At 44.6% G+C, this 72,089-nt stretch overlaps 3 protein-coding genes across 3 annotated transcripts; all 3 read right to left on the bottom strand.

Annotated features, from left to right (window-relative positions):
- Positions 1-15,005: 15,005 nt before the first annotated feature.
- Positions 15,006-18,585, bottom strand: slc35d3 (solute carrier family 35 member D3). The gene is made up of 2 exons (XM_071413617.1): positions 17,867-18,585; positions 15,006-16,345 (listed from the first exon to the last, which is right to left on the bottom strand). The coding sequence occupies exons 1-2, from the start codon at positions 18,300-18,302 to the stop codon at positions 15,486-15,488; spliced, it is 1,296 nt and encodes a 431-aa protein (XP_071269718.1). The 5' UTR covers positions 18,303-18,585; the 3' UTR covers positions 15,006-15,485.
- A 940-nt stretch (positions 18,586-19,525) lies between these two features.
- Positions 19,526-62,980, bottom strand: pex7 (peroxisomal biogenesis factor 7). The gene is made up of 10 exons (XM_071413618.1): positions 62,633-62,980; positions 62,300-62,357; positions 62,015-62,168; positions 61,710-61,787; positions 61,437-61,548; positions 54,785-54,891; positions 54,267-54,380; positions 46,785-46,840; positions 29,069-29,171; positions 19,526-20,606 (listed from the first exon to the last, which is right to left on the bottom strand). Exons 1-10 carry the CDS (start codon positions 62,736-62,738, stop codon positions 20,526-20,528), a joined length of 969 nt encoding a protein of 322 aa, XP_071269719.1. The 5' UTR covers positions 62,739-62,980; the 3' UTR covers positions 19,526-20,525.
- Positions 62,981-65,299: 2,319 nt separating this feature from the next.
- LOC139583006 (hairy/enhancer-of-split related with YRPW motif protein 2-like) lies at positions 65,300-68,756 on the bottom strand. The gene is made up of 5 exons (XM_071413616.1): positions 68,536-68,756; positions 68,082-68,160; positions 67,800-67,883; positions 67,562-67,643; positions 65,300-67,042 (listed from the first exon to the last, which is right to left on the bottom strand). The coding sequence occupies exons 1-5, from the start codon at positions 68,616-68,618 to the stop codon at positions 66,366-66,368; spliced, it is 1,005 nt and encodes a 334-aa protein (XP_071269717.1). The 5' UTR covers positions 68,619-68,756; the 3' UTR covers positions 65,300-66,365.
- Between the last annotated feature and the right edge of the window lie 3,333 nt (positions 68,757-72,089).

The raw sequence follows: 72,089 nt of genomic DNA, 5'->3' as shown, positions 1-72,089 counted from the left end.
TACCCTTCCTGCAGGCTCATCCTGACATGACCCTCCAGCATGACAATGCCACCAGCCATACTGCTCGTTCTGTGTGTGATTTCTTGCAAGACAGGAATGTCAGTGTTCTGCCATGGCCAGCGAAAAGCCCGGATCTCAATCTCATTGAGCACGTCTGTGACCTGTTGGATCGGAGGGTGAGGGCTAGGGCCATTCCCCCAGAAATGTCAGGGAATTTGCAGGTGCCTTGGTGGAAGAGTGGGATAACATCTCACAGCAAGAACTGGCAAATCTGGTGCAGTCCATGAGGAGGAGATGCACTGCAGTACTTAATGCAGCTGGTGGCCACACCAGATACTGACTGTTACTTTGATTTTGACCCCCCTTTGTTCAGGGACACATTATTCAATTTATGTTAGTCATATGTCTGTGGAACTTGTTCAGTTCATGTCTCAGTTGTTGAATCTTGTTATGTTCATACAAATATTTACACATGTTAAGTTTGCTGAAAATAAACGCAATTAACAGTGAGAGGACGTTTCTTTTTTGCAGAGTTTATGTTGTATTTTGCATGATATGTTACGAATTACAATTCATATTATATGCAGCGAATTTACAAATATGCAAAACTTACAATATGTTACGAATATGAAAAATGTATATGTTACGAATTCTAGCTAGGTGGCTAACATTAGCTAGGCTTGGGGTTAGGGTTAAGGGTCAGGTTAAATTTAGGAGTTAGATTAAAGGGTTGTGGTTAGGGTTAGAGGAAGGGTTAGCTAGAATAGTTAAGGTTAGGGGAAGGGTTAGCTAACATGCTAAGTAGTTCAAAAGTTGCTAATTAGCTAAAATGCTGAAGTTGTCCGTAATGAGATTTGAACTCACAACCTTTGAGTTGCTAAATGCCCGACCAACCACCCTATTTTCATTTTTGCCTTCAGTAACCATCGGTCTTATGTAACCATACCAAACGTTAAACAATAAAATAATTTGGAGTGTCCCGGATTTGATTTACTATGTTACGTCTAGTCTATGAGACCAGGCTGGTAGTCTTTCATCTGTACTGACTGTGAATTGGAAGATATGGATTTGGAAGGTGCACTACTGAGAGACAATTTCATGCTCTTGCAAGTGTCATTTCTGTACAAATGTGATAGCTTGAGGCAAGCTTATCTCATTGTCTCTGTTGACATTCAATGTTTGATTTTCAAATTTTCAAACACAGGTTGTATTTAAGAAGGTTTGTTTCTCTTTGAGCATTCATTTGACTTATGCAGAAAACATCATTCATATGCTTATTAAGAAAAACCTAGGAAGATCCTATTTAGCCGATTTAGAAAAGCTCTGCTGCATCTCATAAGCCTGGCAAAGGTGAATATGCAGAATTACACAGAGCTCAAATATGTAGGCTCTGCTTCCAATTGGTCCACCCACGGCAAACACCATCAAAGTAATCACACACTCCTCTCACAGCCAGCCACACTCTTTTGAGGAAGACTGAGGAGCACTATCCTGTTTCAGTCATAGTGCTTATTTTGCACAAACGAGGGGTGAGTGGGGTGATATTGAACACAGTGCTGAGACAAGACATAAATTCTGCACAATTGCCTCGTGCGCCTGCAGCTGATTTTCACCAGTCCAAGCTTCCAAGTCTGTCATCCTCCCGGCCTGACCCATGGGGTATTCAGTCTGAGCTGAATATATCACACAGCCGCTCCAAAGCCCTTTCATTATAAGGAACTACGTTTTATGGTTGGTGAATGATCATATCAGAGATTCATGACCGCAGTCTGTCATTGTGCTCCTCTTTAAAGGAAATCCATATTTGCAGCAGAACTGGTTAATAGACGGCTATGGACAAAGCACTTAAGGCTTAATGCTGATAGATGATCTATAGGCCAGTCTAGGCAATTAAACAGCTTGTAGGCTTTAGTCCCCGGTAGGATAGTGCGGTATTGGAGTACAGAATGGGGACAATGGCAGCTGACTCATAACCTGACCAGGGCCGTCATACAGTAGCTTTGAATCATGGCTGTTGTTGCTGGGTTGAACACCTTGGAACTTCGTATTATATTCCCAGTAGGAGTCAACAGAATCACATGATGAGAAGTGTTATGATTCACACAACAGAACATCAAAGGATGAGACGTCAACAATTTCTATAGAAATTGTTTAATGTTCTGAGAGCCATTTGTATGAATGGAAATATGATGGTGAACTGATCATTACCTTTAAGTTTGCCTTAATGTTAACTGCCAAATGATATAACAGAGAAAAATGTTATATCGCAAAAGGTGACAGATTTTTTACCGCTTTTTCTCCCCAATTTTGTGGTATCCAATTGGTAGTTACAGTCTTGTCCCAATGCTGCAACTCCCGTACGGAATCGGGAGAGACAAAGGTCGAGAGCCATGTGTCCTCCGAAATACAACCCTGCCAAGCCGCATTGCTTCTTGACACACTGCTCATTAACCTGGAAGCCAGCCGCACCAATGTGTCGGAGGAAACACCGAAAAATGGTCAGCGTGCATGCGCCCGGCCCTCAACAAGGAGTCACTAGAGGGCGATGGGACAAGGTCATCCCAGCTGGCGAAACCCTCCCTTAACCCGGACGACGCTGGGCCAATTGTGTGCTGTCTCATGGGTCTCCCGGTCGTAGCCAGCTGCGACACAGCCTGGGATCGGGTCTGTAGATGCCTCAAGCACTGCGATGCAGTGCCTTGGACCGCTGCACCACTCGGGAGGCCCTTTAATTGTATATTTCTGCTATAAAATAAACTTACTGTGTGATCCACAGGAGGTTGGTGGCACCTTCATTGGGGAGAATGGGCTCGTGGTAGTGGCTAGACCGAAATAGGTAGAATGGTATCAAATACATAAAACGCTGATGCCATTCCATTTGTGTCGTTCCAGCCATTGTTATGAGCCGTCCTCCCCTCAGCAGCCTCCACTGGTCTGATCATCTGGTAAATGGCATCTTTCAGTGCATAAAGATAGCATTAACTTTTCATGAGCCACGGATTCAAAGGTGAAGCCCTATTGTACAGGTAAATCAAATCAAATTGTATTTGTCACATCCGCCAAATACAACGTGTAGACCTTAAAATGCAGTTTTAAAAAAAGTGTTAAGAAAGTATTTACTAAAATAAACAGAAGAAAATTTTTTATAAAATAAAAACAAATAATTAAGGAGCAACAATAAAATAAGAGTAGCGAGTATATATACAGGGGGTATATGTACATGTAGGTAGAGGTACAGTGACTATGCATGGATAATAAACAGTAGCAGCAGTGTAAAAATGGGAGGGGGGGGGGGGGGGGGTGCAAATAGTCCAGGGAGCCATTTGATTAGCTATTCAGGAGTCTTATGGCTTGGGGGTAGAAGTTATTAAGAAGCCTCTTGGACATAGACTTGGTGCTCCGGTACCGCTTGCCGAGCAGTAGCAGAGAGAACAGTCTATGACTAGGGTGGCTGGAGTCTTTGGCAATGGTATAGAGGTCCTGGATGGCAGGAAGCTTGGCCCCAGTGATGTACTGGGCCATACGCACTACCCTCAGTAGTGCCTTGCGGTTGGAGGCCGAGCAGTTGCCATACTAGGTGATGATGCAACCAGTCAGGATGCCCTCGATGGTGCAGCTGTAGAACCTTTTGAAGATCTGAGGACCCATGACAAATATTTTCAGTCTCCTGAGCGGGAATATGGGTTATCATGCCCTCTTCACAAATGTCTTGGTGTGTTTGGACCATGATAGTTTGTTGGTGATGTGGACACCAAGGAACTTGAAGCTCTCAACCTGCTCCATTACAGCCCCGTCGATGAGAATGGGGACGTGCTCGTCCTCCTTTTCCTGTAGTCAGGTCGGTAGTCATTTAGGTAGGTTACCTTGGTGTTCTTGGGACAGGTACTATGGTGGTCTGCTTTAAACATGTTGGTACTACAGACTCGGTCAGGGACAGGTGAATATGTCAGTGAAGACACTTGCCAGTTGGTCAGTGCATGTTCAGAGTACATGTCCTGGTAATCCGTCTGGTCCTGCGGCCTTGTGAATGTTGACCTGTTTAAAGGTCTTACATCGGCTATGGAGAATGTGATCACACAGTTGTCCGGAGCAGCTGATGCTCTCATGCATGCTTCAGTGTTGTGTGCCTCGAAGCGAGCGTAGAAGTTATTTAGCTCGTCTGGTAGGTTCGTGTCACTGGGCAGCTCGCAGCTGTGCTTCCCTTTGTCGTCCGTAATAGTTTGCAAGCCCTGCCACATCCGACTAGCGTTGGAGCCAGGGTAGCACGATTCAATTTTAGTCTAGTATTGATGCTTGCCTGTTTAATGATTTGTCGGAGGGAATAGCGGGATTTCTTATAAGCGTCCGGGTTAGAGTCCCGCTCCTTGAAAGCGGCAACTCTAGCCTTTAGCTCAGTGCAGATGTTGCCTGTAATCCATGGCTTCTGGTTGGGGTATGTACATACGGTCACTGTGTGGACGACGTCAGATGCACTTATTGATGAATCCAGTGACTGATGTGTATTCCTCAATGCCATTGGAAGAATCCCGGAACATATTCCAGTCTGTGCTAGCAAAATATTCCTGTAGCTTAGCATCTGCACCATCTGACCACTTCCTTATTGAGCGAGTCACTGGTACTTCCTGCTTTAGTTTTTACTTGTAAGCAGGAATCAAGAGAAAAGAGTTATGGTCAGATTTACCAAATGGAGGGAGAGCTTTGTACACATCTCTGTGTGTGGACTAGATTTTTTTCCCCTCTGGTTGCACATTCATGTTGGTAGAATTGAGGTATAAACATATTTAAGTTTCCCTGCATTAAAATCCCTGGCCACTAGGAGTGCCACCTTTGGATGAGCGTTTACTTACGACCTTATAGATCTTGTCGAGTGCCAACATGAGTTGGTGGTGGTAAATAGACAGCTACATTTAATTTTGCATGGAAAGGAACAGCATCAGAACCGGGTAACACAATGACATACGACAATTAATGCAGAAGCCAGGAACAGATGTATGTTACATACGCCTCTAGGAAGAGGGAACGCAACACCCTGCTACAACTCAACTCCCCGTGGAGTGAAAGACGTATGGGACTGTAGGTGCGAGTAAGGATGACAAAGGCAGAGATTGGTACTGTTTACAGGGAATTTATTCCATCACACGGTAATTTGGGGAAAAGGGGCTGGACGGAACCAAAGAAAGTAAATGTCAAAGCCCCCTCTCCTACCTTACCTGCCTACCCACCTATCTTAGCACCACCTGGTGCGCTAGCCAAAATACAGGGGGTGGTCCCCCCAGGTCTTACCTAGTGTGCTGTAACGACTCCCACTGAAGGTGGCTCCCCTTCCTGTTTGGGTGGCGCTCGGCGGTCGTCGTCACCGGCCTACTAGCTGCTACTGACTTTTCCTCCCCCTCCCTTTTTGTTTAGTGGTTACACCTGTTTGTGGTTAGGGTGATTTGTGGGGCTTTATTACCCAGCAGCCCGGCCTGCTGGGTGTGCGGGATTGTTGTGTGTACTGTTATGTACATTCTTGTGTGTCACGGTTCGTGTACGTTGGTTCTTGTGATTTTCGTGTTTCTCACTTTATTGTGGTGGAGCATAACTTTTAGAGCAGCGTCGTGTTTTCACCCGTGTGGGGAATTAAATTGGAACGCTACTCTGAACTCTCTGTCTCCTGCGTTTGACTCCTTCATCCACTACACCCCGGGCATTACATGTGCATAGACAGTAAATACTACGGGTTATGTATGCCCGCAGGCCTCTTGCCTAAACACTCCCTAGGTGTCTTCCCCTTCCCCCTGGGCACAAATGAAACAGAATACAAACTATTTCACAACAAAAACTGAGAAAAAAACTAAGGACATTAAAGAAGCTCTCTCTCTGAGCAACAAACAAACACAGAACATAACAATCAGCTCTCTCAGCAACAACTAACATAGTACATACCAAATCTCTTAGCAACAACCAACATATGATATAACCCTCAGCTCTATTCTCTCAGCAATCATCTCTTTTCTGAGCAACCAAACACTGGCTTATATTGCTTCAGAAGGAGTCTGTAATTGAAGACAGCTCTTTCGGACCAGGGGGCGGGGTCAGCTCCAATCAACAATCCCGACCAATCAGCTGCTGGGGTTATTTCACGAAGCCATCATGAAACACACACATACAAACAAAACCACAACACAGAAACTGGGGAAGGTAACAATGTAGGAGAGGTAATAACACAGGTGATTGAGTCCAGGTGAGGGCAATGAATCGTTGATGCGCGTGATGAGGGAAGCAGGTGTGCGTAATGATGGTGGCAGGAGTGCGTAATACTGGGCAGCCTGATGCACTCGAGTGCCAGGGAGGGAGAGCGGGAGCAGGTGTGACACCACAAACTGTTTGGGCCTACATAAAGCTGTCCCAAAAGCAGAGTCCCAACAGCAGTCCCAACACCTTACCACTGCTACAGTTCATTCAGCCTCATTTACTGTGTTAAAAAAAACATAGCTGATATGGCTGACTTGCTTAAACAAGTGTGGTTTCTACTGACAATTGAGATGTATAAACTATGGCATACGGGGACGACAAGCGGATAAGAGGCAATCCGTAATTTCGATTAAGACATTAACGAGCGAGAGACGACAGACGTAGTCAATATAATTATTTGTTCAGCACTTTTGAAATGTACAGCGACAGAATTCAGAACATGGGCCGTTCTTACATATAAACAGACAATGAAAGTTCTTACAATATTCAGTGATTACATTTCTTTAAAACAGGTTATAGGCAAACAAGCACACACTGGCCACGAACGATGTGTTTACAATACCACGTTGGTGAAAATAGACCCAAATTATTGGGGTGAGGCACATGGGCTACTAACAGCTTACTACACAACATACACTTAGTATAACTTTAGCTACAGTATACATATCTCGCTGGAATCCTATATAATTTGTGACAACTGCTAGCTTGCTAGATTTTGAAACTATGATGTTGACATGATCAGTCCAATCAAAGCTACCGTAGATATAACGTGATTTGATATCATTCTATCTGTGGCCAATGACATTGAGCCTTCTTGGATGGGCACTTCTAATATAACTCTTTGACAGAACCCAAGGGGCTAACATTTTTGAGCTCTAACCTTAGAATTGGGGATGACGTACTGTCCCATGAGTAACAGAAAACTGAGCCAATCATGACAAAAAACAGCCAATCAGGCGCAACGCTCTGTATTTTCTGCTGGCTAGCCCCACCACCACAGAAAGTACTGAGGTAGGCTGAAACACCTGCATTTTGGAGCTGCCTTAATCAAGAAAGCAAAAAAGAGACCATGTTGGTATGTGGCTTTATTAACTCAGTTACATGTTGTTGTTTTTTACATTGTTTGCAAACTGATATGTGACACGTATTAATGCCAAATAACAAACAACACAGGCAAGCCCCACCTAAAAGTGTGGGGCTCAAAACCCTGAATGACGGGTCGCCACTGCTATGAGGGCATAGCCATGGTAGCCAAAATAATAGCCCAAAATAATGGCCTACCCAGGATTTTTTACATGACCCTAAGCAGTGGTGTAAAAAGTACCCACTTGTCATACTTGAGTAAAAGTAAAGATGAAAAATGACTCAAGTAAAAGTCATATTAAGCAAACCAGACTGCACTTTTTTTTGTTGCCCCTTATGACTGGTGGGCACAGTCCAACACTCAGACATAATTTACAAACCCATAATGTGTTTAGTGAGTCCACCAGATCAAAAGCAGTAGAGATAAAAATGTGTTATATTGATAGGTGCGTGAATTGGACCACATTGTTGTCCTGCCTGAGCATTCAAAATGTAACGAGTACGTATTTTCTTTAGGAACGTAGCGGAGTAAAAGTATAAGTTGTCAAAAATATAAATAGTCTAATAAAAAGCATGAGCTGGAGAAAATGATTTAGTGTAGATGTGCTGACTAATGGTGAATAAACTGTAAGCTATAAAACAAAGAGAAGGCACAGTGATGCCGAAACGTTGGTGGTTTACCCAGTAAATTACTGTAAATAAAACTCTTTGTTTTCAAAAACATAAATAAGTAAAGATACCCCCAAAAACTACTTAAGGAGTACTTTAAAGAATTTCCCTTAAGTACTTTACACTTTCCAGCCTTCCAGCTGCTACTCACTCCATGACTCTGCTACCGCTTGTTCAAACAAACTTAGTACTTTTTCAGTTGTAACAGTAATCAAAGAAAACATAAGCACGAGAACAGGTAGTCTAGCGATTTCATGTACCTTTTTCAGGAGGGGAGTTTGACTACATGCAGCTATTTAGGCAGGCTATATACAGTGGTGGAAAAAGTACCCAATTGTCAAACTTGAGTGAAAGTAAAAATACCTTAATAGAAAATGAGTCAAGTAAAAGTGAAAGTCGCCCAGTAAAATACTACTTGAGTAAAAGTCTAAAAGTATTTGGTTTTACATTTTCGTAAGTATCAAAAGTATAAATAATTTCAAATTCCTTATATTAAGCAAACCAGACGGCACCGTTTTATTTTTTTTACGTATAGCCAGGGGCACACTCCAACACTCAGACATCTTTACAAACGAAAGATTTGTGTTTAGTGAGTCCACCAGATCAGAGGCAATAGGGATAACCAGGAACGATCTCTTGATAAGGGTGTGAATTTGACAATTTCCCTGTCCTGCTAAGCATTCAAAATGTAACGAGTACTTTTGGGTCTCAAAAAGAAAATGTATGAGAGTACAGAGAATCTTTTCGCCAAAAGATTCAGAGTGACAGGAATGTACTGACGGTCTTCCAGGTATTCATAGAACCATAGTTACATTCGTAACTTCCGTTCTACTTCATACCTTTCAGACCGCCAGTACGGTTAAAAGTATGGATGACTCATACCATCAAGGTTGCGAGGAATAGCACTACTAACCTCTGATTAATGCGCCAGTGCCACTCGAAGAATGGCAGAGCCCATGGTGTGGCAGGATGTGACGTTAACCTTGTAAAGTTTTGAAAACATGCAGGGGGCGACGATCAGGTAGCAGCTGCGCATATCTCATTTAGGCGGACGCCTCTCAGCGCAGCCCAGGATGTGGCGACATATCACACGTTCTGGGACAGGGAGCTCTACACCCTTGTAGGCCTGAGCGATGATATCCACAACCCAGTGTGAAAGCCTCTGCTTGGACAATGGAAGGCCTTTTGACTTCCCACCGAACCACAGAAACAGCTGGTCTGACTTCCTGTAGTGCTCCGAGGCTTGCATATAGTGTTTGAGGGAAGGGACTCAACACAGGACATTTGCTCGCTCCTCCTCCGCATTCTGGAAAGGAGGGGGGCAGTAGGCCGCCAGTTCGATGGCTTGATTGATGTGAAGGGATGATAAAACCGTAGGTAAAAAGGCTGTATTGGGCCATAAGGTCACGCCTAGGTCGTCTGCCTTCCATCGTAGGCAGACAGGACTCACAGAGAGCGTGTGGAACTCACTCACACGTTTCGCTGATGAAATAGCTAAGAGGAAAGCCATTTTCAGAGATAACAATTGTATGTCCATCTCCTCCGTATGCTCAAAGGGAGGTTGTGTCAAATCCTCCAATACTAGTGGCAGATCCCAGGATGCTCCGCGGACGGCCCTGGAAGGATGCAGCCGGTGGACACCTTGTAAGAATTGGCAGATGATGTAGTGGGCCCCTGCCAATTTTCAATCGATGCATAAATGGTTAGCCGATATGGCTGAGGCATACATCTTCAAGGTAGAGGCAGAGCGACCTGAGACCAATAGTTTCTGAAGGAAGCTCAGTATAACAGGTACAGAGCAGGACACCGGTTCCTCCGCCCTATTAGAGCACCATTCGGTAAAGAGCTTCCAGCGACCAGCATACATCATCCTGGTTGATTGGACTCTGGCGTTCTGTAACGTCTCGATAATAGCAGGATTGCAGCCAATCTGTAGAGGGTTGGGCTCTTCAGAAGCCACACCCATAGCTGTAGTTGGTCTGGGATGCCATATCCTGACATCCAACTGTGAGAGCAGGTCCTGTCTGTGAGGGAGCTGCCAAGGTTCTTCCTCGGGAAGACTGAAAGTTGGAAACCAGGGTCTCGCTGGAAATCTGGGGGCTACAAGCAGCAGCCTGTGCTGAGCTTGAGAGACCCTGTGCAGCATTGCTAAGATCAGGGGGGTCAGATGAGGACTATTGGTAAAATATAATTTAGTTTATTAACTATAGCTAACCCATTACTGATCTCTTAATACATTTTATAATTTCACATGGGCAAGAGAGGAATAGTAGCTAGTTCGGTATATACAGTTTATTTTATATATTTCTGCAAAATGGCGATTCGCTTGCTAATCTTAGCTAGCTACTGTAGATCAATAAATCAGATTCTGCACATGCCAGAAAAATAGCAAACAGTAGCCAGCTAATCATTCAGGACAGTAATGCCCAGCCCGCCGATGTGGGTCAGGAGCATGTCTATGTCTGACAGGACCTGGGCCCTGGCCGGGGAACAAATCAGTCAATCGTCCACGTAATTTAGGATCAACAATCCTCGGGGCGTGAGAAGTGCCAGGACAACATCCATTAAAGTGAAAGTGCGGGGTGCCTAGGAGAGGCCGAAGGGAAGAACCATGAACTGTCGTTTGGGTGCAGGTGGGTGGCGACGGTCCGTATGCCTTGGACCCGGGGCCTGAGGAGGCGGCTTGAACCGTCTCAGGGTCTCCTGGTCCCTTCGAACATTATCGGTCTGCTCCAGAATGTCATCAACCCCTGGGACAAACGTCAGCCCTGGGGGGATGGGGAGAGTGGCAAATGTTCTCTGGAGAGCAGCTGGCAGACGGGATTGGGTCAGCCAGAGACGTCCATTGGCGCGGGCCACATCCCTCTGGAGCAGGGAAAGCAGGCGTGCCCTCCTGCAGCCGGAGCAATAGAGTCTGCAGGTAGGCCTGCAGCAGCATGGCTGCATTGGTAAGGCGGCCAAGAGAGCAAAGGGACCCAAATGTGGCTTTCAAGTCTGCATCAAAGACTCTGGGAGGGTCCCGGCTTCAGTTCTGTGTTCCGCCCTATAATCTCCCAGTCCGGGAGGACCATGGCAGCGATCATGGTGTCCATGGTCGGGTACTCCCAGAGGCCGAGTGACTCTGCGCCCGCAACATAACTCCATGGTCCATTCTCTGCTGAGTCGGAAGCGCACCCTGGAAGAGGCCCAGCTCTCCTGCAAGGCCGCACGGAACTCAGCAGAGATGGGGATAGATGGAGAGTCATCACTGTCCACCAGTTTGATGTCCAGTGCAGTGGCTACCCGAGTGAGTAGGCTCCTGATGGCCTGTCAGCCCCGCTCACGGTGATGAACAGTGCCAGCATCATCCCCCAGGAACAGCCTATCACTGGCCAACGGGGAACAGCTGTTGTCGCCATTGAAGCTATCAACCTCCTGACACAGGGCATGCGTCCTCCGTTCAAGGTGGTCCCAGCGGTCCGACTCCTGCCCCCGTTCAGGACTGGCAGCAGATGGGCTCTGCCTGCGGTGGCTCCGGCCACGCTTCCTGGTAGGGGTACTGGGCCCAGTAGAGGGAGGCTTGCTGGCACACCACTCCTGAGGGAGGGAGCTTGTCCCCAGCTTGAGCCCGAGCCTGTCCGACCCACTCGCGCATGGCCTCCAATCACGCTGGGCGCAGGCGTTCTGAGAACACCACACAAAGTAGGCATCCAGTAGGGGCGCTCCACCGCCCTCTCCACATGGCTTAAACCCAGGCAGTGCAAACACGAGGTATGCGGATCCCCAGCGTGACCCGCTTGGAGGAATAGGAACACAGTGAGGGATAAATGACCCAGTACCTCTGCAAAAAATGGGACCCGTGTGGGAAAGCAGGCAGACAAAAAAACTGCAACCAGGTAATGGATTTGATTGATTTGTTTTTTGTTTTACGCCAACTGCAATATTATCTAGCCGGTTTAATATCCAAGCAGTGAAAACAGCACCATATGATGGAGTAACTCTGTTAAGGAACTCCAAAGTTAATGTCTCAATGTAGTGGAAAGCCCACCATGCTACTCTTACACTCTGCAGGGTAAAGAACAAGAAAAAAAACCTGCAGGGTAATTAGCAGAGAACAGCATGTTAAAGCAATTCACAACACACACATAGAACAAGCCAGTCGGCAAGTTGTGTAAGATAAATTATAGTTTGTGGCAGCAAGAACCACCATACTAATGGATGCACACAGAGTCGTAGTGTAACGCTAACGAAACCACGGGCGCAAAATACAGATCAACCGGCGCAGAGAGTGGCCAGCTTCTCCAGGCTGCAAACAGCCAGTGAGTATACTTCCACGCAATATATTACACTTACCAGTGACTTACCAAGCGAACTTCAGAAAGTTTGTACCTCAAACCATACGGACGTCCACCGAGAAAATGAAAGAGAACGTGTGTCGTCGCCATGGGGTCTATATATAGGGGAGGTGTACACGGAAGTAAATCTGTAAATCCTCACCTCGGATGTATCCCTCCGCCGCAGAGTGATACCAATATATTGGAGTGGTCCAATATAGTGAAACAACCAATGGTGCGGGCAAGGTACCAATGGAGGGTACTAGGGATGGCAGGATAATTTTCCCTGCAGGAATGGAAGGACTGTTGTGGTACAGCTGTATTCCAAGTTGTTTCATCTCCACAGAGAACCTCCGCCCTGTCTTATTACTCTGCACACTGCAATGTAGTTTGAAGTAGTCCTTTAGATGTGGAGGTAGTGACTCCATGCCCTCCAACATTGGATCTTATTTTGTTCTACAAATTTTAAAGAGTATAGATGCATGATGAAATCACCATATAATTGTATAATCAATCCTACTGTTGTCTATTAGAAGTCAAAATGTGTGTTATTCCAATCTTTAAGATGATGACGTACTTTGTTTTGATGGCTCTTAGTCTTGTGACATGCCTGCTTTGCATTTGGCGGTTGTTTTTTTGTGATTTTAACATATTATTTTCCAGGAACTGTATTCTCTTAAAAAAGTAACATCTGTAGGAGTTTAACTTTGTGATATTTTGTTTCAATGTGTGCAATTAATCACTGTGGATGTTTTATTATTATTATTATTATTATACTATAGACCTCCTTCAATTGGATGATGGCCCCCTCCTGCATGACACCTGTGGTACATGCTGCTTCCTTTGACACCTGAGCTTCCTGTATGCTCGTGAGGATGCCTTCTGCCACCTCTGTCACCTGACAGACCACCTCCTGCAGACCGCCTGAACTAAATTCAGCATCTGCTGCTTCTTCTGCTGGAGCTGGGTCTACGCTCTCTTTCTCACCTAAAACTCATACATCTGCTTCCGTCCTCTCCTTCAAAAATAGACAATTCAAGACTTTATACCTGTTGTATTGATATTAAACAATAACGATGCATCTTTAATTTCTACGAACTTTGTAGTTGGCTTACTTCTTTTTCGACTACGCCGTGCATCTGTTGCAGATTGAGGGGGTGGATTCCAGCTATTTATTCTGGTAGGTACTGCCTCTGAGGACAGTGTCTTCTGTGAACCCTGTTAAAAGAGACATTTTTACCAGAAAAGTTCAGTATCATTTTACTGAAATGTATTTTATTGACAAAGATAGATGTACCTTAATCAGAATAAAACACTCTTCAAAGTGCTCGTCACACACAGCATAATGCCCTTTCTTCAGGTCCTCAAAGGACTTCTGCAGACTGATGTCCCTACGCCTGATGTTTCTCAGCCATATCTTCCTCCTGAATAATTGCAATAGTGTGTAATGTTCAAGCTCACATTTATTGAATTCACAAAAAATTGTGTCATTACAGGCTTTGTTTTCCATTTTATGGAAATATGACTCTCTCTCTACCATGGCATTTCTTAGTAAAATACTTAGAGTAAACTTTTTGCTAGCAATAATGGGAAATGGGAATGAACGTCTCCAAAACAGATGGCCTTTTTATTAAAGTACCTTTTGCCTATCACATAAATGAGGATTAGATAGAGGCTGTGGTGCTGGGCAGGCCAAAATTAGAAAGTGTAGCTGTATGGTATGGATTATATGGATTGTATGGAGAATCCATGCAGAATTGGTTAATGAGGTGTTTAAATATCACTCTGGGAGTGATTCCACAATCGGTGGTCTACATAGAGAAATACCTAGATAACATAATTGAAAGTAGACAATATTGGAGTGCAGCAGACGATCCAATGTTGAATATTGTTTAATTTAAAAACCACTCAGATGTGTGCATGTTGTTTCCTTTCCTGTACATTTGTCTGAATTCATCTCTATTTCCCCCCAAAAGGAGAGGATGTGAAAAAACTCCCCTTTCTCAATCAGAATCGCCTATTTCTTTTTTATTTTCCAAGTCCAGTTATTTTTTTCCTGGTCTATCTGTACTTCCAGAGTCCTACTGAAAGATTTCAAAGGCACTTTGGGATGGATTTTCCTGCAGCTAAAGTGCTGACTGCAGGCCTCTTTCTGGTTGGTAAGGGGACAGATTGCTCACGCTTCTCCCTCTCCTCTCCACTGCAGGTACTCTGGAAGGACACAAACATCCTCTCACTGCATGCATTTAGATAAGGAAGTATTCTAAAACATGCTGGAAAATGCATTAGCTTTCAGATATGTATACAGTATTACTTTGAATCACGACACAGGAATCCTCCTTGGGGGTGATGTGAAATAGCTGTGTTTTCTTCAACAGCTCAGACCTTCTCTACGGGAATTGTTGTGGTTTACTTTGACTAATGAGCCATGTGTTCTGTAGAGACAGAAGTAATTCTCTTTCCAATCTAATGTTGACATTAAAGATCGATGTGGTCTACTCATAATGATGTCCTCACAATCTGCCCCTGGGAGACGCTTTCAGTACGCCTTATTGTGTTGATAATAAGTGAACCTTATCACAACAGCTATCAATTGTTGGTAATTCAAAAAGATTCCTCAACGGAAAGGCAATATGGCTCAAACAATTACCATGCATTTCACTCTAATGGTTTTATCATAAAGAAGAAGCCAACATCACAGTGGAACAGTTTCATAAAAATGGTTTAAATTGACTTTGCATTGTTCATGCAAATGGCAGTTGCTATTGCTCTTCACTTGCCAAACATCAAAATTCATGGACCATACAGAATCAGGATAGGCAGTAACATTACGTGCAAGTAAATTATTCCTATTTTTATAACATGTCATAACATATCAATTTCAACCTTACCCGATGTACTATCAATTATTCACCTGTTATTAATATGACTGATAAAATCAATATAAAACATTTAAACAAATGTTTTTTTTAAGAATAGTCAGTATTTTTATCCAGTTCATATAAACATTCCATCTTCTCAAAAATATTTTTTTGCTTCCATAAGAGCATGTGTGCCAGAAAAAAAAACGGATCTCAAAACATTCATCGATGCGTAATGTCAAAGCAGTCTTACAAACAAACAGAAAAAAGATACAAACATAAAGGACTGACAAAACATGCATCCTTTGAAAATAGAGATTCCCCATCAAGGGCTCTGCACCTCCATATTCTCTATTAAGGTGTCTTTCTTCAAGAACTTCAGGTTACGGATGGACCTCCACACCCCCACATAACTGTCACTCACAGACTGGCTGGCCCGGTTCTCGCTATGGAAGGCCTCTCTCTGGAGTTCTACAAACTCCATACTGTTGCTGGTGTCTTGAGGTGGGTTGTCACTGAGGCGCTGATCGTTGAGTAGGTGCTCCTGTGTGGGGAAAGATCCTTCGATCGATCCTCCGTCAGACCCTCTGCGACCATTGGGCAGGGGCTCCAGGTCTCCGTTGGGTGGCTTCTTCTCGATGTAAGGCTGTCCAGGCAGAGTTTCGTCCTTGCTTTGCTCCTCCAGGTCCTGGTAGAGGGTCTTCCTCCTGGTCTCAAAGTACTTGACGATACAGTAGGTGATGGAACCCACCGTGTTGACCACCACGCCGGCTACAAACAGCCTGGTGGGCTCCACGTCGCTGAAGGCCACCATGCCGACTGTGATGGTGGCGATGCTCTTTACCACGCCCACGAAGCTGGTGGTGACGGCCGAGTTGATATAGGTGCATTGCAGCGTGGTGAAGTTCATGGCACAGCCGATGAGGATGCAGATGGAGAAGATGCCAGAGATGAAGGGGTTACTCCAGCCCGTGTAGCTCCACATGTTGATGGAGTCCATGCTGACGATGGAGCAGATTAAGAGAACTGGGGAGGCCATGATGGCGATGGAGTACTGGGCTGTGAGGGGGCCATATTCACTGTCTATGCTGGTCTTCTGGATCAGGACCAGGTAGGAGGCGTGGATGATCACAGCCAGGACGCCCGTCACGTAGCCAAACGGATCACCCATCACGTCACCAGACCCTGAGTAAACACAGACACCGTGTCACAATAAGAACCGCAGTGGTGAGAATAGCAAAATAAATATGTGATTATTTTTTTCTCAAAACTTCCTTATTGTAAAATTATCCAGTGTTTAATCAGCTGTCTGAGTGTTAAATATAACACTTTTTCAGTCTATATGGGTCCACACTTTACTAACACTTTGCTTAGAGCTAATGCTATTACACTTTCTCAGTGTTAGAGAATTAACCCCTGTAGTGTTGCAGTAACTCGTTTTTGGGTGTTGCTTTAACACTGTAGGGTGTAAAGCCTTATTTGCATATTTCCCAGTGTGCCTTTCCATAAATTGTGGAGTTACCAGTACCATCCATGACTGTGTTTGATAGTGACAGAAACATGGTTATTGCATTCCATAGCATTCAGTCCTGTAGCCTTCATCAAGTCAGTGCCCGTGTGAATATGTTATCATTGAAATTAAACTCTTTATGGCAACACATTACACATATCATAAGACCTTACTTTGACGGCCTAGTTTGACCCTAACGCAGTGGTCTGAAACTCCTTGTTTGGAGGCCAAATCAGGCAAGTTTATGCTGGCTTGCAAAGTGATATGTAATTCCTATTGGAATCTATCCAGAGTGGCTGAGGATATCCAACAATTTGAACTTCTAATCACCTGCAATCTGCATTCAGAATGACTGCCAAGGTAAGGAAGATAGCTCAATGAGACTACCTAAACCATTTAAACTGGAATAACCATCTCAGTAACGGGTGTGATAAGTCCAACTCCACAGATTTAATTTAACTCTTGAATCAAGTCTAGAAATTTTACACTGAAAAATCAACACTAGGTAACACTGGCCAATTTGCTGTGCGGATGTAATGGCTCTTCTGAAAGTTATTCTAAAGTAGTGTGGAGACATCTTTAACACATCCTATCCATTTGATGGTGCAATGGGGACAGAGCAAGGTGGTGAATTTTCCTCACAGTATCAGCAACATTCAGAACTTCTGCATCTGTATACTTTACAATGGCACCTTTTTAGAAAACACTTATCCTTTTTTAACTTTTTTGTTGTTGTTGTAATCCCCAGTAGGCAAAAACTGGTTGAATCAACAGTTTCCACGTCATAAAAAAAAAAACGATATACATATGTGATGACATTGAATCAACGTAGAAAACGGATTGGATTTGCAAAAAGTAATCAACTGAAAAGGGAATTTAGATTTTTTAAATATATATCTAAATCCAATGACATAGTGACTTGTGTTTTACTTGAACTCAAGTTAGTTGAGAACTCAACCAGACTTAAATCACAACAAAACCTTGAAATGACGTCTGTGCCCAGTGGGCCGGTTGGTGTATTTGTAATATTGGCTCTAGGATGAATTATCGCTTGTATGCAGTAGTTTGAAGCCCATACACTCACCACTTTCAACTGCGTAATATGCACCATATGGATAGGCAATTCAGAATAAATCATGTTTCGTTCCTACTTAACTTGATGTATAAGTATGATATAATAATACGTGTAATTTTACCAGCTAAAGCTGCTCCTCCAGTAGTGATGAGCACCGCCGTTATGACCCCCACTGATGGGGTTCCGTTCTTCAGAATGCACACGCCGATACCCAGGGTGGCCAACGGTAGACAACGTTTGAAAATCACATACATGGGTAGACTCAGTCCTCTGAGAGACCATAGTGTTAGAGTGGACTGTAATGTGGACAGAATACAAACACCTCCGAAGACTTTGGCTAGTTGAAGGCTGAACGGAGGTATGTCTACTTTGCCCAGTCTCCTCAGTATCTCCAGTGTAACCGCCGCCAGCGTGCTGGTGAGGCACTGGATGAGAGTGAGGTAGTTGAAGTTATAAGTCGTGATGAGAAATTTTAGCAAAATGTTCAACGATCCCGAGAAAAATCCATGAGCAACAGCGACGGAGATACCAAGTAAACGACCTTTACAAACTTCCATGGTTGCCTTGAATTTCCCTTTACGCAAGAGCAAGACAGGGGAAATAACGGCGAGTCCGTATTGTGCGCTCAGTCCCTTTGAATAAAGTGTATACTGTACAGCCTTTCCCCTTGAGAGCACAGCTGTAAATGTCCAAGTTATGAATGTCAAGAAAAAAATCGATTGCAAGCAGGACCTTTCAATATAATGGGGTCCGTAAAACAAATAGAGGCTGGTCCCAAAACGTTGAAGATAACAAAAAAAAGAGCTTGGGAATGTTGACGCAAATGTTTGAATATGCGTTTTTCATCAATTAAACCACATTTTCTGTTCGCGAGGTTCTAGCTTACTTACTTTTGTGTCACCTGCTGTTGGATACAGCACAGAGACTGCGAGGTGAGCTGTTGTGAAAGAACTAAACTACAGTGCATATGGGTAAACCCGACAGTATATTACCTCTAGAACAGAGCTGCATGGGCGCAACACTTGAGCGCTTAAGTTGCCACGTTGAATAACACATTTGCCGCAACTGTGGTTGGTTGCCTTTTACCCACAATAACGGACATAGGAACCAGCCTACTTACTTTGAAGCACTTTACCAGGCTGTTTTATTTACATATTGCAGTCCTCGGACCAATTACAACGCTTTGCAAACGCATGAAATCGGCGTAAATTAGACCGCTAAATTGTAGTGCTACGATGAACGGGGTCCAGGGCACATGGACCCAGTTAATTTTCTTCAAGGGACATAAAGTTTTGAGGGGAACCCCTCTCTATAGTGTTATCTCAACCATGCATTACTGTCTCTGATGTATTTTTAAAAACTATCTCTGTAGATTGATTTTGACCACGACAATTCAGCTTCCAGTGTGAAAAATCCAAATTATGGAGGATCATCAAAATAAAATATGCATAAAGTTAGTATGTTTCATGATTAAATCACATTTTAAGCAAAGAAAGGCACATTCAGTTTATATATTTCCCCTGTTAGTTTTCCCATATCGACCAGTAGGAATTAAATGTGATAAGAATGCATCCAGTGTGATTGCCATTTAGTCCATAGCGCTAAGCAAATCTTGATAAGACAAACATAAAGAAACCAAAACAAACAAACACTAAAATAAACGTAGCCCTATAGGCAAAATAATAAACTGGTGAAAGACAATGAATTCAGTCTATATGCAGAAAAAGAAGCAATAGCAAAGAAGATTGTAAAATACTAATTCCAAGAGAGTTGGAGCCGATTTCAGATTGGTGCAATGCCAGACAGCTCACCTGTGTGCAGTCACTTTTATTATGAAATGTACTCACACAGAAAAAAAACAAAAAACGGTCTCCAGAGAACATTTGGTTCAGGCCTCAACAGCTTTTATTTTGTATTTTATTGAACCTTTATTGAACTAGGTAAGTCAGTTAAGAACAAATTATTATTTACAATGTCGGCCAAACTCTAACGACGCTGTGCGCCGCCCAATTGGTCTCCCAATCACGGCCAGTTATGATACAGCCTGGAATCGAACCAGGTTCTGTAGTGACGCCTCTAGCACTGAGATGCAGTGCCTTAGAACGCTGCACCAATCGGCAGCCCAACTCATATGCATAAAGCAGCATAAAGCTGGGATTGCTGAGGGCTAAATTAGGGCTCTCTCCCCTCACCTCTCCCACCAGGGCAGAGAGAACATTCTGTCAGATTCATGACATTTACTTTCATATTTGTAGAATGAACATTTTAATGCAATGGAAAGTCTTACAGGATCATGGATAGAGTTCAAGCCTGTGTGTTGAGCTATATGGCCAGGTTTGTTCCTCTTTGGTAGAGGACCCAGAAAAATTAAGTAAATAATCAAATGCATTTCAACCCCTCACTAAATCAGTACACTGTCACTAAATACACCAATATGACCATACATTCTACCAACAATAAGGACAAGCATTCTACCAACAATAAGGACAAACAGCAGATCATCAGGCATTTTGTTGGCACGTGTTTAAGTTGAGCAACCTTCAGAACCCCATCTCTCTCTCTCTCTCTCTCTCTCTCTGATGGACAGACGGGGAGGAATCCCTGCTTTCCCATCTGTATTCAGACTCTGTTGTGTGTGCGGGCTAGGATGACGCGTTCCCACAGCCCCCCTTTTAGAATCATTATGAAAGCCGCAGTGAAGCTTTGGCAAACGCCACGGCCATGATTGAAAACTAAAAGTCCTCTCTCCTGTTCCTTGCGGCAGGGCAATTATGAGCTCTCTACCGTGCGCTAGGCGGAGGGTCAGCCAGGCATAGAGGTGTGTAGATTTTTACCGTCTCATCCCAGGAGCAGTCCACCACCTGTGGACACAAAGACAGATTGCACTAATCAAAATTAGATTCCACGTGATCCGAGTGATGGAGATGACGTCCTCATGTGATTTCACATGATAAGAAAATGTGTCTTTGTTGGGTTTCAAACTGGAGTCAGACAGAGGACTATGATATATTAGGATGCATGTGACTTGTTTTATGGTCAGTCACATTCACACAATGGGCGGGATTTCAGAGTCGGATAGAGAGTGTTGAGGGTAGTTTTGGTACACAATTGTCTGCTGTTCCTATAACAGCAGTGAACATTTTATAGTGTCTTGGTGTGAGGACACATTTTTTTGTTGTTTAGACAGAATTGCACATACTGTTTAGACATTTTCAATATCACTCTGTATACTGCGGGTACAGTGTCTGAGTGGAGATTGGCTTTTCAAGCAGAGTCATTGCTTTGACGCCTCAAAAGACGTCAAATTGCCTTTTCAACAATGTGGAAACATGTTTTTGAGCCTTAGTGGGGTTCGTTATTAGTTTGAACTCTATCAGAAGTACAGAATGTCATGGTTATCAACTAAATTACACACTGTCCACTTTCATTTAGTCTTTATAAAGACAATGAAAATGCTATTCAATAGCATGGCAAATTGATCAGGGCTTTTTAGCCCCAAAGACAAAAAGCTCCGTGGCACGGCAGTCAAAAGTCTTCACACACGATAAATGATATACTGGCCTATCTGTCCACATATATTTAAATAAAAGGCTAAGTTTATTTATCTTTTATGAACAATAAAGTATGGAGGGTCATAAAATAACAAACATGGTGCTATAGAATTCTGCCAGTATGATATAGCTCTGAAGAAATATGTCTCCAACAGAGCGCCATACTTCATTTAGCTCTTTCCTCTCCTCTCCGTACCTTGGTGGGAGGGGGGAATTAATTATTCTTGAGTACTACAGAGAGGAGAATCTGCCTCACTGCCAAGCAGACCAGCCCGTGACTCAGCCATTGAAGGGGAAAAAAATGGCCTCCATTAATTACTTTACTGCAAAACAAAGTGAAAGCCACAGAGAGGCCAGCGCTGCAGCAGTCTGGAGGGTAAAGCAGGAAGAGGAGGAGGAATGACCCCTGAGGGGTGTCCCTGTCTCCAGTCCCTGCTGGGTGGCAGAGAGCGGAGAGGTCCAATCCTATACTTCAACTTTCTCCAAAACCGGATTTCTCCAAACTATTCTAGGGGAGGAAAACTTTGAGTCTCTCCCTGAATTTCCTCTGGATGTTAGAATATCTGTCATATTCTCCCCTCTGTGATGTATTACTCCTGCCTGGCATCCAAGCAGCTTAACTCCTGCTCCTCTGTAAGGAGCTGTTAACATGTAATTGCTGCAGTTTGGAGGGTCTATGCAGGGGAGGCTGCTGTGCTGTGTGGTGTGGTGCGCTTCACAGCACAACGACAATACAGCTGGTCAGAGGCGAGCACAACCTGGAGAGAGGGGATCAATCAGACACGTGTGACTGCATGCAGCATTACCCTGTGGGAGGGTGGGGGACCACTGCACATTAGCTGGGATGAGGGTAAGGGGGTGTGTGCAGTGATGTGCTGTGTGTTGGTAGAGGGAGACGGTTGGGGTCTGTACTGTAGGAGACTTCCAGTCATGTGGAGACTGGAGAGGGTAGTGGGCTGTGTAAAGGCTGTATCTTCTTGGCATGTTGAGATAGAGGTTATGTGCGTTAGCCTACGGTTTATTCTCTCCACTGATGGGGGGGCGGGAGAGAAACACTGCTGTAGGAGTTTTCCCCCGCTCCGATACTGTATGCTCCCTCTTCCTGGCACAGGTAACCGTACCCTCCTGCACCCCCGCAGGTTGGCAACAGACAAACCTGTGCCTGAAAGAATAAATTAGGAAAAATGTATGCTTGAAAAAATACACTTATCCCAACAAATTGGTTGGAGTGCCAAGCAAGCTTTTGTGTAGCTATGCTGGGTAGGCACGACTTCCATTGGTAGCAGTAGATGTGCAACTGGCAAACATCTGCCAGAAAGAGATTTTCAGCCCCCAGACGAGTTTGGCTCAGGGGACGTCATCATTCATAATAATTAGAAGCGGGGTATCTCAGTAATTTTGATTACTGTTCCAAGTGCAGGCGTATCCTTAAAAAGTGTTTACATTTACACAACTTTACGGGGGTAACTGAAATTATGTAAAGTACAGGACCTAAATGGATGACTGAGATGCCATTCCCACTGCTTAAAAACTGAATGTTAAACGCCATTTACTTTTTTTCCCGAAATGTACTTCTGCCAGAAGAAGGGGATAAAATACCTCAAGATCATCCTCAAGGTAATCCAAAAAGGATATGCTGACACAAACTTTTAACAAATAGATGTCTTAGTCTAATTCCTTTACTAAAATATGCACAGTTGAGGTATCCTGTATTAGTGTGTGATGTAGGTGGAGAAATGAACTGTGCAGTATTTGAATGCTGATATCTGAGTCACAGCCTGGCTGTGATGTCTCACTGACAGTTCTGACCTGCTGTCTTTCATCCATCACTATGTGCTGACGTCAGGCCTGACTGTGGAAACTACCGTCCAGACCCGGCAAGACTGCACCACAGGCAGCCCCGTGTGTGTGTAGGGTTGCAAAGCTAATGGTAATTAACAGAAAATGTATGACAATCTATCGTAACTATGGTCAAAATATTATGGTTATTTCATGCTGAAACCCTCATGAACAACAATGGTATTCACTAAGTTGATTGTTTAAAAAAAAAAATATTACAATAATATACTGAACAAAAATATAAACTCAAGATGTAACAATTTCAAAGACTTTACTGAGTTATAGTTCATATAAGGAAATCAGTCAATTGAAACAACGACCCTAAGCACACAGCCAAGACAACGCAGGAGTGGCTTCGGGACAAGTCCCTGAATGTTCTTGAGTGGGCCCAGCCAGAGCCTGGACTTGAACCCAATCAAACATCTCTGGACAGACCTGAAAATAACTGTGCAGCGATGCTCCCAATCCAACCTGACAGAGCTTGAGAGGATCTGCAGAGAAGAATGGGAGAAACTCCCCACATACAGGTGTGCAACGCTTGTAGCGTCATACCCAAGAAGACTCAATGCTGTAATCGCTGCCAAAGGCACTTCAACAAAGTACTGAGTAAAGGGTCTGAATACTTATGTAAATGTAATATTTAAGTTTTTTTTGCAAACATTTCTAAAACACCTGTACTTGCTTTGTCATTATGGGGTATTGTGTGTAGATTGATGAGGAAAAATAACAATGTAAAACATTTTAGAATAAGGCTGTAACGTAACAAAATGTGGAAAAAGTCAAGGGGTCTGAATACTTTCCGAAGGCACTGTACACACACTTGGAGTCTGAAGTTTACATACACCTTAGCCAAATACATTTCAACTCAGTTTTTCACAATTCCTGACATTTAATCCTAGTAAAAATGCCCTGTCTTAGGTCAGTTAGGATCACCACTTTATTTTAAGAATGTGAAATGTCAGAATAATAGCAGAGAGAATGATTTATTTCAGCTTTTATTTCTTTCATCACATTCCCAGTGGGTCAGAAGTTTACATACACTCAATTAGTATTTGGTAGCATTGCCTTAAAAATTATTTAACTTGGGTCAACTGTTTTGGGTAGCCTTCCACAAGCTTCCCACAATAAGTTGGGTGAATTTTGGTCCATTCCTCCTGACAGAGCTGGTGTAACTGAGTCAGGTTTGTAGGCCTCCTTGCTTGAATGTGCTTTTTCAGTTCTGCCCACAACTTTTCTATAGGATTGATGTCAGGGCTTTGTGATGGCCACTCCAATAACTTGACTATGTTGTCCTTATGCCATTTTGCCACAACTTTGGAAGTATGCTTGGGGTCAATGTTCATTTGGAAGACCCATTTGCGACCAAGCTTTAACTTCCTGACTGATGTCTTGAGATGTTGCTTCAATATATCCACATAATTTTCCTACCTCATGATGCCATCTATTTTGTGAAGTGCACCAGTCCCTCCTGCAGCAAAACACCCCCACAACATGATGCTGCCACCCCCGTGCTTCACGGTTGGGATGGTGTTCTTCGGCTTGCAAGCCTCCCCCTTTTTCCTACATAACGATGGTCATTATGGCCAAACAGTTCTATTTTTGTTTCATCAGACCAGAGGACATTCTCCAAAAAGTACGATCTTTGTCCCCATGTGCAGTTGCAAACCGTAGTCTGGCTTTTTTATGGCGGTTTTGGAGCAGTGGCTTCTTCCTTGCTGATCGGCCTTTCAGGTTATGCCGATATAGGACTCGTTTTACTGTGGATATAGATACTTTTGTACCTGTTTCCTCTAGCATCTTCACAAGGTCCTTTGCTGTTGTTCTGGGATTGATTTGCACTTTTCGCACCAAAGCATGTTCATTTACATTTACATTTAAGTCATTTAGCAGACGCTCTAGGAGACAGAACGCATCTCCTTTCTGAGCAGTATGACGCTGCGTGGTCCCATGATGTTTATACTTGAGTACTATTGTTTGTACAGATGAACGTGGTACCTTCAGGCATTTTTGAAAATGCTCCCAAGGATGAACCAGACTTGTGGAGGTCTACAATTGTTTTCTGATGTCTTGGCTGATTTCTTTTGATTTTCCTACGATGTCAAGCAAAGAGGCACTGAGTTTGAAGGTAGGCCTTGAAATACATCCACAGGTACACCTCCAATTGACTCAAATGATGTCAATTAGCCTATCAGAAGCTTCTAAAGCCATGACATCATTTTCTGGAATTTTCCAAGCTGTCTAAAGGCACAGTCAACTTGGTGTTTCTTGGCAATTTCTTGCATGGAATAGCCTTAATTTCTCAGAACAAGAATAGACTGACAAGTTTCAGAAGAAAGTGCTTTGTTTCTGGCCATTTTTAGCCTGTAATCGAAATGCTCCAGATACTCAACTAGTCTAAAGAAGGCCAGTTTTATTGCTTCTTTAAATCAGGACAACAGTTTTCAGCTGTGCTAACATAATTGCAAATGGGTTTTCTAATGATCAATTAGCCTTTTAAAATGATAAACCGGGATAAGCTAATACAACGTGCCATTGGAACACAGGAGTGATGGTTGCTGATAATGGGCCTCTGTACGCCTATGTAGATATTCCATTAAAAAAATCTCCCGTTTCCAGCTACAATAGTCATTTATAACATTAACAATGTCTACACTGTATTTCTGATCAATTTTATGTTTTTATTTTATTTATTTAATTTTTACCCCCTTTTCGTGGTATCCAATTGTTAGTAATTACTATCTTGTCCCATCGCTACAACTCCCGTACGGGCTTGGGAGAGACGAAGGTCGAAAGGTCATGCGTCCTCCGAAACACAACCCAACCAAGCCGCACTGCTTCTTAACACAGCGCGCCTCCAACCCGGAAGCCAGCCGCACCAATGTGTCGGAGGAAACACCGTGCACCTAGCTACCTTGGTTAGCGCGCACTGCGCCCGGCCCGCCACAGGAGTCGCTGGTGCACGATGAGACAAGGATATCCCTACCGGCCAAACCCTCCCTAACCCGGACGACGCTAGGCCAATTGTGCGTCGCCCCACGGACCTCCCGGTCGCGGCCGGCTGCGACAGAGCCTGGGCGCGAAACCAGAGTCTCTGGTGGCACAGCTAGCGCTGCGATGCAGTACCCTAGACCACTGCGCCACCCGGGAGGCTAATTTTATGTTATTTTAATGGACAAAAAAAATTGCTCTTCTTTCAAAAACAATGAAATTTATTAATGACCCCAAAGTTTTGAACGGTAGTGTGTGTGTATATACAGTGGGGAGAACAAGTATTTGATACACTGCCGATTTTGCAGGTTTTCCTACTTACAAAGCATGTAGAGGTCTGTCATTTTTATTATAGGTACACTTGAACTGTGAGAGACGGAATCTAAAACAAAAATCCAGAAAATCACATTGTATGATTTTTAAGTAATTCATTTGCATTTTATTGCATGACATAAGTATTTGATACATCAGAAAAGCAGAACTTAATATATCGTGCTTCTACACCTGCATTACTAGCTGTTTGGGGTTTTAGGCTGGGTGTCTGTACAGCACTTCGAGATATTAGCTGATGTACGAAGGGCTATATAAAATAAAATTGAAAAATTGAATTGGTACAGAAACCTTTGTTTGCAATTACAGAGATCATACGTTTCCTGTAGTTCTTGACCAGGTTTGCACACACTGCAGCAGGGATTTTGGCCCACTCCTCCATACAGACCTTCTCCAGATCCTTCAGGTTTCGGGGCTGTCGCTGGGCAATACGGACTTTCAGCTCCCTCCAAAGATTTTCTATTGGGTTCAAGTCTGGAGACTGGCTAGGCCACTCCAGGACCTTGAGATGCTTCTTACGGAGCCACTCCTTAGTTGCCCTGGCTGTGTGTTTCGGGTCGTTGTCATGCTGGAAGACCCAGCCACGACCCATCTTCAATGCTCTTACTGAGGGAAGGAGGTTCTTGGCCAAGATCTCGCGATACATGGCCCCATCCATCCTCCCCTCAATACGGTGCAGTTGTCCTGTCCCCTTTGCAGAAAAGCATCCCCAAAGAATGATGTTTCCACCTCCATGCTTCACGGTTAGGATGGTGTTCTTGGGGTTGTACTCATCCTTCTTCTTCCTCCAAACACGGCGAGTGGAGTTTAGACCAAAAAGCTCTATTTTTGTCTCATCAGACCACATGACCTTCTCCCATTCCTCCTCTGGATCATCCAGATGGTCATTGGCAAACTTCAGACGGGCCTGGACATGCGCTGGCTTGAGCAGGGGGACCTTGCGTGCGCTGCAGGATTTTAATCCATGACGGCGTAGTGTGTTACTAATGGTTTTCTTTGAGACTGTGGTCCCAGCTCTCTTCAGGTCATTGACCAGGTCCTGCCGTGTAGTTCTGGGCTGATCCCTCACCTTCCTCATGATCATTGATGCCCCACGAGATGAGGTCTTGCATGGAGCCCCAGACCGAGGGTGATTGACCGTCATCTTGAACTTCTTCCATTTTCTAATAATTGCGCCAACAGTTGTTGCCTTCTCACCAAGCTGCTTGCCTATTGTCCTGTAGCCCATCCCAGCCTTGTGCAGGTCTACAATTTTATCCCTGATGTCCTTACACAGCTCTCTGGTCTTGGCCATTGTGGAGAGGTTGGAGTCTGTTTGATTGAGTGTGTGGACAGGTGTCTTTTATACAGGTAACGAGTTCAAACAGGTGCAGTTAATACAGGTAATGAGTGGAGAACAGGAGGGCTTCTTAAAGAAAAACTAACAGGTCTGTGAGAGCCGGAATTCTTACTGGTTGGTAGGTGATCAAATACTTATGTCATGCAATAAAGTGCAAATTAATTACTTAAAAATCATACAATGTGATTTTCTGGATTTTTGTCTCTCACAGTTGAAGTGTACCTATGATAAAAATTACAGATCTCTACATGCTTTGTAAGTAGGAAAACCTGCAAAATCGGCAGTGTATCAAATACTTGTTCTCCCCACTGTATATATACATATTATATATGTATAATGTTATATATATAATGTTATATATATAATGTTTTACAGCTTTGTCATTCTTTATTGAAATGTTTTCTTATTTAATTATTTCATAGGTGATAAAGCCACACGGAGGACCAGATATTATTAGACACCTGTGATCATCTGAAGTAATAGATGTCCTGTGATAGATTACATCAAATCCTTGAAAGATACCAACACTCTGGTAGTTTACTGGTCAACTTTGAACGTTTCCAGGAATGTGGGTGTGTTTGTTCGATGTGTGTATGTGTGTGTAGATCCCCAGGCTCCATGGACACTGTATACCCACAGTCGTGTTTATGCCAAATTGTGCGTGACAGTTCTTTCCCAGAGAATAATACAGGAAGGCTATCAGCGCCATATGAAAAATGACATCCCCAGTAATGACTAGCCTTTACAATAGAGCTTATTACATCCTATCAGTCAATTTTCCAGTCCTCTCAGGCTGAACAATGTAAACAGCCATGAGAGACCCAACAGTAGAGGCTAGGTACGGGGTAGGAATAAGAAGAAGTGAGAGTGACGTTTTCAATTATATGGCTCCTCAGCTAGATTGATAGCTCGACTGATATCAAACACTTTGTGAGGGAGAATGTGACTGGAGAATTGAATTCATGGATGCTGGCTACTGTAATGCAGACTAATAGATAGATAGAACAGCATTGCAGTGGACTTTATAAGGATACATTTACTCTATGCAACGGTTTTCTTCAGTACAACAAATACCTCAGGAAAAGGCAGAAGTAGTGTTTTCTCTAAGTGAACGTGCTGGGCCTGCAGTGGTAAGTGTCCACTGTGGTGTTATGTCGCTGTGTCGGAACCCCTAGTAGCGATTTTTTCCGCAGAGGTTGTGTCCAATGGCTGAGCCCTGTGGCTGAGATAAATACATGGCCCAGTGAGATGATAATTAGACAATACTGAGACAGACCTGGTTGGGGATTTGCAGATTGAAGTCCAGGCCACAGACGAACTCTGAGTGGTGCTCCAGCGTCTCCAGCAGTGGCTGCTCGGTCCTGGAGTAGTCCCAGAGCCTGTGGATACAGACACAGCCCAACACAACATGAGGCAATCCCACTAATTGAAACGCCGTTTCTCCCCCCTTTCCCCTTCTGACGGCCGGGGAGATGGCTCAAAGCCCTGACGCAGCGCGAGCCAGACTGATCCACTTAGCAAACGTAATTAAATGATTTCTTTTGAAAATATTCCGGGCCTATTTATGTGCGCCAGGGGAGTCAGTCATTTAGAGTTATTATAGAAAGAGAGCTGTTAGTGTCAATCAGCAATAGGCCTCTCCCATACTGCAACTGCATTGTGGGTCTGGAGCCCATTGGATGTTAACAGGTAGGATTGCATTCAAGAAAAAATCCACTTAGAGCATTAGAGTCAAAAGGAAATAAGAGGTTTGCGAAAGCAATGCGGATGATGAAAACAAACTCGGAAATTAGCCTCGGAAAATAAAATATGTGTTGAGTGTTCTCTAGTCTAAATGATATATCGGTGTTCAACAGAAGAATAAAACAAATCCACAAAGAGAACAAGGCTTCCCCCTATTAGTGTCTACAGTATGTACCATATATTTTCAAAAGTACGTGGACATGCCTTCAAATTAGTGGATTCGGCTATTTCAGCCACACCCGTTGCTGACAGGTGTATAAAATTGAGCACACAGCCATGCAATCTCCATAAAAAACATTACTAAAGAGCTCAGTGACTTTCAACATGGCACCGTCATAGGATGCCACTATTCCAACAAGTTGGTTTGTAAAATTTCTGCCCTGCTAGAGCTGCACTGGTCAACTGTAAGTGCTATTATTGTAAAGTAGAAACGTCTAGGAGCAACAACAGCTCAGACGCGAAGTGGTAGGCCACACAAGCTCATAGAACGGGACCGCTGAGTGCTGAAGAGCGTAGCACGTAAAACGCGTCTGTCCTCAGTTGCAACACTTACTACCGAATTCCAAACTGCCGCTGGAAGCAACGTCAGCACAAGAACTGTTCATGAAATGGGTTTCCATGGCCAAGCAGCCGCACACAAGTCTAAGATCACTATGCACAATACCAAGCGTCGGTTGGAGTGGTATAAAGCTCGCCGCCATTGGACTCTGGAGTGATGAATCATGCTTCACCATCTGGCAGTCAGACGGACGAATCTGCGTTTGGCGGATGCCAGGAGAATGTTACCTGCCCGAATGCATAGTGCCGACTGTAAAGTTTGGTGGAGAAGGAATAATGGTCTGGGGCTGTTTTTCATGGTTTTGGCTAGGCCCCTTAATTCCAATGAAGGGAAATCTTAACGCCACAGTATACAAGACATTATAGACGATTCTGGGCTTCCGACTTTGTGGCAACAGTTTGCGGAAGGCCCTTTCCTGTTTTAGCATGACAATGCCCCTGTGCACAAAGCGAGGTCCATACAGAAATGGTTTGTCGAGATCCGTGTGAAAGAACTTGATTGGCCTGCACAGAACCCTGACTTTAACCCTATCGAAAACTTTTGGGATGAATTGGAATGCTGACTGACTGCGAGCCAGGCCCAATCGCCCAACATCAGTGCCCGACTTCACTAATGCTCTTGTGACTGAAGTGAAGCAAGTCCCTGCAGCAATGTTCCAACATCTAATGGAAAGCCTTCCCAGAAGAGTGGAGGCTGTTATAGCAGCAGGTATGGGGCCAACTCCATATTAATGCCCATGATTTTGGAATTAAATGTTTGATGAGCAGGTGTACCACCCCATTCACTTCAAGAGAGTAGTGTCAGTAGGACTCAAAAGATGACACGATCCATCTCCATAACTCACACTCAGTATGTTTCTGTGGGAACAAACAGTTAGTCAGATCCAGGCGACGCGCTCTAGCTCAGGTACTGTAGATGGCTCTCCTTCTCGTTCCTCCCACAATACCCAGCCAGCATTCAGGCTAATTGAGGTGAGGCAATATCCTGCTCTAATTAGTCCTACAATAACAGGTGGCAGCGGCCAGCGCATCGTTTATCTTCAGTCCCAACACTCCTGAATGAACAGAGCCCACCATGGCAACCAAACCTCACCTAGCGCTGTGAATCAAACAGGACACCTAATCTCATGTAAACACCAGGACCTGGTAGAATTCTAAAGACACCCAAACGTAACTTGGAGTGAGTAAACAGAGGCCTGGGATGAGGTCTATGTTACAACAGGTGCCATCGCCTCTACCCAGTCCCATGCCTGTAATGAATGGACAGTACATAGGAAATCAAACCTTTTGTTCAGCAGTGCCATGACGATCTAAGGAAAATCATTTCCATTAATTACCTTTAAAGCATAGGTGATCGATGCAGTGCAGTGCTAGAAATAATTACCTGGTTTCTTCACGGAATATGACACAACCCCATGGCTAAACACGCTCCACATTAAAAACAGTATTGATCTATGAGTTTACCCTGTCATATGTACATAGACTTAGGCTATTAGCTCTGTAGGCTAACATGGGCTTGAGTTGCACTGACAATTCTGGTTAAATATCCGTTCAGTAACCCATATCATATATAAATCTGAATGATAACTGCTAATTTCTCCCAAACGTGTCCAGCCCAGCCCAGCACAACATATTTTATTTTATTTCACCTTTATTTAACCAGGTAGGCAAGTTGAGAACAAGTTCTCATTTACAATTGCGACCTGGCCAAGATAAAGCAAAGCAGTTCGACACATACAACAACACAGAGTTACACATGGAGTAAAACAAACATACAGTCAATAATACAGTAGAAAAATAAGTATATATACAATGTGAGCAAGTGAGGTGAGATAAGGGAGGTAAAGGCAAAAAAAGGCCATGGTGGCGAAGTAAATACAATATAGCAAGTAAAACACTGGAATGGTAGATTTGCAGTGGAAGAATGTGCAAAGTAGAAATAGAAATTGTCAGGTTTTGGCCAGGACTGTTCAGGTTTTGTTCACTAGATGTCCCCCTTGCACCTTTTTTGTACCTTTTGTTTTTTCTTGCCCTAATTATTGTTTGCACCTGTAAGTCATTCCCTTGTTAGTATTTAACCCTGTGTGTTCCTCAGTTCCTTGCTCAGTGTTTGTATGTTAGCACCCAGCCCCAGCCTTTGTGAACATTTTTCTCTTGTTGTATTTTCCAGAGGTTCTCTGGTTTTGTTCTCGTGTATTTTTGGATTGATCTTTTGAGGTTTGTTTTTCCCTTGCTGTTTTTACCACTTTGTGGATTTTCTTTTGTATTTTGGAAGATATCTATTTTTTTATTAAACCACCATCTCTAGTACTGCTGTGTCTGCCTCATCTTCTGGGTTCTGCCAATTATTAGTGACTGTTTCTCGCACCGGGTCCTGACAGAAACACTGAGCCATTAATATGAACCCAGAGGCAGCCAGTACCCAGGACTTTTTTCCCATGCTGTCCCACCACGAGGGGACTGTCCAACGTCACGAAGCTGCTCTGGTTCAGCAAGAGGGCTTACTGGCTGGACATTCTCAACTTCTGTCGGAGATGATGACTTCCATAAAGCAGATTTCTGATCAACTTTCTCCTGCAACCGCTTCTGCTCCAGTTCATCAGATTCAAGTGCCCGTGGCAGTTAACCCCCTGGCTGAACCTCGTCTGCCGCCTCCCCAACGGTTCTCAGGTGATCCGAGTGTTTGTAAGGGGTTTTTCACCCAATGTTCTCTCTCCTTCGAGCTGCAACCCTCGTCGTTTCCCACCGACCGGTCCAAGATAGCATACATCATCACCCTGCTGTCGGAAAAAGCCCTAGCCTGGGCTACTGCTGTGTGGGATGCCCAAAGTCCCTGCTGTGCCAGCTACTCTACCTTTGCTGAAGAATTCAAGCGAGTGTTTCAAGGTCCTACCAGCGGTCCTGACTCAGCCAAACAGCTCCTGACTCTCCGCCAAGGTCGGCGCAGCGTGACGGACTATGCCATCCAGTTCCACACGGTGGCAGCAGCGAGTGGCTGGAACGACGAGGCGCTCACAGTGTGCTTTTTGAAGGGTCTTTCCGACACCATCCAAGATGAACTGGCCACTCGGGAACCACCAGACAACCTCGAGTCCCTGATCAAGTTGGCTTCACGCATAGACCTGCGTCTGAGAGAGAGAGAGCTCAACCGTAGATCTCTCACCCTAGCTCCTATCGGTCCCAGCTCCGAGTCTCCACCTTTATCCTCGCTGACTCCACCGGAACCCATGCAGGTTGGACGCATCTCCCAGGCTGAGAGAGACCGCCGGATGAGGGAGCGATGCTGTCTATATTGCGGCAAACCGGGCCATTTCCTCTCCACGTGTCCCGGGCTCCAGGGAAAACGCACTCTCCCGTGCAGGCCTGGGAGGACTGTAACGGGAAACATAACCTCCTCCCATCCATCCAACTCCCGCCTGCTCATTCCAGTTACCCTTTCCTGGGACAACCACGAGCTTCCCCTTCAAGCCTTGGTAGACTCTGGAGCCGCAGGTAACTTCATGGATGGTGTCTGGGCGAAGGAAAATGGCGTTCCCTCTGAACCTCTAAGTGATCCCATAAGGGTTACTACGTTGGATGGAAGCCCTTTGGGATCTGGACTTGTCACTCGTGTCACTACCCCCTTGCGACTTTCAGTTTCCCAACACCAGGAAGTGATGAACTTTCATCTGACCTCGTGTTCCGAGTTCCCTCTCGTCCTTGGATACCCCTGGCTTCACAGCCATAACCCTCACATCGACTGGTCTGTGGGCACTATCAAGCAGTGGGGTCCTACGTGCCAAGCCACTTGTATCTTCCCAAGTTCCCAGAGTTCCCCTCCCGAGTCTCTAGAATCCATCGACCTGTCCCGAGTTCCCGAGTGTTACCATGACCTCAAACCGGTATTTAGCAAACAGAGGGCCACCAAACTACCACCCCATAGACCTTACGATTGCCCCATCGACCTGTTTCCGGGCACATGCCCCCCCAGGGGTTGGATCTTTTCCCTATCTCCTCCCGAACGAGCTGCTATGGATACCTACATCAAGGACTCTCTGGCAGCAGGCCTCATGCGTCCATCCACCTCGCCGGCGGGAGCAGGGTTTTTCTTTGTGGCCAAAAAAGACGGGGGATTACGTCCTTGCATCGACTACCGGGGACTTAATGCCATAACCGTCCGTAACCGCTACCCGCTACCCCTTATGGCCACAGCCTTTGAGCTGCTCCAGGAAGCAGTGGTCTTCACTAAGCTTGACCTGCGGAACGCATACCATCTTGTGCGGATCAAACCCGGTGACGAGTGGAAGACCGCTTTCAACACGCCTACTGGTCACTACGAATACTTGGTGATGCCCTTCGGCCTGACCAACGCTCCAGCTGTGTTCCAAGCGCTCATAAACGATGTGCTTAGGGATATGCTTAACATCTTCGTGTTTGTTTACTTGGATGACATCCTCATCTTTTCGAGCTCCCTTCAAGAACACACTAAGCATGTCAGACAAGTACTCAAACGCCTCCTTGACAGCCATTTGTACGTTAAGCCGGAAAAATGTGAATTCCATTCCTCCCGAGTACAATTCCTGGGATTTGTAGTGGAACCCGGTCGAGTCCAGATGGACCCCACGAAGGTAGGGGCGGTAGCGGATTGGCCCACCCCCAAGTCCGTTAAGGAAGTTCAGCGTTTCCTGGGCTTCACTAACTTTTACCGCAAGTTCATCAAGAACTTCAGCTCGGTGGCAGCCCCTCTCTCAGCTGTAACCAAGGGTGGCAACACAAGGTTTCTGTGGGGAAGAGAAGCTGAGACGGCCTTCCAAGGACTCAAGCAGCGCATCCTCTCTGCTCCCATTCTGACACTACCAACGGCGGATGAACCTTTTGTGGTGGAGGTAGACGCATCAGAGGTTGGGGTTGGAGCTGTCCTGTCTCAGAGGGGTGAAGACAAGAAGCTTCATCCTTGCGCCTTCTTCTCTCACCGGCTTACCCCGGCCGAGAGGAATTACGATGTGGGGGATCGTGAACTCCTAGCGGTTAAGATGGCATTGAAGGAATGGAGACACTGGCTCGAGGGGGCTTCTCAACCGTTTCAAGTGCTTACGGACCACAAAAATCTGGAGTATATCCAGCAGGCGAAGCGGTTGAACTCCAGACAAGCTCGATGGTCTCTTTTCTTCAGCCGATTTCAGTTTATCCTCACCTATAGACCCGGGTCGAAGAATCTCAAACCGGACGCCTTGTCACGAATCTACTCTCCTGCCATTCGAGAAGATACTGACATGACTGTCCTTCCGGCCGCTAAGATCGTGGCTCCGATCTCGTGGCAAGTGGAGGATACCGTGAAACAAGCCCAAGCCATCGAACCGGGCCCTGGAGGAGGTCCTGCCAATCGGTTGTTTGTTCCCAAGGCAGCAAGGTCCCAAGTCCTTCTGTGGGGGCACTCCTCTCGCCTCACCTGTCACCCGGGCGTAGGTCGCACCTTGGAGTTCATCCAGCGTAAGTTCTGGTGGCCCACCATAAAAGAAGACGTTGCCACTTTCGTCAAGGCCTGTTCCGTGTGCTGCCAGGGCAAATCTTCTCACCTCCGCCCTCAAGGACTCCTTCACCCTCTATCTATTCCCCACCGACCCTGGTCCCATATCTCATTGGACTTTATTACTGGCCTTCCTCCGTCCCATGGTAATACAACTATCCTAGTCATCATCGACAGGTTTTCTAAGGCGGCCAGGTTCGTTCCCTTGACTAAGTTACCTTCTGCCAAGGAAACGGCTGAGTTGATGATTAACCATGTGTTCCGAGTCTTCGGCATTCCGCAAGATATGGTTTCCGACAGAGGTCCCCAGTTCGCCTCAAGGTTTTGGAAGGCCTTCTGCCAACTCATAGGGGCCACTGCCAGTCTATCTTCAGGGTACCATCCGGAGTCCAATGGCCAAACCGAGAGGATGAATCAAGAGCTGGAAACCACCCTCAGATGTATGGTCTCCAACAACCCGTCCACATGGTCGTCCTTCATGGTTTGGGCCGAGTACGCGCACAACACCTTGTGCTCCTCCTCCACTGGTATGTCCCCGCACGAGTGTCAGTTTGGCTATGCTCCTCCATTGTTCCCGAACCAGGAGGCAGAAGTCAGTGTGCCTTCAGCCTCGAGGTTCATCAGACGCTGTCGGCTTACGTGGAAGAAGGCCCGTCTTAATCTTCTGCGTTCCTCACAGAGGTACCAACAACAAGCCAACAGACGTCGCCGTCCCGGGCCTACCCTGCGCCTCGGCCAGAGAGTATGGCTCTCAACCAAGAATTTACCGCTACGGGTGGAGTCTCGCAAACTGTCCCAGAAATTCATCGGTCCCTTTAAGGTTGCCAGAAAAATGAACCCCGTTACTTTTCGCCTGCACTTACCCAGATCCCTTAAAATTAATCCCACGTTTCACATTTCTTTATTAAAACATGTTTTTTCTCCCCTTATCCCGGCAGGCAGACCTCCCCCTCCGCCCCGTATCATCGGAGGCCAGTCGGCTTATACCGTCCATCGGATACTGGATTCCCGCCGGGTGCAGCGGTCCTGGCAGTATCTGGTGGACTGGGAAGGCTACGGTCCCGAGGAGCGCTCCTGGGTTCCTGCCAAGGACATACTGGACCCTGACCTCATTCGTCAGTTCAGGGTCCTCCACCCTGAGAAGGCTGGTAGGAACGTCAGGAGCCGTTCCTAGGGGGGGGATTCTGTCAGGTTTTGGCCAGGACTGTTCAGGTTTTGTTCACTAGATGTCCCCCTTGCACCTTTTTTGTACCTTTTGTTTTTTCTTGCCCTAATTATTGTTTGCACCTGTAAGTCATTCCCTTGTTAGTATTTAACCCTGTGTGTTCCTCAGTTCCTTGCTCAGTGTTTGTATGTTAGCACCCAGCCCCAGCCTTTGTGAACATTTTTCTCTTGTTGTATTTTCCAGAGGTTCTCTGGTTTTGTTCTCGTGTATTTTTGGATTGATCTTTTGAGGTTTGTTTTTCCCTTGCTGTTTTTACCACTTTGTGGATTTTCTTTTGTATTTTGGAAGATATCTATTTTTTTATTAAACCACCATCTCTAGTACTGCTGTGTCTGCCTCATCTTCTGGGTTCTGCCAATTATTAGTGACTGTTTCTCGCACCGGGTCCTGACAGAAACACTGAGCCATTAATATGAACCCAGAGGCAGCCAGTACCCAGGACTTTTTTCCCATGCTGTCCCACCACGAGGGGACTGTCCAACGTCACGAAGCTGCTCTGGTTCAGCAAGAGGGCTTACTGGCTGGACATTCTCAACTTCTGTCGGAGATGATGACTTCCATAAAGCAGATTTCTGATCAACTTTCTCCTGCAACCGCTTCTGCTCCAGTTCATCAGATTCAAGTGCCCGTGGCAGTTAACCCCCTGGCTGAACCTCGTCTGCCGCCTCCCCAACGGTTCTCAGGTGATCCGAGTGTTTGTAAGGGGTTTTTCACCCAATGTTCTCTCTCCTTCGAGCTGCAACCCTCGTCGTTTCCCACCGACCGGTCCAAGATAGCATACATCATCACCCTGCTGTCGGAAAAAGCCCTAGCCTGGGCTACTGCTGTGTGGGATGCCCAAAGTCCCTGCTGTGCCAGCTACTCTACCTTTGCTGAAGAATTCAAGCGAGTGTTTCAAGGTCCTACCAGCGGTCCTGACTCAGCCAAACAGCTCCTGACTCTCCGCCAAGGTCGGCGCAGCGTGACGGACTATGCCATCCAGTTCCACACGGTGGCAGCAGCGAGTGGCTGGAACGACGAGGCGCTCACAGTGTGCTTTTTGAAGGGTCTTTCCGACACCATCCAAGATGAACTGGCCACTCGGGAACCACCAGACAACCTCGAGTCCCTGATCAAGTTGGCTTCACGCATAGACCTGCGTCTGAGAGAGAGAGAGCTCAACCGTAGATCTCTCACCCTAGCTCCTATCGGTCCCAGCTCCGAGTCTCCACCTTTATCCTCGCTGACTCCACCGGAACCCATGCAGGTTGGACGCATCTCCCAGGCTGAGAGAGACCGCCGGATGAGGGAGCGATGCTGTCTATATTGCGGCAAACCGGGCCATTTCCTCTCCACGTGTCCCGGGCTCCAGGGAAAACGCACTCTCCCGTGCAGGCCTGGGAGGACTGTAACGGGAAACATAACCTCCTCCCATCCATCCAACTCCCGCCTGCTCATTCCAGTTACCCTTTCCTGGGACAACCACGAGCTTCCCCTTCAAGCCTTGGTAGACTCTGGAGCCGCAGGTAACTTCATGGATGGTGTCTGGGCGAAGGAAAATGGCGTTCCCTCTGAACCTCTAAGTGATCCCATAAGGGTTACTACGTTGGATGGAAGCCCTTTGGGATCTGGACTTGTCACTCGTGTCACTACCCCCTTGCGACTTTCAGTTTCCCAACACCAGGAAGTGATGAACTTTCATCTGACCTCGTGTTCCGAGTTCCCTCTCGTCCTTGGATACCCCTGGCTTCACAGCCATAACCCTCACATCGACTGGTCTGTGGGCACTATCAAGCAGTGGGGTCCTACGTGCCAAGCCACTTGTATCTTCCCAAGTTCCCAGAGTTCCCCTCCCGAGTCTCTAGAATCCATCGACCTGTCCCGAGTTCCCGAGTGTTACCATGACCTCAAACCGGTATTTAGCAAACAGAGGGCCACCAAACTACCACCCCATAGACCTTACGATTGCCCCATCGACCTGTTTCCGGGCACATGCCCCCCCAGGGGTTGGATCTTTTCCCTATCTCCTCCCGAACGAGCTGCTATGGATACCTACATCAAGGACTCTCTGGCAGCAGGCCTCATGCGTCCATCCACCTCGCCGGCGGGAGCAGGGTTTTTCTTTGTGGCCAAAAAAGACGGGGGATTACGTCCTTGCATCGACTACCGGGGACTTAATGCCATAACCGTCCGTAACCGCTACCCGCTACCCCTTATGGCCACAGCCTTTGAGCTGCTCCAGGAAGCAGTGGTCTTCACTAAGCTTGACCTGCGGAACGCATACCATCTTGTGCGGATCAAACCCGGTGACGAGTGGAAGACCGCTTTCAACACGCCTACTGGTCACTACGAATACTTGGTTATGCCCTTTCGGCCTGACCAACGCTCCAGCTGTGTTCCAAGCGCTCATAAACGATGTGCTTAGGGATATGCTTAACATCTTCGTGTTTGTTTACTTGGATGACATCCTCATCTTTTCGAGCTCCCTTCAAGAACACACTAAGCATGTCAGACAAGTACTCAAACGCCTCCTTGACAGCCATTTGTACGTTAAGCCGGAAAAATGTGAATTCCATTCCTCCCGAGTACAATTCCTGGGATTTGTAGTGGAACCCGGTCGAGTCCAGATGGACCCCACGAAGGTAGGGGCGGTAGCGGATTGGCCCACCCCCAAGTCCGTTAAGGAAGTTCAGCGTTTCCTGGGCTTCACTAACTTTTACCGCAAGTTCATCAAGAACTTCAGCTCGGTGGCAGCCCCTCTCTCAGCTGTAACCAAGGGTGGCAACACAAGGTTTCTGTGGGGAAGAGAAGCTGAGACGGCCTTCCAAGGACTCAAGCAGCGCATCCTCTCTGCTCCCATTCTGACACTACCAACGGCGGATGAACCTTTTGTGGTGGAGGTAGACGCATCAGAGGTTGGGGTTGGAGCTGTCCTGTCTCAGAGGGGTGAAGACAAGAAGCTTCATCCTTGCGCCTTCTTCTCTCACCGGCTTACCCCGGCCGAGAGGAATTACGATGTGGGGGATCGTGAACTCCTAGCGGTTAAGATGGCATTGAAGGAATGGAGACACTGGCTCGAGGGGGCTTCTCAACCGTTTCAAGTGCTTACGGACCACAAAAATCTGGAGTATATCCAGCAGGCGAAGCGGTTGAACTCCAGACAAGCTCGATGGTCTCTTTTCTTCAGCCGATTTCAGTTTATCCTCACCTATAGACCCGGGTCGAAGAATCTCAAACCGGACGCCTTGTCACGAATCTACTCTCCTGCCATTCGAGAAGATACTGACATGACTGTCCTTCCGGCCGCTAAGATCGTGGCTCCGATCTCGTGGCAAGTGGAGGATACCGTGAAACAAGCCCAAGCCATCGAACCGGGCCCTGGAGGAGGTCCTGCCAATCGGTTGTTTGTTCCCAAGGCAGCAAGGTCCCAAGTCCTTCTGTGGGGGCACTCCTCTCGCCTCACCTGTCACCCGGGCGTAGGTCGCACCTTGGAGTTCATCCAGCGTAAGTTCTGGTGGCCCACCATAAAAGAAGACGTTGCCACTTTCGTCAAGGCCTGTTCCGTGTGCTGCCAGGGCAAATCTTCTCACCTCCGCCCTCAAGGACTCCTTCACCCTCTATCTATTCCCCACCGACCCTGGTCCCATATCTCATTGGACTTTATTACTGGCCTTCCTCCGTCCCATGGTAATACAACTATCCTAGTCATCATCGACAGGTTTTCTAAGGCGGCCAGGTTCGTTCCCTTGACTAAGTTACCTTCTGCCAAGGAAACGGCTGAGTTGGTGATTAACCATGTGTTCCGAGTCTTCGGCATTCCGCAAGATATGGTTTCCGACAGAGGTCCCCAGTTCGCCTCAAGGTTTTGGAAGGCCTTCTGCCAACTCATAGGGGCCACTGCCAGTCTATCTTCAGGGTACCATCCGGAGTCCAATGGCCAAACCGAGAGGATGAATCAAGAGCTGGAAACCACCCTCAGATGTATGGTCTCCAACAACCCGTCCACATGGTCGTCCTTCATGGTTTGGGCCGAGTACGCGCACAACACCTTGTGCTCCTCCTCCACTGGTATGTCCCCGCACGAGTGTCAGTTTGGCTATGCTCCTCCATTGTTCCCGAACCAGGAGGCAGAAGTCAGTGTGCCTTCAGCCTCGAGGTTCATCAGACGCTGTCGGCTTATGTGGAAGAAGGCCCGTCTTAATCTTCTGCGTTCCTCACAGAGGTACCAACAACAAGCCAACAGACGTCGCCGTCCCGGGCCTACCCTGCGCCTCGGCCAGAGAGTATGGCTCTCAACCAAGAATTTACCGCTACGGGTGGAGTCTCGCAAACTGTCCCAGAAATTCATCGGTCCCTTTAAGGTTGCCAGAAAAATGAACCCCGTTACTTTTCGCCTGCACTTACCCAGATCCCTTAAAATTAATCCCACGTTTCACATTTCTTTATTAAAACATGTTGTTTTTTCTCCCCTTATCCCGGCAGGCAGACCTCCCCCTCCGCCCCGTATCATCGGAGGCCAGTCGGCTTATACCGTCCATCGGATACTGGATTCCCGCCGGGTGCAGCGGTCCTGGCAGTATCTGGTGGACTGGGAAGGCTACGGTCCCGAGGAGCGCTCCTGGGTTCCTGCCAAGGACATACTGGACCCTGACCTCATTCGTCAGTTCAGGGTCCTCCACCCTGAGAAGGCTGGTAGGAACGTCAGGAGCCGTTCCTAGGGGGGGGATTCTGTCAGGTTTTGGCCAGGACTGTTCAGGTTTTGTTCACTAGATGTCCCCCTTGCACCTTTTTTGTACCTTTTGTTTTTTCTTGCCCTAATTATTGTTTGCACCTGTAAGTCATTCCCTTGTTAGTATTTAACCCTGTGTGTTCCTCAGTTCCTTGCTCAGTGTTTGTATGTTAGCACCCAGCCCCAGCCTTTGTGAACATTTTTCTCTTGTTGTATTTTCCAGAGGTTCTCTGGTTTTGTTCTCGTGTATTTTTGGATTGATCTTTTGAGGTTTGTTTTTCCCTTGCTGTTTTTACCACTTTGTGGATTTTCTTTTGTATTTTGGAAGATATCTATTTTTTTATTAAACCACCATCTCTAGTACTGCTGTGTCTGCCTCATCTTCTGGGTTCTGCCAATTATTAGTGACTGTTTCTCGCACCGGGTCCTGACAGAAATAATGGGGTGCAAAGGAGCAAAATAAATAAATAAATACAGTAGGGGTAGTTGTTTGGGCTAAATTATAGATGGGCTATGTACAGGTGCAGTAATAGGTGAGCTGCTCTGACAGCTGGTGCTTAAAGCTAGTGAGGGAGATAAGTGTTTCCAGTTTCAGAGATTTTTGTAGTTTGTTCCAGTCATTGGCAGCAGAAAACTGGAAGGAAAGGCGGCCAAATGAGGAATTGGCTTTGGGGGTGACCAGAGAGATATACCTGCTGGAGCGCGTGCTACAGGTGGGTGCTGGTTGTTACATGAAAACAGTGCCTTTTGATATTTTAAGTAGAAATTGTGCACCAATATTGAATTTTAAAAGACTGTTATATTAAATGAAGTGCCTTTTAATATAGACCATATGGAAAATAATATAAATAAATGCTTGGTAAAGTGCCAAAATTCTGCATTTTGACATGTCCCTCACATGTTCCCCAACCATGTGTCACTTCTAGGAATATTTTAAATCCCAAAATGTCTCCAAGTTTCATCATTGTAAAGCCTTAGTTTTTTTGTTGCTTTGACAAAGTAATTTCTGAAGATTATTATTTATTTCATGTGATTAGTGATTCATTTACGTCTGTCCCTCAATGGGGCGGCAGGTAGCCTCGTGGTTAGAGTGTTGGGCCAGTAACCGAAAGGTTGCTGGATGGAATCCCCGAGCTGACAAGGTAAAATGATGTCGTTCTGCCCCTGAACAAGGGAGTTAACCCACTGTTCCTAGGCCGTCATTGTACAGTGAGGGAAAAAAGTATTTGATCCCCTGCTGATTTTGTACGTTTGCCCACTGACAAAGAAATTATCAGTCTATAATTTTAATGGTAGGTTTATTTGAACAGTGAGAGACAGAATAACAGCAAAAATATCCAGAAAAATGCATGTCAAAAATGTTATAAATTGATTTGCATTTTAATGAGGGAAATAAGTATTTGACCCCTTCTCAATCAAAAAGATTTCTGGCTCCCAGGTGTCTTTTATACAGGTAACGAGCAGAGATTAGGAGCACACTCTTAAAGGGAGTGCTCCTAATCTCAGCTTGTTACCTGTATAAAAGACACTTGTCCACAGAAGCAATCAATCAATCAGATTCCAAACTCTCCACCATGGCCAAGACCAAAGAGCTCTCCAAGGATGTCAGGGACAAGATTGTAGACCTACACAAGGCTGGAATGGGCTACAAGACCATTGCCAAGCAGCTTGGTGAGAAGGTGACAACAGTTGGTGCGATTATTCGCAAATGGAAGAAACACAAAAGAACTGTCAAACTCCCTTGGCCTGGGGCTCCATGCAAGATCTCACCTCGTGGAGTTGCAATGATCATGAGAATGGTGAGGAATCAGCCCAGAACTACACAGGAGGATCTTGTCAATGATCTCAAGGCAGCTGGGACCATAGTCACCAAGAAAACAATTGGTAACACACTACGCCGTGAAGGACTGAAATCCTGCAGCGCCCGCAAGGTCCCCCTGCTCAAGAAAGCACATATACATGCCCGTCTGAAGTTTGCCAATGAACATCTGAATGATTCAGAGGACAACTGGGTGAACGTGTTGTGGTCAGATGAGACCAAAATGGAGTTCTTTGGCATCAACTCAACTTGCCGTGTTTGGAGGAGGAGGAATGTTGCCTATGACCCCAAGAAACCATCCCCACCGTCAAACATGGAGGTGGAAACATTATGCTTTGGGGGTGTTTTTCTGCTAAGGGCACAGGACAACTTCACCGCATCAAAGGGACGATGGACGGGGCCATGTACCGTCAAATCTTGGGTGAAAACCTCCTTCCCTCAGCCAGGGTATTGAAAATGGGTCGTGGATGGGTATTCCAGCATGACAATGACCCAAAACACATGGCCAAGGCAACAAAGGAGTTGCTCAAGAAAAAGCACATTAAGGTCCTGGAGTGGCCTAGCCAGTCTCCAGACCTTAATCCCATAGAAAATCTGTGGAGGGAGCTGAAGGTTCGAGTTGCCAAACGTCAGCCTCGAAACCTTAATGACTTGAAGAAGATCTGCAAAGAGGAGTGGGACAAAATCCCTCCTGAGATGTGTGCAAACCTGGTGGCCAACTACAAGAAACATCTGACCTCTGTGATTGCCAACAAGGGTTTTGCCACCAAGTACTAAGTCATGTTTTGCAGAGGGGTCAAATACTTATTTCCCTCATTAAAATGCAAATCAATGTTTAACATTTTTGACATGCGTTTTTCTGGATTTTTTTGTTGATATTCTGTCTCTCACTGTTAAAATAAACCTACCATTAAAATTACAGACTGATCATTTCATTGTCAGTGGGCAAACGAACAAAATCAGCAGGGGATCAAATACTTTTTTCCCTCACTGTAAATAAGAATATGATCTTAACTGACTTGCCTAGTTAAATTAAATTAAAATTTAAGGGAACTTAATTTTTTTTGTTGTGAAGCTTGCATTCAATTGCCACTTCCCTTTGCACACAATAAGCTTCCATTCCCCGTGTCAAAAGGGAATTCATGGCTGATTTCAGAAGAAATCGTCAACTATGTTTCTGTTACTTTATGTGGCACTTAATAGGCACTCTTTTTTAAATTTTTTATAACCTCTTGAGATGGGAGAATGTAAAAATCAAACCTTTTTTTTTACCAAGTTACACTTCTCAAAAGTCTTCAGGCTGAAATTCTGTGAGAGACTCATGATCCTGCTCTGTGTGTCTAGGCCTATAAGAGCACAGAGGCACCAGTGTGGGACAAGGGGTTGTAAAATATATATAGAGCGGCTTTCCCATAGCCACTGACTTTCACGTGACATCGGAAACAAAAAGCCAAGTAAAGGGAAGTGAAGCGTGAACAGGAGCTAGAACAGAGATAGATAGTTCAGGTAGGCCTTCAGCAAACAGTATGACAGTAATCCAGTGATGGCATGCTGAAGAAAACCTCCCAAAAATGACTCATTCCTTGGTGGGAAGCTTTTCTTTTGTAAGCCCAATCAGTGGCAAGTGTGTTACTTATGTTTTACCTAAGGGTACTTGCATAACATGGCATAACTTTCTGTCAGACAGATGCAACCAAGTCGTCAACAAAGAGACCAGGTTTCCCACAGAGTCAGAGAGAGAGAAAAACTGTGTTTATCCAACACCAAGAATAACATTTTTAAAAAGTGTTTATTTTTTCCACATGAAAGCAATTGACTCGATTTCGGACTTCAAACAACAAGATAAGGCTGGCCTTGGAGGGGCATGAAGACTGGTGTCGCATAAAATGTCTCTGTGTAGTCAGCGATAGTTTCTAATGAAGTACACCACCACAGTAATCTGCCTGACTTAACCAAGGCAGTCTTGCCCCAGGCCAGATCAATAAAAGTCAGGTTGGCGCTGGTCCAAACCTCAGCAGCCAACCAGCCCACTGAACACTGCACTGCATTGCACACTGCACTGTAAACAGCGCCAGGTAGCCAAGCAGTTAGAGCGTTGGGCCAGTAACCGAAAGGTTGCTGGTTTGAATACCTGAGCCGGCAAGGTCTGTCGATGTGCCCTTGAGGAAGGCACTTAACCCTACTTTGCTCCAGGGTGTCACACTACGATTGGTGACCCTGTAAAACAACACATTTCACTGCACCTATGCAGTGTATGTGACAATAGAACTTGTAGAGATACAAGACAATAGCGCTGGGAATTGCCAGGGACCTCACGATACTTAGGTGCTGATACGATATGTATTGTGATTCTCACGATTCTATACGTATTGTGATTCGATACTGTGATTTTATTGCGATTCGATGTTCCAAACATATTGCTCACCATATGTCTGCTGCAGAGAGACATGAGAGAGCCATGAGAAAACAAGATTTGATCAGTCATGGAAATAAAAGTGCTGAAAACAAATTGGCTCCATATTTAAAAAAAGATGGAGAACGAGCTATGAAGGAAATATACTGTTCTGGTGCAGGTACAGCCAATTAGTGAAAAACAATACAGCATCAAAAATAATGTCCCGATATGTAACTGTATCGATTTTCCCCCCATCACTACAAGACAACCTTCCCTCTCTTTGGAGGACCGGCGATACCTAGATCTTAAAGGGCCGATACAGACACATTACCTTAAAACCCAACTTCCTGCATCAACCTCAACAGGCATCATTAACATTATTCAAATAGATCTAAGGTTGGAAAAAACTGGAGGAATAGAATAGGATCTCAGTACAGGATAGCATAGGATGATTTTAATTCTGTCTCAAGAAATGATTCTAAAAGACGACAGCGTACACAAAAGTGATTTATGGGTCATGTTGTCGCTGCGCTGGAGATGTCTGCTCTGATTATGTGGGGGGGGTCTGTTGGTGGATGCATGGCACTAAACAACACACCCTTGACTGACGGAATTGTTTGGGAATTAGGCTCACATATTCAAACTCTGAGACGGAGAATACGCATTGCCAAATAAAAATAAACCAGTCTACCTTGAAATTACAGATTTTATGACCCTACTCAACATAGTACGATTGTGGTTGGTATTTCCATTGCTTGCATGTATATTTTACACATCTTTCTACAGACCTCTTAAACACGAGTGTTCCTGGAGGTCAATTCTTTTAAATAATTCAAGGAGATCGCCCTTCTTCCAGGAAACAATATCATCTAGCGATCACGCTTCACTGACTCCAAAGGGTTTTAGTAAAGGTTTCACAAATGAAATCTTGTTTGTGGCGTTTGTCTTTAAACATTGTTCATGCACAGTGGGATATTATTGCTAAGTTTGCATTACAAGCTGAACAAGAATGACAGAATCATGATTAGAATGTCTTACCTGACTGTGAAGTCATAGGAACACGAGGCCAACACGGTCTGGTTGAATGGAGAGAACTGTGGGAAAAGCCATAAGAATACGATATAAACCTTAAACTGTTAAACTTTATTAATAGCTGAGGGATAGGGTGACCACATTTAAAATACCCAAATGCGGGACAAAGGAATGTTTTTGCAGTACATTCGCCGGACAGTGTAGCCTACATTAATAAAAATACACACACAAAAATCCCTCTCCCGCTGCACTGAGCAAGCTAATCGAAGGACAATTAGCCTACTCTACTGCCTTGCGCAAAATTTGGTTATGCAGAAATGAAAGATTTTATGAAAATATGGGAATATTTGGCAAAGGAAACATTTCTGGTTGGTCTCTGGGAATGTACAACAGTTAGGAAAAGAGACTTTTAAAAACAACATTAACTGTGTTGAATGAGCAACTAATGAGCACGGAGAGCCTCGGCACTCTGGTTCCGCTTGCCGTGCGGTAGCAGAGAGAACAGTCTATGACTAGGGTGACTGTAGTCTTTTAGGACCTTCCTCTGACACCGCCTGGTCCGACGAATCCCAGTTCTTGTTGCGTCATGCTGCTGGCAGATTCAGGATTTAGCGTAAGCTGCATGAATCCATGGACCCATCCAGCCTGGTGTCAATGGTACAGGCTGGTGGTGTAATGGTGTGGGGAATGTTTTCCTGGCACACGTTAGGTACCTTGATACAAATTGAGCAACGTTTCCATGCCCCAAAGAATTCAGGCTGTTCTAGAGGCAAAGGGGGGTCTGACCCGGTACTAGATAGGTATACCTAATAAACTGGCCACTGAGTGTATATCTTGTCATAAGCGCAACATAACTGCAAAAGAAACAGGTTGGAAAGTCAATTCTCTTCAAATTAATGGGGAGTCTGACTGAAACAAGGGTCAAATCGACCTTTCTTTGTAAATTAGTGTTTAAATTTGTTGATAAAATGCAAGACATGATTGTTTGGTTGCGGGTCAAAGGGACAAAATGCGGGACTGTCCCACACAATCCGGGACACGTGGTCACCCTGGTGAGGGGGAAATTGGCTTGCACACACACAACCATGAATAAACACTTTTACCTTTACACATCTTTAAGTTTGGGCTTTGATGTTGTTAAATGAAAGCAATCAAATCTCTGCTCGTATCTACAGTATATTACCTTTCCAATATGTAAAAGCACAAGGGATTTGCCAAGCACTTTTTCATTTACTTTGAGCACTCTTTTCAGTGTCCTCACAGACTTGCTGATATGCTATATTTGTAACATCACATAGACTTGCTGCCTTAGGAAAATCTATACCTGATGGCAGGGTTTACAAACACACTGGAAATCTCAAGATGAGGTCCACTACGAACACCTTGCATCTATTGATTACCCACGCATGCTAAAAAGCTGTCCTGAAAACACTGGACTTCCAACTGATAGTGTTGTAGCTAGCTCTAGCTGATTATGTGATGTTAAAGTGTGTGGCAAGGTGATTCTCCATTGTTAAGAGGAGTGAGAATCACATGGATCATGTGATGAGGGGCCAATGAGATCTAGAAACCTGCTGGGCCGTCCGTCGTGGGGCTGGGTGAAGTCAATTCTGTTTAATCTGACTAATTGGTGGTTGTTAGACTGGACATGGTAGCTAGGGCCCGTCGACCGACCCATCCAAGCAACCACCTTTCTCTCAAAATCCCTTAAACAGATCTTGGAGGAGAGAAAAAAAATCTATAGCTGTCACCACAGCAAGACCTGTGAGCAGGGCCAGTGTACTGCAAAGCTGCCAAGGATCCCATCAGACCGTACTGTACTGTGCTTGTTAACTCCGTTCAGCTAAGTGCTTTGATCACACCAGAACCATCTTTCCAGAAAAGGTTGCTAGGCAGGTAATGGAGGGAAGCTGTGCTGCCGAGTATTGCTGAGCTGTTTCCTGCTTCCAACAGCTGGCAATTCGCTAACATAATTTAACACAGTGGAAAAGCCTTTTCTTGGAACTGAGAGGATGGTGTAGAGCTGGATGATATGGCCAAAATAGAATATCATTATATTTTTCTCATTTTTGACGGTATGACGGTATTTTATCTGTTCTAAACATGCTTCATAAGTAGTGCGTGACCCTGGGGTGGCAACAAATACATTCTAAGTGGTTTTAATGGGGCTCTCTCTCTTCTGATTGTTTTACAATGTTCAATCAAAGTTATGGTTCTCTATAGACGAGTTGTCTGACAATGTCACGAAAATGATGCGCATGCGTCGATGGGGGCGGAAGCCATGCTTTGTTCCGATTCTGAATCGTAAGCTAGCAACAATGACAAGAAGCTGCCATGTGGGCAATTGTAGGTGTCTCGTTTCAGCTAGTTTTATCTTGTTATTGATACCATGTCTTGTTTTGAGGTGTTTTAACTTTGCTAGCTAGCTAATCAACAACTGGAACAACGTATTTGAGAGACAACAAGTGCTAATTGTGCAAATGTATTTGTTTTCAATAAACATTTGGAAACAAAATAAAGTTCACATGTTGTCAACAATCTAAGCCAAACCTGTCTGTTTTGCCCCATAGTTGCGCACGCGTCGGTTTTGTTGCTAAACAAACGACCTATCTATGACCAAGGATTTTCAATGGAATCAATGGCAGTTTCTTACTTCACCACCAGGAGCATTGTGCCAATTTCTACCGTGCTTTTGGCACCAGCACCAGCACTGCATCACAAGCAAGATTCATGGCAATAAAAGGGGGATTGTGCGCACATTTGGCTAGCAGTCTGTTAGCGGTCTCTTACTGGCGGTAAGAACAGACGATTGCCATAATTTTTTACGAGTTTCATCACTCAGTTATTACATTCATACATTTAACAGCAACAAGTTCCTCTGTGTCCAAATCACAAAAGACTTAAAATGGTCCAAACAAGTGCCTCCCGAGTGGCACAGAGTTCTAAGGCTCTGCATCGCAGTGCTAGAGGCATCCCTACAGACCCAGGTTCCATTCCGGGCTGTGTTGCAGCCAGCCACGCCCGGGAGACCCATGAGGCGGCACACAACTGGCCCAGCGTTGTCCGGGTTAGCGGAGTGTTTGGCCGGCCGGGATGTCCATTGTCCCATCGCGCTCTAGCGACTCCTTGTGGCGGGCCGGTGACTCGTGTCGCCAGTTGTATGGTGGTTCCTCCATCAAATTGGTGCGGCTGGCTTCCGGATTAAGCGAGCAGTGTGCCAAGAAGCAGTGTGGCTTGGCAGGGATGTATTTCGGAGGATGCACGGCTCTCGACCTTCGCCTCTCCCAAGTCCGTATGGGAGTTGCAGCGATGGGACAAGACTGTAACTACCAATTGGATATCACGAAATTGGGGAGGAAAAAGGGGTAAAAAATTATGCACAAATTTGTCCAAACATACACAGACATTTGTGAAGAAGGCGCGACAGTTCCTCTTCCCCCTCAGGAGGTTGATAAAGTTTGGTATGGGCCCTCAAATCCTGAAAAGGTTCTACAGCTGGAGCATATCGACTGGATGCATCACTGCTTGGTATGGCAATAGCACCGCCTACGATCGCATGGCGCTACAGAGGGTTGTGCGGACAGCCCAGTGAATCACTGGGGCCGAGCTCCCTGCCATCCAGGACCTCTATATCAGGCGGTGTGAAAAGAAGGCCCGGAAAATCGTCAAAGCCTTAAACTATTTTCTCTGCTGCCGCACGGCAAGAGGTACCGGTGCTTCAAGTCTGACACCAACAGACTCTTGAACAGCTTCTATCCCAAAGCAATACAACTGATTTCAATGTTTGCACTTTCTCTATGCACACTCAAATGGCCCTACACACCCACACAGTCACTCATTTACTCACTCACACATAATATGCACATACAGTTGAAGTCGGAAGTTTACATACAGTTAGGTTGGAGTTATTAAAACTCGTTTTTCAACCACTGCACAAATTTCTTGTTAGCAAACTATAGTTTTTGCAAGTCGGTTAGGAAATCTACTTTGTGCATGACAATACATTTTTCGAACAATTGTTTACAGACAGATTATTTCACTTATACTTCACTGTATCACAATTCCAGTGGATGAGAAGTTGACTGTGCCTTTAACAGCTTGGAAAATTCTAGAAAATGATGTCATGGCTTTTAGAAGCTTCTGATAGGCTAATTGACATCATTTGAGTCAATTGGAGGTGTACCTGTGGATGTATTTCAAGGCCTACCTTCAAACTCAGTGCCTCTTTGCTTGACATCGTGGGAAAATCAAAAGAAATCAGCCAAGACATCAGAAAACAATTTTAGACCTCCACAAGTCTGGTTCATCCTTGGGAGCATTTTCAAAAATGCCTTAAGGTACCACGTTCATCTGTACAAACAATAGTAAGCAAGTATAAACTCCATGGGACCACGCAGCTGTCATACCGCTCAGGAAGGAGACGCGTTCTGTCTCCTAGAGATGAACGTACTTTGGTGTGAAAAGTACAAATCAATCCCAGAACAACAGCACAGGACCTTGTGAAGATGCTGGAGGAAACGGGTACATAAGTATCTATATCCACAGTAAAACAAGTCCTATATCGACATAACCTGAAAGGCCGCTCAGCGAGGAAGAAGTCACTGCTCCAAAACCGCCATAAAAAAGCCAGGTTTGCAACTGCACATGGGGACAAAGATCGTACTTTTTGGAGAAATGTCCTCTGGTCTGATGAAACAAAAATAGAACTGTTTGGCCATAAAGACCATCATTATGTTAATAAGAGGAAGAAGGGAGATGCTTGCAAACCGAAGAACACCATACCAACCGTGAAGCACGGGGGTGGCAGCATCATGTTGTGGGGGTGCTTTGCTGCAGGAGGGACTGGTGCACTTCACAAAATAGATGGCATCATGAGGGAGGAAAAGTATGTGGATATATTGAAGCAACATCTCAAGTCATCAGTCAGGAAGTTAAAGCTTGGTTGCAAATGGGTCTTCCAAATGAACAATGACCCCAAGCATACTTCCAACGTTGTGGCAAAATGGCTTAAGGACAACAAAGTCAAGGTGTTGGAGTGGCCATCACAAAGCCCTGACTTCAATCCTATAGAAAATTTGTGGGCAGAACTGAAAAAGCGTGTGTGAGCAAGGAGGCCTACAAACCTGACTGAGTTACACCAGCTCTGTCAGGAGGAATGGGCCAAAATTCACCCAACTCATTGTGGGAAGCTTGTAGAAGACTACCCGAAACGTTTGACCCAAGTTAAACAATTTAAAGGCAATGCTACCAAATACTAATTGAGTGTATGTAAACTTCTGACCCACTGGGAATGTGATGAAAGAAATAAAAGCTGAAATAAATCATTCTCTCTACTATTATTCTGACATTTCACATTCTTAAAATAAAGTGGTCATCCTAACTGACCTAAAACAGGACATTTCTACTTGGATTAAATGTCAGGAATTGTGAAAAACTGAGTTTAAATGTATTTGGCTAAGGTGTATGTAAACTTCTGACTTCAACTGTACATTTATACTGACTCTACACACCCACTCACGTACATGCTGCTACTCTGTTTTATCTTATATCTTGTTGCCTAGTCACCTTACCCCTATACATACAGTGGGGAGAACAAGTATTTGATACACTGCCGATTTTGCAGGTTTTCCTACTTACAAAGAATGTAGAAGACTGTAATTTTTATCATAGGTACACTTCAACTGTGAGAGACGGAATCTAAAACAAAAATCCAGAAAATCATATTGTATGATTTTTAAGTAATTAATTTGCATTTTATTGCATGACATAAGTATTTGATCACCTACCAACCAGTAAGAATTCCAGCTCTCACAGACCTGTTAGTTTTTCGTTACGAAGCCCTCCTGTTCTCCACTCATTACCTGTATTAACTGCACCTGTTTGAACTCGTTACCTGTATAAAAGACACCTGTCCACACACTCAATCAAACAGACTCCAACCTCTCCACAATGGCCAAGACCAGAGAGCTGTGTAAGGACATCAGGGATAAAATTGTAGACCTGCACAAGGCTGGGATGGGCTACAGGACAATAGGCAAGCAGCTTGGTGAGAAGGCAACAACTGTTGGCGCAATTATTAGAAAATGGAAGAAGTTCAAGATGACGGTCAATCACCCTCGGTCTGGGGCTCCATGCAAGACCTCATCTCGTGGGGCATCAATGATCATGAGGAAGGTGAGGGATCAGCCCAGAACTACACGGCAGGACCTGGTCAATGACCTGAAGAGAGCTGGGACCACAGTCTCAAAGAAAACCATTAGTAACACACTACGCCGTCATGGATTAAAATCCTGCAGCACACGCAAGGTCCCCCTGCTCAAGCCAGCGCATGTCCAGGCCCGTCTGAAGTTTGCCAATGACCATCTGGATGATCCAGAGGAGGAATGGGAGAAGGTCATGTGGTCTGATGAGACAAAAATAGAGCTTTTTGGTCTAAACTCCACTCGCCGTGTTTGGAGGAAGAAGAAGGATGAGTACAACCCCAAGAACACCATCCCAACCGTGAAGCATGGAGGTGGAAACATCATTCTTTGGGGATGCTTTTCTGCAAAGGGGACAGGACGACTGCACCGTATTGAGAGGAGGATGGATGGGGCCATGTATCGCGAGATCTTGGCCAACAACCTCCTTCCCTCAGTAAGAGCATTGAAGATGGGTCGTGGCTGGGTCTTCCAGCATGACAACGACCCGAAACACACAGCCAGGGCAACTAAGGAGTGGCTCCGTAAGAAGCATCTCAAGGTCCTGGAGTGGCCTAGCCAGTCTCCAGACCTGAACCCAATAGAAAATCTTTGGAGGGAGCTGAAAGTCCGTATTGCCCAGCGACAGCCCCGAAACCTGAAGGATCTGGAGAAGGTCTGTATGGAGGAGTGGGACAAAATCCCTGCTGCAGTGTGTACCAAATATTAAGTTCTGCTTTTCTGATGTATCAAATACTTATGTCATGCAATAAAGTGCAAATTAATTATTTAAAAATCATACAATGTGATTTTCTGGATTTTTGTCTCTCACAGTTGAAGTGTACCTATGATAAAAATTACAGACCTCTACATGCTTTGTAAGTAGGAAAACCTGCAAAATCGGCAGTGTATCAAATACTTGTTCTCCCCACTGTATCTACCTCCATCACTCCAGTATTCCTGCACATGTAAATATGGTATTGGATCTGACTTTTTCAACATTTCCTGTATATAGTATGCTTGCTTACTTACTAACTTTGTGTATTTCCTATTCTTATTTCTTATGTGTTTTTTTTCTAGTAATACATTGTTATTGATTATCCCATTGTTGAGTATTGAGTTTGCAAGAAAGGCATTTCACTGTACTTGTGCATGTGACATTAAAACTAACAAACCAAATATTGAAATACCGTTATGTAAGGTCAAGTAAAAATCCAAACCGGTCCGTGCATCAACAACGGTATATAGTCAAATACGGTTACCGCCCAGCCCTAGTATGGTGTATGGGTGAGAAGGAATGCTACATTACCTTTACTCTTCGAATGGCGTAGGAATGGCCTAGTAGGCGTGACAGAGGCTGCCGGACATTCCGTAAGTCCCACACACACAGGCTACAGTCCACTGCTCCGGTTACTATCACATTCTGAGGACAGCCCAGACAGAGTGGGTTAAACAAGTATCCCAAATGTACATACTGTACTAACACAGGCATGTATTAACTGTAATTATAATTAGGGGAAATTCATATTAATCTTTATGGCAAGAAATGCTGAAGACCTTTTACAACCTATTAGAGGTCTTCTCACATATAAATATGCAATATCATTAATAACAATGGCAGTGAGGCTAGTATATGGTAGAGGTGATTGTACAGTATCTCTGTTCTCAATCCCAGGATGGGTTTTATTCATGGTTGAAGCGTTGGCATTTTAAACCTAAATGTCTTTAGGTCCACTTCATAAACTCCTGCTTCCAAGCGTCAAATTAAATGTTTTGGGTTGAGGTTTTAACAGTGGGGGGCTGTACTGCAGTAAAGTACCTCGGTACCTGATCGTATTTGCACCAGTCACAGCTGAGGATCTCTGCCTTGTGGGCTGGGATGGCCAGCCTGCACCTCCCTGTCTTCACATCCCACACTCTCAGCGTCCCGTCCCCTGGTGACAAAGACAAGACTAGATTCAGGGTTGAAGGGTCACAGACACAGGCAGCCATGCTGTTCTAGTCATGACTCACACTTCCACAGTCAACTGTACCCACACTCAGCCTCCCTCCCACAATCTACCACAGGGTTTTGGACCATGACGCTCATTTCAAGGGCCAGCTCTCCCTCCAGAGTGGAAGGAAGGCAGGCAGGCAGCAGCCCCCATTCCCCCTGGCTCATCCTGGATCAGATACAGGACCAGGGACATGGGAATGTGGCCCTGCCTGCCAAGGGACTGCGACACTCATCGGCACAACGACAGCCAGATGGAAGCATTTTAAGACGGTCTGTACAAGATGCTCTCACTACCCACCTTCCCTCCCTCCCTCCATCCATCCTCCCTCTCCTCTTTCTTTAACACACACACACACACACACACACACACACACACACACACACACACACACACACACACACACACACACACACACACACACACACACACACACACACACACACACACACACACACACACACCCACACACACCCACCCACACACCCACCCACCCACCCAAGCTGGAAGGGGCTTCCTGGTGAGATTGTAACAATGGGTTTTTAGGCCACTCCCTCTGCAGTCTGCAGTGAATGACCTCGGCCGGGTGTTCAGTGTCTATTACAAGTATTAATGGAAACCTGCTGCGTCAGCTCCACAGCCTAATGCCAACTTCACACCATTTCACCCTATACAATACTACAGCATAATACTACACTACAGCATACTACAATACAGCAAAATCAAGGTTTACATTTGAAAAAAAATTTCATTTCCCATCTAGTCCTAAATCCACAGCTTAAATATGAATCTAGAGGCTTAAATATGATTAAACACGTTATACCTGTACATACAGGTATAAAGTGTTCAATACATGTTATTACTGTGTATTAATTTGCGATATTTGAAATTAAGACGTATTTTTCAACTCTGCCATTTCCATTGGAAATATGTTTCCATACTGTATCAGCATTGGATTAATGTGGTTTGAAAGAAACCCTCTAGACATTCTATAATGAATAGGTGGTCTATTCAAAGCAAAACACTTTCACAGCCCCATGCCATTTCCATGGAACACGTCTTGCAGCAGAGCTGGGACAGTAAACCCTCAATTATCGACACCAACCATACCGATCACATATAGCAGGCATTTTGCTGATATTGTTCATTACGATAAATAGCCCGTACTAGAGAAATGTGAAGTTTGAAATGAAATACGTTTGCTAATATGGGTGATTGTTAATGTGACAATGTATTTTTTTAATTGAACCTTTATTTAAACTAGGCAAGTCAGTTAAGAACACATTCTTATTTACAATGACTGCCTACCCCGGCCAAACCCAGACGATGCTGGGCCAATTGTGCCCTATGGGACTCCCAACCACGGCTGGATGTGATGCAGCCTGGATCACTTGATGGCTACAACCATCAAGCTAGTAGTGCTAGTTTAAAGGATAATAAAATAAAAACTGTGGAGCATATTAATGTTATAAATATATTGTTCTATTTATCGTTATGTCATCAATTCAGGCGATTTATCGCTATATGGATTTTTGTCCATATCGCCCAGCTCAAGCTTGCAAGTCAACATAAGGTCGGGTAAATGTGGTTTGAAATATGTCCAGTCATTCTGGAATAAAGAGTTGGTCTTTGCAGCAAAACACTTCCACTAATTAACCTCATTGATCTGTGGTCATCCACTTGGAAGAGCAACTCATTGCATTGTAAAGCAGTGTGGAGCCGGTCACAAGGCATTGCCTTAACTTCTTTGGCATCTCTTCTGTGAAGTCCATCTAATTCTGTGAAGTCCATCTAAATTCGGAAAAAGTCATCCAAATCTAAATTTTGGTGAAATACATGCATACTGAGCTTTATTCCCTCTGTCCTAGTCTGCATCACAGCATTACGATAAACCACATTCTGTAGCTCTCAATGTCATGGAACACTGGTCACTTTAATGTTTACAAACTGTTTTACCCACTTCATATGTATATACTGTATTCTAGTCAAGGCCTATCCTATTTAACTATTGCTGTACATATACCATTCCATCCTACGTATTCTACAGATATACCAAACTGAACAAAAATATGAACGCAACATGTAAAGTGTTGGTCCCATGTTTCATGAGCTGAAATAAAAGATCACAGAAATGTTCCATATGCACAAAAAGCTTATTTCTCTCAAATTTTGCACACAAATTTGTTTACACCCCTGTTAGTGAGCATTTGTCCTTTGCAAAGATAATCCATCCACCTGACAGGTGTGGCATATCAAGAACTGATCAAACAGCATGCTCATTACACAGGTGCACCTTGTGTTGGGGACAATAAAATGCCACTCTAAAATGTGCAGTTTTGTCACACAACACAATGCCTCAGATGTCTCAAGTTTTGAGGGAGCGTGCAATTTGCATGCTGACTGCAGGAACGTCCACCAGAGCGTTTGCCAGAGAATTTAATGTTAATTTCACTAGCATAAGCCATTCTGATAGGCTGTGCCTTGCTCCCCTGTGGGTGGCCCTGAAGTGGGTGGGCTACGCCCTTCCAGGCCCAACCATAGCTGCGCCCCTGCCCAGTCATGTGAAATCCACGGAGGCCACTGTGTTTTTGGGGACCTTCAATGCTGCACACATTTTTTGGTACCCTTCCCCAGATCTGTGCCTCGACACAATCTTGTCTCGGAGCTCTACGGATATTCCTTCGACCTCACGGCTTGGTTTTTGCTCTGATATGCACTTTCAACTGTGGTATCTTATATACAGTGCATTTGGAAAGTGTTCAGACCCCTCGACTTTCCCCACATTTTGTTACAAATGTATTGAACATAAAAAACTGAAATATCACATTTACATAAGTATTCAGACCCTTTACTCAGTACTTTGTTGAAGCACCTTTTAGCAGAGATTACAGCCTCGAGTCTTCTTGGGTATGACATTACAAGCTTGGCACACATGGATGTGGGGAGTTTCTCCCATTCTTCTCTGCAGATCCTCTCAAGCTCTTTCAGGTTGGATGGGGAGTGTCGCTGCACAGCTATATTCAGGTCTTTGGCTTAATGGCTTAATTTTTGCTTTGACATGCACTGTCAACTGTGGGACCTTAAATAGACAGGTGTGGGCCTTCCCAAATCATGTCCAATCAATTGAATTGACCACAGGTGGACTACAATCATCGCAAAGGGTCTGAATACTTATGTGAATAAGATATTTCTGTAAACAAATTATTTAATAGATTTTTGTGTGTATGTGTGTGTGTGTAGTGGGGTGAGGGGGCTAGCCCCTGAAGCTAGGTAAAAAATGTCTCACACACTAAAACCATTGTCTTCACAATTATTATATTGTTCTACTGTGCCCCCTTCATGGCAGATCATTGGGGGATCATGTCCAGCGTATATTAAGGATGAAATACGCAACATCATCATGGGGTAAAAATCTGGTACATTTGACCAGATGTATCATATTTTGATATCAAATCAGCGGCGATCACCAGAACAGATACGATTATGTGATTTCAGTCAATCTTCACATACACTGAACAAAAATATAAAACGCAACATGCAACAATTTCAACATGTTTACTGAGTTGCAGTTCGTATAAGGAAATCAATCAATTGATATGAATTCATTAAGCCCTAATCTATGGATTTCACATGATTGGGAATACAGACATGTATCTGTTGGTCACAGATACCTTAAAAAAAGGTAGGGGTGTGGATCAGAAAACCAGTCAGTATCTGGTATGATCACCATTTGCCTCATGCAGCACAACACATGTGCTTCGCATAGAGTTGATTGTGGCCTGTGGAATGTTGTCCCAATCCTCTTCAATGGCTGTGCCAAGTTGCTGGACATCGGCAGGAACTGGAACATGCTGTCGTACACGTTGATCCAGAGCATCCCAAACATGCTCAGTGGGTGACATGTCTGGTGAGTATGCAGGCCATGGAAGAACTGGGACATTTTCAGCTTCCAGGAATTGTGTACAAATCGCTATGACACGGGGCTGTGCCTTATCATAGTGAAACATGAGGTGATGCGGTGGATAAATGGCACAACAATTGGCTTCAGGATCTCGTCACGGTACCTCTGTGCATTCAAATTTCCATCGATAAAATGCAATTGTGTTCATTGTCCATTGCTTATGCCTGCCCATACCATAACCCCACCAACACTATGGGGCAGTCTGTTCACAACGTTGACATCAGCAAACCCCTCGCCCACATGACACCATACACACTGTCTGCCATCTGTCTGGTACAGTTGAAACCGAGATTCATCGGTGAAGAGCACACTTCTCCAGAATGCCAGTGGCCATCGAAGGTGAGCATTTGCCCACTGAAGTCGGTTATGATGCCGAACTGCAGAAAGGTCAAGATCCTTGGTGAGGACAACGAGCACGCAGAAGTGCTTCCCTGAGACAGTTTCTGACAGTTTGTGCAGAAATTATTTGGTTGTGCAAACCCAGAGTTTCATCAGCTGTCCAGGTGGTTGGTCTCAGACAATCCCGCAGGTGAAGAAGATGGATGTGGAGGTCCTTGGCTGGCATGGTTACACATGGTCTGCGGTTGTGAGGCCGGTTGGAAAGTACTGCCAAATCCACTAAAATGACGTTGGAGGTGACTTACGGTAGAGAAACTAACATTCAATTGTCTGGCAACAGCTCTGGTGGACATTCCTGCAGTCAGCATGCCAATTGCATGCTCCCTCAAAACATGAGACATCTGTTGCATTGTGTTGTGCGACAAAAGTGCACATTTTAGAGTGGCCTTCTGTCCCCAGCACAAGGTGCACCTGTGTAATGATCATGCTGTTTAATCCGCTTCTTGATATGCCATACCTGTCAGGTTATCTTGGCAAAGGAGAAATGCTCACTAACAGGGATGTGCGTATGAAAAGCTTTTTGTGTGTATGGAACATTTCTGGGATCTTATATTTCAACTCATGAAACATGGGACCAACATTTTACATGTTGCATTTATATTTTTGTTCAGTATAATTCCCCCAACTCTTACAAAGGTAACTATCCCCTCTATCAAATCATTGTTATTCATGATCTTTGACACGTATCTGACTAGTAATAGGCCTACAGCATTCCCTTATAAAACTACATTTTTCTGATACATCTGTAAAAAGAGAGTAGATTCATAAAGAGTAGAGTAGATTCATAAACCGATAAACTTTTGTGTGTTAAATTTCGCACACAGAAAAATGTTACTATTGATACATGAACCCACTTAACCCAGTGAGCATATTTTGGGCAATACTTGAACACTTAAAAAATGTAGATGTTCCTTACACCCAAAAACAATGTCCTTATGACATCCCATGACAATTTCTTGCGCGCTGGGATAGTACAATGGATTCACATCTTCTCTTGTGACTACTGAACTTTCCCTGGCTGAACACTGGAACACAGACTGTAGGCTATGACAAGACAGCCACTTATAAAAGAAAGTTATGGCAGAGCAAACAGAGCCTGGTTAATTCTGATATGGTCTCCACAGAGAGGCTCTGATACCCATCAGTGCCCAAGACTTATCGGTGGTGACAAACCCTGTTAGCACCCGGCCCTAGAGTGCTGCGACTGGAAACTGACTGTGAGAGGGAGGACGCTGTAGGCCAAACGGCTCATGTTTAGATAAGATCACAGTGTGGCAGCAGTCTGTGAACAGAGGAACATGTATCTGTTTTCTAATAGAAACAATGTCATGTTCACGAGCAGCACAAGAGCACTGTAGGTCACATGATCCAGATAGTTGATGGAGATAAGCGCTCATGCTAAATGCAGGTTAAGTCCATTGATCTTTTGTTAAAGTCAATTTGTTAGGTTGTAACATACAAAACCTATTTTCTTTGAATGTTTAAGGAGCACAGAAACTGTGGATAGTGCTTGATTGGCCCTCTAGCATAACATAAACAGCAATAATAATGAATGTAGGCCTTAACCTTTTAGAAGCATAAGTTACTATATTCTACTCTATAATTCAGAATTTAACAATAAGAAAATACTTACTATGAAAGGCTACATCTGAACTGATTAACAGCAGTTGTACACTGCTTCAGAGGCAGAGCGCCAGACCAGTGAATCAGAACTAGAGCTTTAGTGACACCATGTGGTTATGATAAGGCATTACAAGCAATTGCTGGATTTTAAAAACCTGATTACAAATAGAATCAATTTTAATTTGTCACACGCCCTGAATACAACAGGCAGACCTTACCGTGAAATGCTTATTACAAGCCTTTAACCAACAATGAAGTTCAATAAATAGTGTTAAGAAAATATTTACCAAATAAACTATAATAAAAATGTAATAAAATGTAGCAATAAAATAACGAGGCTATATACTTGGGGTACTGGTACCGAGTCAATGTGCGCGGGTACAGGTTAGTCAAGGTTGATGAAAAAGTCACAAACCTCGATCAACCTAGAGAATTTAAATTATACTTTAACTAATGTAATATCCGAAGCATTAGTGACCAAGGGAAGTGTAACTGTACTCACCTGATGCTGAAGCAAAGCACCCTGGGATGTGAGGAGACCACAGTGTGCTGTAGATGACCCCTTCATGACCCTGAAGGGTGCAGAGCGACTGGCCGCCACGGTTGAGATCCCACTGTTGGAACAAAAACTCCACTCATAAAACAAAGCCATGCTATTTTTCATATCAGTGTGTGTGTGTGTGTGTGTGTGTGTGTGTGTGTGTGTGTGTGTGTGTGTGTGTGTGTGTGTGTGTGTGTGTGATGCAAATACTACCACCACCATTTTGAAACACACCACTTTGGCTGTGCGGTCCCATGAGCCTGACACCACCAGGTTCTCCTCCCGGGTCTGACTCCAGTCCACAGAATAGACCTGGGAGAACAGGAAGTCCATCAACTAAAACTACACTAGCAGCAAATGTGTCACATATGATAATGCATGGACCAGTAGGCTACAGTGATAACATTGTCATTTAGTAATTATACTGTACTTACAACAGTATTACAATGACGTATTGTAAAATGGAACCCTAAAATTGTATGCTTATAATAGTTACATTGGTAATATGATGATAAGCTCATGCAAGGTAACAAGCCCACCTCTTGTGTGTGCTCTTTGAGCACCTGCAGTGGCCCGGGCTGGGGGTTGGCTGTGTCCCAGACCTGCAGAGACCCGTCTCCTCCTCCCGTCAACAGGATATGCTCATTACTTTCACTCCACGTCACGTCAAACAGACCATCATTCCAGTCAAAACTACATGAGACAGAGGTAGCAATACCGGGAGAGGATGCATCAGCGTAGTTGTTTCAGTGACTGTTGAATGTGTGATGCATTGTTGTCAAACTGTGTCAGTATGAGAAATTCAATGTTGGAAAGTTGATTACCTTTTCACAAGAGAGATCCCGGTCTCGGTCTGCTCCAGCACAAGCAGTGTCCCACATCCTTGAAAACACACACACACACACTTCATTAGAATAAATGCAAGTAAGCATTGCATTAATTTGCAACAAGTTCTTGGTTTCATGACAACACTATGGCACCTAGCTAAAAACAATGGCTGTCATATTGTAATCGCCGACAGTGACCCACAATAAATACACTCTTGCAGTCTCGAAACTCTCAACCCGTCAATCACAATGTGACGTTTACCCGAGCCCTGCTACTCGATTTTGTCGTGACGAGATTAATTTATTAAATAGTCTACACCGTTTATTCACCTGCAATTCCATAATACTGGGATGTCGCACACGCCAACCGTGTTGGAATAAACGGTGATATCTCCACTGCATAGCCGTGTCGAGCTGGGAACTTGAACGTCTTCATAACCTTTCAAGTTGTTTGGTGAGTTGTACTATGTCACTGCGTCGTCAAACAGAGCAACACTTGGTTGTAATGTTTAACCTGACCAAAATAGTTGTGTGCGCGCATAGTTTTATGAAAATAGAATAGTCTACAACGTAACAAATCTTTATTAATCAGGAACATAAACATATCTTCTTAATAAACATAAATCTCTAGTGTATGGTCTCCACACTTCCTCGTTTGCGAGATCACCACGGAAGAACAAAGATCACAAGTCTTCTGATTGGTGAGTGATTTCTTGCAAGCTCCTCATTGGTCGAATGGCTTTGAGCGCTGATTTACTGATCCTAAAACAGCCCTTGTGTTATTTTTAAGGGGCTTCGATTAACCTCACCCGGGTGCCCGTGTAAGAGTGTTTTGCCCGGGTGAAAGTTGATTGCATTTATTTTGGAACCGGTCTGACTCCCAAGCGTGAGCCAGGTGCCCCGTTCAAAGCTCATGGCGAAGTCGGCACAAACAAAGTGACGTAAGAGCATGTGGAGTAATGAGTAAGATTCTGTTTTCACATGCAAAATGGATTGCTATTTAGCTTTATCTGCCTGCCCAATGAAAACGAGTTTGACAATTCAAACATGTATTTTATGGAAAAGAGATGTAGCCTATGTTTATGGACGATGCACCATGCTGACGATGCACCATGCTGTCTTGTTGACAAAATGAACGAGCGGCATAGATTACTGTTCGATTTGAATGGGAGCTCCTCTCTACCGTGTTTCGCCCTATGACATAACGGTATAACTTTGCCTGGTGCCTCACGGTTCAGCATAATCGAATCCGCCCATTATGAGCAAAAGGCTGACCACATACTGAGGCTACAACTTTAATAATTGTATAGAACCTAGTCATATATATATTTTATTATCTGGGTTCTCTATGGTCCAAATTCATGTCTATGGATTGGATAATGGGTATCCAATGGTTGAAATAATTTCATCACAAGGTGGCGACATTGCCGTGGGTGTCTGCAATCACTCACTTGAACGTATCAACCATCTTCTACTTTATGTAATTTAAATCATCTTATTTGTCACCTGTAGTGTCCAATTTAAAATGGTTAGGTTTCTTTAGTCTTGGTCTAGTTATTGTTTTTTTGCTTGGTAACTTTATATGGTGTGATAAAACTCACTGAAAATAATCACAATAACTATTTTAATAATTCAAGAAAAGTCACTTGTTGCAATTTGATCACAAATGTTTAAAATGATAATAACAATTGTATGACTTAGATCATTTTGTTGAGTGTTTGGCAATTCAGGTTTGAAGTACAAAGTTAGGTATTTAGGCCTCCTTACCTCGGCTTCATTTGAAGATATTTAATCAGTCTTAAATCTATGTAAGAACATGAAATCCGTTGAGTTATCAATGTGATTTTTATTTTTGGTGCATAAACTGGTAAAAATATTGTTATTAGGCTACGTCTCAAAAAAAGGTCACATTGATAACCCAGAGATGATGCGTAGCGTCGGACACATTAAACTGATTAAAACAATTTCACAAAATAACTATAATGATATTGAATCGATAAACATTAGATTTAATACATTCTAAACGATGATGATGAAGCCTACTAAAAGGTGTGCAGACCAGCCCAGGCTAGCCCACAGCATCGGCCATTTGACGTTTCTGTGGTTCGTGTGCGCCTTTGATTTATGACAGGACTTCAAAGCGCTCGCCCCGGCGTGAGAACCAGTCCGGAGCAAAGCATATAACCCGCGGATTTATGACCGAGCGCTGTTCCCATGATTGTCGGTGGGCAGCAGGCGCTGTTTGTCGTAATCCCCATTCACTTGGAAATGCTGATACTTTTTCTTTTAAGGAATTGAATGGTGTGACAGTGATTTACTAATGTAAATCTTTCTAACAGACCCAGGATAAAGAGAGTGGATTAGGCCAGCATAAAGATCCATCTTGGGAGTAGTGACCAAAGTTGTTTTGCCTTTATACTTCTGTTCCAAACCAGCGGTTTGTCAGGGTTGTTGATACCCTGTATTCGCGTTGACAAGTTCTTTCTCCAAGGGAGAAACGGAACCAGACTCTTTACAGATTCTTTTTTCCCCCCTTTGAATACCATTAAGCATTGCCATAAGCCAACCAATGCAATCAACTAGAGGTGCAGTCTAAAAGTGACACAATAGACACATGAAATTGATATATTTTTAAACGTCAAGGCCTATAGGTCCCTGTAGTAGATATAATTACAGAATAGGGTGAGTTTTTGATGGGAAAGGCTAGAGACATTTTGGTGACTGATTTACAACTCTGTGTGTAGGCTGCCAGACGGTGCCAGTTATGCAATTGTACTTATGTGTGTCTCTCTTAGGGAGTTTTGTTTTGTATCAAAAACAAATAACAGGAAAGATGAATATTTTCCCTCACCAAAAGACGGAACATATACTTTGTGGTCTTCAATTTGTGACTTGTAAAATAGCTTTTAATATGGTACTATAGTATTGGCAGTGGCACACACACTGGTTCCGTTGATCTGTGGTGAAACAAAGAAGAATATACTCTGAGTGGCCAAATATTCCAAAAAATGTTTAATCAGTGACATCTATAGAGGGCTGTTTGCATAGAAACCGGTTATATAAAAAGACAAGTTATAGTAGTATCATTGAACTGCAGTTGGAACCGTGATGTGATGTGTTGTTTTTGTACTTTCTAAAGAAAAAAGCTCCTGTCGTGTTTCCAGCAGCAAATTGAAGTGCATCATACCAAATATGTCTTCCTCTACCTTCAATATAGCTTCTAGTTCATCTAATATTCATACATATTTACAAACTTGTTAGTTCATGGATTTGATTAGATACACACTACATTGATTCATGTGTTGCCTTATTATCTCCAAAACATTTGGTTCTTCCTCCAATGTTCTTCATTTGATTGATTGGAGCAACTCCAAACTAAAGACACTGCTTTGTGATTGTTAATCACACTATTTTCCACCAAGAGTTGAGATCGAAGCAAAACAAAACTTCTGCTGGATCTCGTTTCCATTTCTCAAATTCTGAAAATATTGCTCATAACAATGTGAATTAAACAGCCAATGTTGGGGAAACACATGCTCTAAAGCAATAGTGACAGTGAAGAAAATTATGAAAACAAACTGACACTGAAGAGGGAGAAAATGGAGTCTAGAGAGGTCTAATTTGAGTGCTGTTCTTTAATAAAAATAAAACATTAGTACATTTTAAGTGGATCTAATTATCCTCTCTCTCTCTCTCTCTCTCTCTCTCTCTCTCTCTCTCTCTCTCTCTCTCTCTCTCTCTCTCTCTCTCTCTCTCTCTCTCTCTCTCTCTCTCTCTCTCTCTTTTTCTCTCTCTCTCTCTCTCTCTCTCTCTCTCTCTCTCTCTCTCTCTCTCTCTCTCTCTCTCTCTCTCTCTCTCTCTCTCTCTCTCTCTCTCTCTCTCTCCCATGAGAGAGCTTGCATGCATGTGCTCTGAATTTGCACACAGCCAGAAATGAAATAAGCTGTCGGAATAAAAGTCCATGGACACAAAAAAAGCCATAGTTAATAAAACAATATTGTTCCTTTATCTGTATAGTGTGGATGACCTCCAGCCACACTGAGACCTTGTAAAAGTCGAACACTTAAAAGGCTCCCACTTCTGTTCCCCAAGGTCTGTATGGTTTGCTGCTGCTGCCCTCTCGGTCTCTGCTCTGCTGTGAAGTGGATGTGGTGGAAATGGAGGGGCACACAGCTGAAGCGACCATAGACGCTGTGCTGCTCACACTGTGAGGTGTGAAGATGGGGAATCCTCCGGGAAAGGACAGGGGGAAAGTCTGGGCCGCAGCAGCAGCGGCCGCCGCGTGAACGGTGGCCGAGAGCGACAGGAGGGAGGTGGAGAGTGGGGGGACGCAGGGTGCCACACTGCCATTAGAGGGCGCCCTGTGAGAAGAGTCAGTGTGGGCGAAGGTGGCTGTTAGTAGGGCCGAGCCGCGCTGGGGCACCTCCACAGACAGTCTGCTGGTGGCGCTGTCTGAGGAGGGCAGTCCACTCTGTTGGAGGAAGGCGGCGGGGAGGGGGTGGAAGGCTGCGGCCCAGTGGTGAGGGGGGAGCACCTGCTGGTGGTGTGCCATGGATGAGGTCATGGCAGCTGCCTCCCTCTGAGATGCGCAGGTGCTGAGGTGGGATACCAGGCGCACGCGCAGGGGGTCAATGCTGTCTAATCCCTCCACAGAGCTCAGGTACCTGGCCACCTCCGTCAGACACTCCCTGAAGCCCACGCTCATGAAGTCCATAGCCAGGGAATGGGCATCAAAATACCCTAGAGAGACAAACAGACAGAGGAGTGACAGTGAAAATATGAATGCCAAGCAACTATAAATACTGCCGGTCCCTCAAACGAGCTGTAATGTAGCCAGCAGCTGCTGATGGGATTGAAGACTAAATGGTGTGGGATGGATACACACTGGTCCCCTAGGCTGACCATTAGGGCTCCGGCTGTGCCTCCAGGCATAAGCTTAACAGTCTGGGATTGTGCTGGGATGATTGTATGTTTGTTTTGTCTCCCCAGTGCACCCGTTTTTACACTCGCTGGAAACTCCAAACAAACCACCAACAGGGCAGCCTGTGAATGCAGCCTTCTCTCCTCCCACGGATTTATGAAAGCAAACACAATGCAGGGTCAAGTGCTCCTTTTGTCCCAGCATCGCTTTCCCACGAGTTCAACCCTGCCATTAGCATTGATTTCCACTCCTTTAATCTTGTCAAAGGGGTCTGCTTGCAAGGATTTCACTACACAGTATGGCAGAGAGCAGTTAGAAGCAGCCAATGAACTCCTTACCTTTACCGCCAGTGGTCTGCAGCATCTTTAGGTGATCCACTGTCATCTGCAATATTTCTGCTTTCTCTAATTTGGCAGAACCCTGCAACGAGCAAAAGGATGTATGAAGCTTAAAACTCTCATAACTTTTTACGAATAAAAGACAGACAAAATGACCTCATCTGTTATTGTTTTGATGAAAATTAAACTTTTGTGTAAGTTCCATTTAGAAATCAGAGCGGATATAATTTAAACTCACTTGTTTTTCAAATGCAGTTGGAACAAGTCGACGTAACTCTGATAAACTATTATTGATTCGATCCCTCCTTCTCTTCTCGATGATCTGGGATAGACAACTATATTATTGCATACTTGAAAATATAACAATTCAAGGCCTAATAATAATACTAATAATAATGTTAACAATAACGTGACAATAATTAAATACATGTTTAAATAATAAGTAATAAATAATACAGTAATGTATAATAAGCAATACATAACAACAATGATGGTAATAAACTACTCAATAAATAATTACCCCTCTTCGTTTTTTTCTTGCCATAACTTGGGTTGTTGTTGTTGGGGAGCCACATCTAATAAATGATCCATTGCTGTGCCTGCATGGGACAAACATAATCTATATGTTTTACTCAAAATAATATTTTTATTTTGCGAATTAGCAATTATCCAAAACCACACAGTTTACTGTTTGTAATTTATGCATAAAACACTCATGTATCCTGCACTGGTCAAGCAAGAGTCTCCTATATATTCAAAATACATTGGAGAGAATTCTCCAAAATTGCCAGGATGTGTTCACGAACCACACATCAAGGTGAGAATTTGCACTTGTCACCTGAAGGTTGACACCAGAATAAAACGTTTTCACTTTTGCTAAACTTTTCTCAACTTAACGTTTCATCAACGTTTCCCATGTGGCGCACACGCGGAAAATGTGGCTAACCTAAACCAAATCATTTTTATGAACTTACCCAGAATAATTATTCTCACTGCCGACGTCAATATTTTCATCCATGTCGCTGTCAGAAGTACTATCCTCACAAGGCCTCTTCATGGTGATGGCGAGAGTATGTCTTTACTAACGTCTCAGTGGATCGGTGCGCGGCCAGGTAGACTGATGACTGGTGCCTATACAATTCCCTCTGTACAGCTTTCCCACGAACCGTTGGAGCCTCAATCACTGATGCAGGGCAGCGTAGCCACCTACGTCCTGCTTGGGAACACCCACAGTAGAAAAAACACGCCCCGAGCCACTGAGCAATGACGAGAGAGAGGTTTGTGCTGCGGCGCTGGTCCAAGTTCCCTAGATAATTGGCTCTGCCCAGTTTTAGTCGGCCTACTGTTTAAAACACCCGCGGGCGGAAAGCGCGAGAAACTGTTTACAGCAACGCGTACTGTGACAAAACATACACAGGACATAGCGCACTGTGTCAACCATAACAGAACATATATGTATGGCAGGGAATAATCAATTAGGCTACAGTAGCAAAACCGTTAGATGAACTTGAAAAAACGAAGCAAAAATTGTGAATGAGAGAAAAATGTAATACGTCTAAAAAAAGATAAGAATAAAAACAAAATAGTTATTCATAAATATAGAGTCTGTGTTAATGTTGGTGAAATCCTTCATCTTCAGTGAGAAATTAATTCCTCTGAGCAACTACTCCCCCCTCTCCCCACCTGAAACCTATTCACCACGACCAAGTCATTTCCTAGTTATAGGCCTATATGGAAAGATATAGTGATATACTTTGGAATAATGTGTTGAATAGTTTTCCATAATAACCATAATAAATTTATTTTCATAATTGACCACATTAGTCTATGACATGGCTGACAAAGGGGTGGTGTGTTTGAGAGAAGTTAGATAATCATAGGAATGTTTTAAATGGTGAAACTGAACATCCAGACCATCAGCAATCCTAATCTGCCCCCAGGGAGTGGAAGGAAGGAATGTCTATCTGTCTGTAGTGTGTATGACATCATGGACTTGCATAGAGAATGTCAAGAGTCTACACCTGGTCTTGAACTGAAAATGTCTACTCAACATCAAGGACTATAAAAAGAGTAGATGGAGACATGGAGGAGCCAAGAACATCTGATGTGAGCTTGGGGAAAGAGATTTTTATGCATCTGAATAATCTGTTCAGAGATATGCCACTATGTTTGCGTTTACACAGGCAGCCCAATTCTGATCTTTTTTTCCACAAATTGGTCTTATGACCAATCACAGCAGATCTTTTCACATCAGATCTTTTTCAGAGTTGATCTGATTGGTCAAAAGACCAATTACTGAAATAAAATCAGAATTGGGCTGCCTGTGTAAATGCAGCCTATGACCCAAAGCAGAGATGCAACAGACAGGGAGTGCTGTTTGGAACTTAATTCAAATACATTGGGATGAAGATCAAATAAAACACAACTTGAACAAAATGATTACATTGTAAATATAATTGAGGATCCAAAAGAAAGAAAGGAAATATTGAATCAAAGACACATTTTGCTTCTTGTTTTAAACACATTGCAGTTCGTATGAGAAAAGTAACTCACTACAAGAGGAACACACACACACACACACACACACACACACACACACACACACACACACACACACACACACACACACACACACACACACACACACACACACACACACACACACACACACACACACACACACACACACACACACACACACACAATGAATTGGGTCCCCTGCCAGTTGGATGCTCCAGCTGTAGTTAGTTTCCTGGGTTAAACAGTGAAGACAGCGCAATGTTTGGTGCACAACCCCCCTCCCCTCCGTCATGTGCCTAACCCCTGGTGGTGGGTAGCACAGACTCCCAGGCAGCCTGCCAGTGTGATGACTCGTTCCCACAACTCACCGCACTGCAGTGAAACCCAATCGTCGTGTGAGATGCAGCCAGGAACACAGGCTGGGCTGGTGTGACAGGGAGGTTACCGCTAGCCAAGCTTCGCCCCCCACTGCCGACACCGTTGCTCGTAACCCTATTCTTCACATTGTTTGTGTTTGTTGTTTGCCCAACTGAACACACATGATCTAAAAGCTTATAAATGCACCACTTCCATAATGGACCTGGGCAACTTTTGACCTTTCACACGTTAACTTCAACTTAAGTCAAACCACACTACTAGAGGGAAAGTACTGTATCTTAGTAAAATAGTACAAAAACTGAGCACTCAAAATTATTTAAAAAAAAAAGTGTCCTTATTTCTTCGTATTTCGTCTCTTTCTATCGCCATCAATGATTGAAATGCTACAGTGGATTTGCACTGTGACCATGGTGTCCACACTCTTTACCTCTTCTCTTCCTCCTGGGTCTGAGAGGCTGGTCTCTACTCCCCACCTCACTCATCCACACCCACCTCCCGCTGGAGATAGGCCAATTGACCTGTCAGCACCCTCTCATAGCCCAGTGCCCTGCACAAGCTCTCTCAGGTGTGACCCAGGGAATAGAGGAGTAATTAAAACATGTGCTGTAGTCCTACTGGGATTTTCCCTACCAATCCCTCCCATGATGAGAGTTATCCGTACAAGGGATTTCAAACCAGTGTGTTACTGGAAATGTATTCCTTTAACATGTTTAATGACTAGTTGTAATCAAACCGACCACATTTTTCTAAGGAAATCCATAACAATATAAGGTCACAAAGACCCTTGCAAATTATTTCAAAGGCAGTTTTGGTATTATAATTTGCAACACAGGTGGCAAAGTATTAGACAATTCATTTCACGTGTCCTCCAGATCCTCCAAAACAGTGTAAATTGTTGAACGTTTAATTTGCCAAAAGGGGATTAAACTTCCATCTCCCCCACCTTAATCTGTTTGTTTTCACGTTCCATCCTTGGGAGATAGAAAACAAGAGCCACTGATTAAAACCCAGGATATGACTTGAAAATATTAGTTGAAATATGTCTGCCATCGTCGAGTCTCCTTGACGGTGTCTTGAAACAGTATGTCTGGTGTCAACTCTTAGAATAGTCTGAGCATGAGGCTGGTCCAGCCTTGGGCGACGTGCGCAAAGGCATAATGTACTGTGTGTGTGCATGTGCGTGCGTGTGTGTGAGAGGGAGAGACTATGTGTTTGTGTGTGAAAGAGAGATTGTGTGTGTGTGTGAGAGAGAGTGTGTGCACCTGTGTTAGTGTGTGTGTGTGTGTGTGTGTGTGTGTGTGTGTGTGTGTTTTTGTCCTCCATTCCTATGCAGGAGGAAGAATTCTCGTCGTCCCAAACATACTTGCTCCATCCTCCACCCTGCCCCATGCTCCAGCCCCTGTGCCATGCGATGGGGCCCCGGCCCCGGACCCGGCCCGGTGTGCCATGGTATCAGTGGTTCCCAAGGCTGCCCAGCCTGGGAAAGGCTGTGTGGAGTCGTTCCAAAATCAGCATTACATGCATTATTGTTCTTAAGCTCCCAGAGTCCCCAGCACACAATGAAAACAACAGCAACAGCCACAATATCAAGCCCTCCTCCTAACACAAGGCTGCCCCTTAGTCACCTGCG

The sequence above is a fragment of the Salvelinus alpinus genome, chromosome 8, assembly GCF_045679555.1.
Source record: "Salvelinus alpinus chromosome 8, SLU_Salpinus.1, whole genome shotgun sequence".
Lineage (NCBI taxonomy): Eukaryota > Metazoa > Chordata > Actinopteri > Salmoniformes > Salmonidae > Salvelinus > Salvelinus alpinus.
This window is presented reverse-complemented; position numbering and strand designations above follow the sequence as displayed.

Excerpts from the sequence above, each read along its gene's own strand:
- slc35d3 (XM_071413617.1), bottom strand. The coding sequence starts at position 18,302 with ATGGAAGTTTGTAAAGGTCGTTTACTTGGTATCTCCGTCGCTGTTGCT. Across the intron at positions 16,346-17,866 it reads TGGAGGAGCAGCTTTAGCTG|GGTCTGGTGACGTGATGGGT; the intron begins GTAAAATTACAC and ends GTGTTTACTCAG.
- LOC139583006 (XM_071413616.1), bottom strand. The coding sequence starts at position 68,618 with ATGAAGAGGCCTTGTGAGGATAGTACTTCTGACAGCGACATGGATGAA. Across the intron at positions 67,884-68,081 it reads CAAGAAAAAAACGAAGAGGG|ATCATCGAGAAGAGAAGGAG; the intron begins GTAATTATTTAT and ends TGTCTATCCCAG. Across the intron at positions 67,043-67,561 it reads GCAGACCACTGGCGGTAAAG|GGTATTTTGATGCCCATTCC; the intron begins GTAAGGAGTTCA and ends TTGTCTCTCTAG.
- pex7 (XM_071413618.1), bottom strand. The coding sequence starts at position 62,738 with ATGAAGACGTTCAAGTTCCCAGCTCGACACGGCTATGCAGTGGAGATA. Across the intron at positions 62,169-62,299 it reads GGGATCTCTCTTGTGAAAAG|TTTTGACTGGAATGATGGTC; the intron begins GTAATCAACTTT and ends TGTCTCATGTAG. Across the intron at positions 54,381-54,784 it reads ACTGGTGCAAATACGATCAG|AATGTGATAGTAACCGGAGC; the intron begins GTACCGAGGTAC and ends GGCTGTCCTCAG.